General features: G+C 43.5%; 2 protein-coding genes and 1 long non-coding RNA gene across 3 annotated transcripts; 1 reads left to right on the forward strand and 2 right to left on the reverse strand.

The window, feature by feature from the left end:
* The first annotated feature begins 27,908 nt into the window (after positions 1-27,908).
* On the forward strand, positions 27,909-34,701 carry LOC109741946 (AP2-like ethylene-responsive transcription factor CRL5). The gene is made up of 11 exons (XM_073498239.1): positions 27,909-28,563; positions 28,682-29,252; positions 29,351-29,433; positions 29,674-29,682; positions 29,806-29,894; positions 30,007-30,080; positions 30,178-30,305; positions 30,888-32,515; positions 32,611-32,716; positions 33,135-33,220; positions 34,347-34,701. Exons 1-8 carry the CDS (start codon positions 28,230-28,232, stop codon positions 31,478-31,480), a joined length of 1,881 nt encoding a protein of 626 aa, XP_073354340.1. The 5' UTR covers positions 27,909-28,229; the 3' UTR covers positions 31,481-32,515; positions 32,611-32,716; positions 33,135-33,220; positions 34,347-34,701.
* A 7,645-nt stretch (positions 34,702-42,346) lies between these two features.
* Positions 42,347-45,182, reverse strand: LOC109741945 (chitinase 2-like). The gene has a single exon (XM_020301035.4). It carries the CDS (start codon positions 45,173-45,175, stop codon positions 44,192-44,194), a length of 984 nt encoding a protein of 327 aa, XP_020156624.1. The 5' UTR covers positions 45,176-45,182; the 3' UTR covers positions 42,347-44,191.
* Positions 45,183-47,164: 1,982 nt separating this feature from the next.
* Positions 47,165-50,808, reverse strand: LOC141022160 (uncharacterized). The gene is made up of 3 exons (XR_012183179.1): positions 50,400-50,808; positions 48,978-49,055; positions 47,165-47,447 (listed from the first exon to the last, which is right to left on the reverse strand). It is a non-coding gene; the product is annotated as an uncharacterized lncRNA (long non-coding RNA).
* Between the last annotated feature and the right edge of the window lie 21,281 nt (positions 50,809-72,089).

A 72,089-nucleotide genomic window follows, 5' to 3' on the forward strand; every position in this document is an offset into this window, starting at 1 on the left:
TAAAAAGAAATAAAAAGAAAAGGTTCTAACTTAACTATTAGAATAATTCATCTGCTCCTATGTGTACATAAAATACAACTAAGGCTAGACTTAAAAATGTGTTTTGTGGAGTAAATCTTCAGGCTGCCGTGTTCTATTTTTCACGGCCCTTGAAACTAACTGTTCATTTTTTCCCTGAAAGGCCAAGACCATATATTAGATTGAACAAGCCCTTACAAGAAATTCCGTACAAAAATAAAAAAATAACACGCAAGTCCCTGGAAAAATCATGACCATCTTGCTTGTGCATCCACAAACAGAGCGCCATAACTAAGCTTGGTGCCACCTCTTGGCCTCCATCTCAATCTTTTAATTGAAGCCCACAAGTTTGAAGAAGAAAAGCCGTCGACATAGACCAGAAGACGCCGGAGGCAGATTGTCACCCCGAAGAAGCTGACACACATAGGAGAGCCAAAAGATAATCTCAACTCCCAGTAGGCAGGGGAGGGAGACATAAATCTCGCAAATTCCTGACCGATCCCCATATGGCTGGGCTTCATCGGACAAAGAAGAAACTAGAAAAAAAATACGTCACGATATCATCCCCTAACCCTGATAAAATGCCGGTAATTGCAATTGGTACCTCCACATCAGCTATGACAAAAACTTCTTTCATAAAATTACGAAACAATCGGTAGATGTGGCGTTACTACATGTACTACACATAGCATATGGACTGGACTGCGCAAACCCAAAAATAACGAACGGATACGGATTGATCTCCTATTTACCGAGTTGGCATCTACCCGAATGGCATGCGAACATAAGCAAAATACCAAGTGGGTACTGGGTACGTGGGTGCAGATCTGGGAAAGCATCTGTATCTCTCTCACGGAAACAACCTACTATTGACCGACATCTTTTTCTTTTCGCAGCGGCGGTTGACAGTTGACCACAACATGCACAGACTCTTCGACAGGGCCGTAGGTCAGGTCCTATACGAGTTTGCGTACCACTGCTGTGCCCCCGAACCGGTCGGTGGGGCATGCATGGCCTCCCCACATTCAGTTTGAATGCAAAGATGTTGTGATGGGTCGTGCATAAATTTATTCATAAAGTTTGAAGAAAGAAACATTCGTTTAGAATAAATGCGAAATAAATTAGTCTTACAATACCACAATATTCGGAGAAAAGTAATTTTAGTCCCTTAATTCTTGCCAAAGTTTATTTTTTTAGGAATCTGATAATGTCTGAACGTCAGGTACAAGCACATGGCAAATCCATCATTTACGATGGCAAGTTTACTGACGCGAGGACGACAACTTTATTTGGCAAGTATGAAAACTTCGAGTTTCAGTTTATTTTTTGATAGGAAATAACCGTGTGTGTCAACTAATTTACCATCCTTGCGTCATTAGTTTGCCATCGAATTATAAGTACCAAATTCATGTCAGGTACTTATAATTTCCGGGTTTTTTATCCTATTGACAAGTTTTTGAATCCTGATCTTCTAAAACTGTTTCCAAGCCAACTTTTACCACATTTTCTTCAGATTGTTTTTTCCTTGTTATCATTCAATGTTCGATGGGTTGGTTTGCACACTCAAGCCGAGCTCCAACTGAGCCAAACTCGAATAGCTTGTCGAGCTCAAACTTTTTAAGCCGCCTAAGGCCTTGTACAATGCAAAGTGCTTAGGAGAAATAAATCAGGCTTTCCTTAAGCACCGATGCTTATTTGTGCAGGGCAAACACTTAATTATGCGTCTCTCCTTTAGAAATAGGCACTGGGGCTTCAGAAAAAACCCGATTTTATTTTCTAAGCACCTCCCTAAGCATCTAGCATTGTACAAGGCCTAAGGCATCTCCAACGAAAACCCGCAAAAATCCTCCTGCATCCGTCCGCAGACATGGGACCAGTGTGCGAACATGGATGCGGGAGCCGGCCATCCAACCGTTGCCGCATACATTTTCACAAAAACTTGAACCAACCGGACGGGTTTCGGGCAAACACGACCGGATTTCATCTAAATATGACGGATTTCATATAAAAATGTCGGATTTCCATATAAACATAACTGATTTCATTACATTTACATCAATAAGCGGTGCTAGCCCGACTCTGAAGGTATAATAATACCTAATCTAAATCGCCACCCACGGATCCCTTTGTCTTCCTCATGTGCGGCAGCCCGATCAGCGGACTGCCTGGAGCCGGGAGGTATATGCTTCAACGCAAAGGACGACTCGCTTCCCCACCACTCATCGGAAGTGAAACCCTCGGCTGACACTTCAGCAGGAGGGGAAGGCGGCGCCTCCACTTTCGTGGAGCCCATGTGGGATCGACGAAGGTCCTCGCAAGAGAAGAACCGGACAAGACACCAGATGTGTACGCCGGCGTCGCCTAGGCGGTGTCCTTCATGGGACCCAAGCGGCGGCGGACTCCCATGTTCTACTTCTCCTCGATGATGGCGGCAGACACGAAGGCGACGGCCATCGACTCGTCGCTCTCCGTGCACCCGGATACTGTCTTTGCCTGCATGGCGCGATCGTAGGCACGGGCGGCGTGGCGCTGTCGACGACAGCGATGACGCCCGTGCCGCCGTGCCGGCATGGAGCTATTCGCCACTCCTCATCGGGTGGCCCTGGAGCGGCGAGTTGCTGAACCACCCGCTGGCTTGGGGCGGCAACTTGCTCTGTCGGGTCAGGCGCGGGAGGTGGAGCAGCGAGCTGCCTCGCTCGTATCAGACCGGCTCGACTGGCCACCCAGACGGCTTGTATGCCGGAGAACTGCTCTTTGGAAGCCATCGGAAGAGTGGTGAATTAGGAGATGGCGGGAGTGGCGGACGGGTGTGATTCTTGCCCGGCGTCTGGCCTCGTTTAAACGGAGGGCGAAAGGGAGGAGCTCGGTCAGTGTTGCGTTTAATGTCGGCCCGCTCATGAACGGATGTGTGGCTGGAGTAGGTTTCTCAGCTTCCACGCGGGGTTAATGGAGGCGTATGAATGCGGCGAGGAGACTAGTTCAGGGCGTGCAGCAGGCGGCTCCCTCGGCCGGCGAGCCGATTCAAGGGTGGAGGCAGTGAGAGGCCGTGTCCGCCCTGAGCCGCCTTCAATGCGGAGCGGCGCACTCTACAGCGGCATGAATGCAGGCAGCGGGTGCGGGGTGGAATGCGTGCGCGGGAGGGCGAAGGGGTTTTTGGTGGGTCACGACAGTCAGAAGCGGGCTTGGGATAGGTCCTCACTCCAGCAAACCTCCCCCACTTTTGTCTCGGTTTGCGAGAGAAAAATCGCGTCCGGACCGTCCCGCGGACCGATAGAGGCTCGCGTTGGATGGCTTCCGCAGTCCGAACGGATGCTGGCGGTTTACGGGTCCGACTTGAAGATGCCCTAATACTATGTTGCCTCCTCACTATGTGTCCTTTTGCCGGCATGTTTCTTGTACGTTCGTGTAAGTGTTGGTTATGCGCACCATAACTATTTGCATACAGTTGATGCTTCATTTCGAGTCAATATAATATATCTTCTGTTAAAAAATAAATACTATATTGCCTCCATTTCTAAAATATAAGGTGTATTATTATTATTATTATTAAAGGCAAATTTCCCTATTCTGACCAAACTTATAGAGGAAAGTTTCACTTAAAAAAAACTAATACACTTGAAATTTTGGACTGGAGGAAATATAAAAGCCTTGTATTTATACATCCCCAGCAATATTGCAATATAATATAGCTTCTTGCAAACCTATACATCTTGTTCGAATTAAAGGGCGTGTAGCCCATGAATATTATTTCTACTGGTTTGCATAAAAGGCTACAGCATGTTACTATTGAGAGTAATGCACACACGCTATTGAGATATTGGATCTGTATAGTGGCAAGAAATTAATTAGGGCTGTACTGTAGTTTATAGCACAGCGAGCATATAAACGCGTAACAATAATGTTGTCCAGGACAATGTTCATACTAGCAAGTTGGCAACAGAAATTATACGAGCATGTCGAAACGTTGGGTGGCCATACGTATGTAGTAGGAGTAGCTCTGTACAACAGTGCGCAGTACCTGTCGGCCTTTTTTGCAACTACGTACAGGAAGATCGCACCATGGATGCAAGCAAACGGATTTTGTACTTGCGTCTCGGCAAACACTTGCATTGCACTGCATTTGCACGTCGACGATATGTACAGTAAGTACGTACGTACGCCACAAAGCTTCAAATCGTTTGCGTGGTGTTATATGCAAAGGTGTACATACATCAAACTAGGCCTGTGGCGTTGTAAAGTCAAGCGTACGCATCGACGTGACCTTCGTATCTATACCCATACGTTACGTACGCGCCGGCCGCTGCATGCACTTTTCCAATGAGAGATCAACGTCACGGAATAGTTTTATTCCTACACGTGGTATTACTCACTCGTATTTATATTCCATCGATATATTCAACGTCTACTATAGCCCTCGCCATCAATCGAGTCTACTGCTCTCTCTCTCTCTCTCGCGCTTCTCTTGAGCTATAATTTCTGCAGAGTTGAAGATGAGGTGTGTGAGCAGGGGCCTAGTACAGTAGGGGTGTAAATTCCGTGCAAGTAGATTTTAAAGCCCGGTCCATCAGCTGCCGTTGCAGGCTGTACTACTGTTGTGAAGTGACAAGCTGTGCAGAAGTGTACGCACAAACACATTCACTCTCCCACTTCCTCTCTGCCTTCCTCCCGTAGAGAGGTCATCCTATGTCAGTACAAGGAAAGCGGGTTTCATGGATAGCTATACAGCCTGTATATACAAACTGCGCCAGTTTTTGCGGTAGTACCATTTTCACTGTTGAAGCATATACCTTTGTATCCTTTGTGACAGGAAAATCCTAAGAGCAACTCTAATGGGGCGACCCATTTTATCCGCCTGCGTTTGTTTGGGTCGGCGCGGACAAAAATGAAGGCCCAACGCGGCGACCCAAACCCAAATCGCATCCGCCTGGCGTCCGCGCTGACCCATTTCCGGCCCAAAATTGCGTCTGAAATATGTGTCGGCACGGACGCGAAGCGAACGCGCCGCGCGTCTCCTCGTTGTCCGCCGCGGCCCCACTTGTAGGCCACCCAACTACCGCCCGTCATCTAATTTATGACGACCATCGACCATCCGGAGAAGGGAGTAGAAAACTAGTTTACCCTCCCCTGATAGTGAAAAAACCCACACACGCGAAAGGTCCCATTCAGCTTGGGACGCGTCGAAGAACGCTTGTACGCGCACGCGACAGGACGCTCGCTTGGGTGGCTGGCCAGCAGTCCTGGCCATGGGCAGCCCGGCCCGAACGGCCCGGCCCGAAAAAGTCCGACCCGGCCCGGCCCGACGCCGCTCCCGGGCCGGGCTCGGGCCTAGATTTTGAGCCCAAAGACCGGGCCGGGCCCAGGCCCATCGTTTTCGCGTTTTCCTGAAGGACGGGCCGGACCGGCCCCAAGCCCGACGGGCTTTTACGTGTTCGGGCCGGGCTCAGGCCCAGAAAACAGGCCCGACGGCCGGGCCGGGCCGGGCTCGGGCCTGGGTTTTTTGCGTCGGGCTTGGCTAGGCCCGGCCCGAGGTATGGCCATGTATATTAGCCAATAACCCTATTGGACCTCCGTCCATCCGAAGAAGCAAAGAAGAAAACAAAGAAGGGAAACGAAAAATAGAGAGAATATTAAAAATGCTCAGAAAAACAAAAAATACAAAATTTTAAAAACAGTGTAAAAATGCTTAAGTATTCGAAAAATGAGATGTTCGCAAATTTAGAAAGTGACCATGAATTTAGAAAATATACTTGAATTTAAAAAATACCCCCCAAAAATAAAAAATGTTCTCTAATTTAAAAATATTTATGAATTTAGAAAATATTTCGAATTTTAAAATAAGTTTCCCGAATTTCAGAAATATTCCCGAATTTAAAAATATCCCTGAATTTAATAAGTGTTCACGAATTTAGAGATTTGTCTATCCATCAGCATAGGATCGCCACATTCACATGCGAATGGGCTCATGGCTCAACCGCATTGCACAACCAATTCAATCCTTGACATGTGGGACCACGAATGCAAAAATTAATATCGATGCATGAGGTGGCTCCATTCATTCCTAGGTACTCCCTCCCCCGTCTCAAAATGTAAGACGTTTTCCCATACTATCAGAGTGTGAAAAAACGTCTTACATTTTGGGATGGAGAAAGTAGCCTAGTAATTTAAAACGAGATCAATAACCTTCCCCTCGCGAATAGCACGTGCATGTTGTTCATGCATAAAAGGTGCAACGGGCGTCTCAAAGATATCCATACATACAATGTGACAAGTGGGAGAGGATTTAGGGCACACAAGTGCGGGGCACGCACATTGTGGGCCGCCGATCTGCGTTGAGATTCGTAAAATTTTCTACGTATTTTGTGTATTGCCGGCGTATATCAATGCATATTTATATGTATTTTCATAGTAAAGCTAAAGTATTACACTTGTTTCTGTGGGTCCGTCTTGGAAGAAACAAATATTTCGGTGAACAGTTACTGTAAGAACTGCCTACTTGAGTATACCCTTGTACTCAAAGTGTTTATTCTCTTCTTCTCTCTCGCTGTCTGTTCTTCAAGTGCACCATGCTTAGCACTTGTGTTATAGGAGTAGTACTGTAGACGACAAGGTATTCGAGCTATTTTGTTCGCAATTGCTAGTCAAGCGGCGACAAGGGATTCGAGACGTGTTCCAGAGCTTATCGGGCACAGGTTAGTGGATACTGTATGTTCGATGCTCTTTGAATCTGTTTGTAACAACAAACTCTACATACGGTTATTGCGTAGTTAACGTTTTATTCTTTGAAGCAGGGAGATCTTTAGCTTAGCAAATCTTGGTGGTAAAGAAAATTTTGGCCTGGTTCTTATAACAGAAATATTCACGTATGTATGCAGTTTACGAATCTAGGAGATGATTGTATTTAATGAAAATTAAAACAAGGAAACTTCATTAAGTTTTGGAAGCGGGAACTTATGTTACGATGTCAGTTAACAGAAGTGAAACTTACAGGGCACATCTATTGTCGTGTATGCTTAGAACAAATACGATAACAAAGTTATGAAATATGTCTAAAACAAAATTTATAATATGGATTAGTATATAGAAAACAAAATAGTTGTATTGACGTATGCAAGTTAGAATTTATTTATGTTATCGAAAAATAGTTAGAAACTTAATATGAAGGTTACATATAGAAACATTGACTTATAAAGAGTTTGTATATTTTTTGACATACTTGGATGATTGATAGGTTGCTTCAAAATTAAATCTGTGCATATAAGGCTTTAAGTTATGTAAGCGCTCGTATACTACAAAATGAATATATTTCTTATGTTACTTGTTGTTGGTGCCTTGAATTAGGGGGTGCACACCACGTCCGCCCATCGTTCGTGGGTCGGGCCAAGGACCCACCAGTAACTGAAGAATGGGCCCTGTGCGCCCTGGGCCTCTGCGTGATCAAGATGGAGTTCTGCAAAGACTTGGCGTATACTTCAAGGCGTATTTGATTGATTGGCATGTTATCCCTAGATTGTAACCGAGCATGTGTAAATCCTAGATACCCCCGGGCCTATATAAACCATGGGGTTTAGTACATAGAGGCACGATTTCAAGGTCCTAGAGCCTAGAACTCATTCATAAGATCTCGAGGTAGATCATAATGTACTATGTGCCCCATCACAATAAATATAACAAGAGCGGGACGTAGGTTTTTACCTCTTTGTGAGGGCCCGAACCTGAGTAAATATCGTGTCCCCCTTCTTCCTGTTATCGTCTAGCTCGGATCATCAGCTTGGGACCCCCTGCCAGAGATCCGCCGGTTTTAGCACCGACATTGGTGGCCCATACAGGTCTCGTTGTGCGATCACGACTGCTCGATGATAGCATTGGCTGCGGGGACATCTTCGTCCCCGGCCAGCTTTTCGACTTTGGTAGCGCTGTGCTGCATGCCGACTCGACTGACCATCTGGGCGAAGTAGAGAACTTCTCCCTGGGCCACATTGTCCGGTTTGACAATACGAAGTGCGCAGCGGGTCCATGTGGCGAGCTCGCCTTCTCAGGATGGGTGTCTCACCTGCCTGAGAATTCCACGGACATCCTCATCCATGAACCAGATTCAATCTCGGAGCAGGTCCACGATACAATCTATACCTTGGATCCGTCCTCAAGCTCGGATGCAAGTACTACCTCACTGGCTCAAGCATTAATCCTTACCAGCGTAAACCCCGAGGATGCGTCAGGCAGTACTTCCGCTAAACTCCGGGTTAATAAATCTGATAATAATATGATAGGAAATAGACCCGGGAGCAGTAGATTTCACTAGAGGCTTCTCTCGAGAAAATAGCATACGGTGGGAAAATAAATTACTGTTGAGCAGTTGATAGAAGAGCAAATAATTATGACGATATCCAAGGCAATGATCATGTATATGGGCATCACGTCCAAGATTAGTAGACCGACTCCTGCCTGCATCTACTACTATTACTCCACACATCGACCGCTATCCATCATGCATCTAGTGTATGCTACTTCTTGAGCTTGCGTTGATTTTTTCCTTGAAGAGGAAAGGGTGATGCAGCAAAGTAGAGATAAGTATTTCCCTCAGTTAAGAACCAAGGTATCAATCCCGTAGGAGGCACAAGGAAGTCCCCAATAGATGCACATGCACAAACTAAAAACACTTGCACACAATGCGAAAAAGGGGTTGTCAATCCCTTCACGGTCACTAGCAAGAGTGAGATCTGATAGAGATAGGTATAAAAGATAAATGAAAAGGTAAAAGTAAATAAATTACAGCATGGTATTTTTGGATTTTGGTTTTATAGATCTGAAAATAATATGGTAAAAATAGACCCGGGGGCCATAGGTTTCACTAGAGGCTTCTCTCTTGAAGAAAGCATACGATGGGTGAACAAATAACTGTTGAGCAGCTGATAGAAAAGCGCATAGTTATAATGATATCTAAGGCAATGATCATGAATATAGGCATCACGTCCTTGACAAGTAGACCGAAACGATTCTCCATCTACTATTATTACTCCACACATCGACCGCTATCCAGCATGCATCTAGTGTATTAAGTTAACAAGAATGGAGTAACGCCTTAAGCAAGATGACATGATGTAGAGGGATAGATCCAAACAATATGGTAAAAACCCCATCTTTTTATCCTTAATGGCAACAATACAATACGTGCCTCGCTACCCCTACTGTCACTGGGTGAGGACACCGCAAGATTGAACCCAAAACAAAGCACCTCTCCCATGCAAGATAGATCAATCTAGTTGGCCAAATCAAATCAACAGATCGGAGAGAAATACAAAGCTATCTTAATCATGAATAAAATAGTTCAGAGAAGACTCAAATAATATTCATAGATAATCTGATCATAAATCCACAATTCATCGGATCTCAACAAATGCACCGCAAAAGAAGATTACATCGAATAGATCTCCAAGAACATCGAGGAGAACATTGTATTGAAGATCAAAGGGAGACAAGAAGCCATCTAGCTACTAGCTATGGACCCTTAGGTCCGTGATGAACTACTCACGCATCATCGGAAGGGCAGCAAGGTTGGTGTAGAGGCCCTCCGTGATCGAATCCCCCTCCGGCAGAGTGTCGGAAAAGGCCCCAAGATGGGATCTCACAAGAACAGAAGTTTGCGGCGGCGGAAAAGTATTTTTTGGTGTGCCCTCTGACGTAACGGGAATATATGGGTATTTATAGAGCAGAGATTAGGGTTAGGAGAGCCACGGGGCCCCACAAGCCTAGGGGCGCCCCCCTGGGGCACGCCCCTAGGGCTTGTGGCCCCTCGTGGGTCTTCTGGCCTCCTCCCGCAGCTTCGTGGTTGTCTTCTGGTCCAAGAAAAATTCTCAAAAAGTTTCGTTTTGTTTGGTATTGATTTTCTGTAAAAGACAAAAACAAGGAAAAAAACAGCAACTGGCACTGGGCACTAGGTTAATAGGTTAGTCCCAAAAAATGATGTAAAATAGCATATTAATGCATACAAAACATCCAGGATGGATAATATAATAGCATGGAACAATAAAAAATTATAGATACGTTGAATACGTATCAAGTATCCCCAAGCTTAAACCTGATCGTCCTCAAGTAGGTAAATGATAGAAACAGAATTTTTGATGTGGAATGCTACCTAACATGTTATCGAGTAATCTTTCTTATTGTGGTATGAATATTCAGATCCATAAGATTCAAAACAAAAATTAAATATTGACATAAAAACAATAATACTTCAAGCATACTAATAAAGCAATAATGGCTTTCCAAAATATCATGGCTAAAGAAAGTTATCCCTACAAAATCTTATGGTCTTGTCATGCTCTATCGTCATCACACAAAGTATTTATCATGCACAACCCCGATGACAAGCCAAGCAATTGTTTCATACTTTTGATGTTCTAATTCTTTTTCAACTTTCACGCAATACATGAGCGTGAGCCATGGATATAACACTATAGGTGGAATAGAAGGTGGTAGGAGACAAAAAAGGAGAAAGAAATTCTCACACCAACTAGGCAAATTAATAGGCTATCGAGATGCCCATCAATTGATATTGGTGCAAGTGAGTAGGGATTGCCGTGCAACGGATGCACTAGAGCTATAAGTGTATGAAAGCTCAAAAGAAAACTAAGTGCGTCTGCATCCAACTTGCTTGCTCACGAAGACCTAGGGCAATTTGAGGAAGCCCATCATTGGAATATACAAGCCAAGTTCTGTAATTAAAAATTCCCACTAGTAATATATGAAAGTGACAACATAGGAGACTCTCTATCATGAAGAACATGGTGCTACTTTGAAGTGCAAGTGTGTAAAAGGATAGTAGCACTGTCCCTTCTCTCTTTTTCTTTTTTTTCTTTTGGGCTCTTTGGCCTCTTTTTTTATATTTTTTATTTGGGCTCTTTGGCTTCTTTTTATTTTATGTTCGGAGTTTCATCCCGACTTGTGGGAGAATCATAGCCTCCATCATCCTTTCATGACATGGGACAATGCTCTAATAATGATGATCATCACACTTTTATTTACTTACAACTCAAGAATTACAACTCGATACTAGAACAAAGATATGATTCTATATGAATGACTCCGGCGGTGTACCGGGATGTGCAATGATCTAGCGTGACATGTATAAAAAATATGAACGGTGGCCAAGCCATAAATACTATGCCAACTACATGATCATGCAAAGCAATATGATAATGATGGTACGTTTCATAATAAACGGAAGGGATAATTAGATTTATGCCCCTAGTTGTGTCCCACTCATCTGTTTTACCCCTAATTCCCAAAAGTCACCGGTTCTGTCCAAGTCACTTTGCTCCTCTTATGCTTTTGCCCTTTGACCGTTTGACCGTCAGTTTGAAAACTTCATAACTAATTCATACTAAATCAGAAAAATGCAAATAAGATACCAAAATGTTCAGAAAACATCACCTATATGTCAGTGTCATTTGCATTCATGAAAAAGTGTTGGAAACTGCCCATCCGAGTTTTAGCTCTTATGCTACCACCATGAATAGTAAAATCTAAAAAAGTTCAAAAAAATTCAAAAAACATTTGGTGGCAAAGAATGACAAATGTTTTAAGTGCCTGCCAAGTTTCATCACGGAATAACATTCGTCGGTGCCGCGAAAAAAAACAATCAGCACTCCAAAATAGATTATTTTTTGCCACGACTTCCACGAATGTCGTTCCCTAATGAAACTTGGCAAGCACTTAGAACATTTGTCGTTCTTTGCCACCATATTTTTTTGAATTTTTTTGAATTTTTTAGAGTTTACTATTCATGGTGGTATCAAAAGAGCTAAAACTCGGATGTGCACTTTCCAACACTTTTTTCATGAATGCAAATGACACTGACATATAGGTGATGTTTTTCTGAATATTTTGGTATCTTATTTGCATTTTTCTGATTTAGTATGAATTAGTTATGAAGTTTTTAAACTGACGGTCAAACGGTTAAAGGGCAAAAGCATAAGAGGAGCAAAGTGACATGGACAGAACCGGTGACTTTTGGGAATTAGGGGTAAAACAGACGAGTGGGACACAACTAGGGGCATAAATCTAATTATCCCTAAACGGAAAGGTGGAAGTTGCATGGCAATATATCTCGAAATGGCTTTGGAAATGCCATAATAGGTAGGTATGGTGGCTATTTTGAGGAACGTATATGGTGGGTTTAGTGCACCGGCGAAAATTGCGTGGTACTAGAGTAGCTAGCAAAGGTGGAAGGGTGAGACTGCGTATAATCCATGGACTCAACATTAGTCATAAAGAACTCACATACTTATTACAAAAAATTATTTGCCCTCGAAACAAAGTACTAATTCGCATGCTCCTAGGGGGATAGATTGGTAGGAAAAGACCACCGCTCGTCCCCGACCGCCACTCATAAGGAAGACAATCAAAAATAAATCATGCTCAACTTCATCACATAACGTAGGACCATACGTGCATGCTTCGGGAATCACAAACCTTAACACAAGTATTTCTATCAACCCATAATTACCAACTAGAATGACTCTAATATCACCATCTTTATATCTCAAAACTATTGCAAGGAATCAAACTTCTCATATATTCAATGATCTACATGAAAGTTTTTATATCCCTCTTGAATACCCATCATATTTGGACTAAATTCATAACCTAAGCAAATTGCCATACTATTTATAAGAATCTCAAAATAATATAAGTGAAGCATGAGAGTTCATCAATTTCTACAAAATAAAACCACCGCCGTGCTCTAAAAAGATACAAGTGAGGAACTAGAGCAACTGCCTAGCTCAAAAGATATAAGAGAAGCACATAGAGTATTCTAATAAATTCAAGATTAATGTGTGTCCCTCTCAAAAGGTTTGTACAGAAAGGATGATTGTGGCAAAGTAAAAAGCAAAGACTCATATAATAAAAGATGCTCCAAGCAAAACACATATCATGTGGTGAATAAAAATATAGCCTCAAGTAATTTTACCGATGGATTGAAGACAAAAGAGGGGATGCCATCCAGGGCATCCCCAAGCTTAGATGCTTGGTTTCCTTGAATATTACCTTGGGGTGCCTTGGGCATCCCCAAGCTTAGGCTCTTGCCACTCCTTATTCCGTAGTCCATCAAAACTTTACTCAAAACTTGAAAACTTCACAACACAAAACTCAACAGAAAACTCGTGAGATCCGTTAATGAAACAAAGCAAATAACCACTTTAAGGTATTGTCGTAAACTCGTTCCAATTTTATATTGGTGTTATATCTACTGTATTCTAACTTGTCCATGGTTCATACACCCTGATACTACCCATAGATTCATCAAAATAAGCAAACAACACAATGAAAACAGAATCTGTCAAAAACAAAACAGTTTATAGTAATCTAGACTTTAGCCAAACTTCTGCAACTCCAAACCTTCTGAAAAATTAGGACAACAGAGGAAATTTGTATATCAGTCTTGTGTAAAAATGCAGAATTTTATCACACTCCAATGAATTTTAACAGTTCTGCTACTGGACGCAAAAGTCTCTGTTTTCAGCAAAATCAAATCAACTATCACCATAGATCATCCCAAAGGTTTTACTTGGCTCAGACAATAATTAAAATAGTAAAACACAATTATTACATAACTAATATTGTGTATTTATTCATTAACAGAAGCAAAAACAAAAAACACAAAATAAAATTGGGTTGCCTCCCAACAAGCGCTATGGTTTAACGCCCCTAGCTAGGCATAATGCATAGATCTAGGTATTGTCATCTTTGGTATGCATTTCATAAGTAGCCCTCATAATAGATTCATATGGTAACTTAATTTTCTTTCTTGAAAAGTGTTCCATGCCCTTCCTTAACGGAAACTGAAATCTAATGTTTCCTTCTTTCATGTCAATAATTGCACCAATCGTTCTAAGGAAAGGTCTACCAAGAATAATAGGGCATGAAGGATTGCAATCTATATCAAACACAATAAAATTTACGGGCACATAATTCCTATTTGCAACAATAATAACATCATTAATCCTTCTTAGTAGAATCCGCTAGATGCAAATTTAAAGAACAATCATCAAGTTTACGGAAACCTAGCACATCACTTAAAGTTTTTTGAATAGTTGAAATGCTAGCACCCAAATCACACAAAGCATTGCACTCATAATCTTTAATCTTAATTTTAATAGTAGGTTCCCACTCATCATAATGCTTTCTAGGGATTGAAACTTCCAACTCAAGTTTTTTTTCAAATGATTTCATCATAGTATCAACAATATGTTTAGTAAAAGCTTTATTTTTATTATAAGCATGAGGTGAATTAAGCATAGATTGCAACAAGGAAATACAATCAATCAAAGAACAATTATCATAATTAAAGTCCTTGAAATCCAAAAGTCGGTTCATCACTACTTAAAGTTTTGACCTCGCCAATCCCACTTTTATCAATTTTTTCATTAAGATATTCACCTTCCAAATTATTGGGACGCCTTATAGCTAAAGTTGACTCATCTCCAGTCCCTTCTTTATCAAGTTTTATATTAGCAAACAAAGATTCAATAGGAGTCACACCAATCACTTTAAAATCTTCATCATTATCATCACGAAAACTAGAAGAACATGCCTTTTCTAGCCAATCTCCTTAGCACGCATCCTAGTGGTTCTCTCTCTACTTTCATTAATAGAAATTTTAATAGCCTTCAGAGACTCATTACTCCCTCTGTTTCAGTTTACAGGTCTTGCGCGTATACCTAGGTTGCCAATTTTATAATCCTAATATGAACTATATAACACAAAAATTATAGCGTTTGAAAATAGAACATCTGAAGTTTATATTTGTATATTTTTTGTAATATATGACTTCTATTAGGTTGGTCAAATTGATGACCTAGGGGTACGTGCACGCCCTGTAAACTGAGAGAGAGGAGTAATATAAATATTGGGTGGCATAGATCTAATCTTAAAAGAATCAATCTCGTGAGAAATTCTATCAAAGTTTCTAGCCAAATCATCAATCTTAAGCAATTTTTCTTCTACCATAGCATTGAAAATCTTTTGAGAATTAATGAAATATTTAATATTACTCTCAAGATCAGAGGGTATCTTATTATAATTTCCATAAGAATTGTTGTCAGAATTACCATAATTATTAGAGGAATTACTAGAAACGGCCTAGGATTAAAATTGCGTGTATACACGCTATTGCCAAAATTGTTCCTACCAACAAAATTCACATCCATAGATTCATTGTTATTCTCAATCAAAGTGGACAAATGAATATCATTAGGATCAATAGGAGCACTCTTGCTAGCAATCATTTCATAAGTTCATCCATCTTTCCACTCAAAGTATTAATTTCTTCAATCGCATGCACTTTTTTACTAGTAGAAGATCTTCCGGTATGCCATTGGGGGTAATTTGCCATATTATTATCTAGGAGTTTAGTAGCTTCTACTAATGTGATTTCCATAAAATTATCTCCCACGGCGGAATCTAAAAGATTTCTAGATGCAAAATTCAATCCGGCATAAAAAAAATGTATGATCATCCATAAACTTAAACCATGAGTAGGGCAATTTCTTATCATGAATTTCATCCTCTCCCAAGATTGTGCAACATGTTCATGATCAAGTTGCTTAAAATTCATTATATCGTTCCTAACGGAGATGATCTTAGCGGGAGGAAAATACCTGGAAATAAAAGCATATTTACACTTATTCCATGAATCAATACTATTTTTAGGTAAAGATGAAAACAAAGTTTTAGCACGACCTCGTAGTGAGAACGGAAATAGCTTCAATTTTACAATATCATTATCCACATATTTTTTCTTTTGCATATCACACAACTCAACGAAAGTATTTAGATGGGATGCATCATCTTCATTACGGCTACCAGAAAATTGTTCTTTCATAACAAGATTCAACAAAGCGATATTAATTTCATAAGATTCTGCACTAGTGGCGGGAGCAATCGGAGTACTAATAAAATTTAGTGTTGGAGAAATCACACAACTTGGTATTTTCTTGAGACATTGTGACAAAGCAAGCCATCTAGCACAGAAGCAAACAAAAAGCAAACGAAAAGACGGACGGAAAGAAGGCGAATAAAAAGGCAAATATTTTTCCGTTTTTCTGAAAACATTTAGAAGTGGGGAGAGGAAAACGAGAGGCCAATGGCAAATAATGTAAGTTCAAGAGATGAGATTTTATGATAGGTACTTGGTAGGCTTGATGTAGAACCTCCCCGGCAACGACGCCCAAAATTCTTCCTGCTACTTCTTGAGCTTGCGTTGATTTTTCCCTTGAAGAGGAAAGGGTGATGCAGCAAAGTAGAGATAAGTATTTCGCTCTGTTAAGAACCAAGGTACCAATCCAGTAGGAGGCACAAGCAAGTCCCCATTAGATGCACCTGCACAAACTAACAAACACATGCACACAACGCGAAAAAGGGGTTGTCAATCCCTTCACAGTCACTAGCAAGAGTGAGATCTGGCAGATATAGGTATAAAATATAAATAAAAAGGTAAAAGTAAATAAATTGCAGCAAGGTATTTTTGGATTTTTGGTTTTATAGATCTGAAAATAATATGGTAAAATAGACCCGGGGGCCATAGGTTTCACTAGAGGCTTCTTTCTTGAAGAAAGCATACAGTGGGTGAACAAATTACTGTTGAGAAATTGATAGAAAAGCGCATAGTTATGATCATATCTAAGGCAATGATAATGAATATACGCATCATGTCCGTGACAAGTAGACCAAAACAATTCTGCATCTACTACTATTAATCCACACATCGACCGCTATCCAGCACGCATCTAGTGTATTAAGTTAACAAGAATGAAGTAAAGCCTTAAACGAGATGACATGATGTAGAGGGATAGATCCAAACAATATGGTAAAACCCCTATTTTTTATCCTTAATGGCAACAATACAATACGTGCCTCGCTACCCCTACTGTCACTAGGTGAGGAAATCGCAAGATTGAACCCAAAACAAAGCACCTCTCCCATTGCAAGATAGATCATTCTAGTTGGCCAAACCAAATCAATAGATCAGAGAGAAATACAAAGCTATCTTAATCATGCATAAAAGAGTTCAGAGAAGATTCAAATAATATTCATAGATAATCTGATCATAAATCCACAATTCATCGGATCTCAACAAATGCACCGCAAAAGAAGATTACATCGAATAGATCTCCAAGAACATCAAGGAGAACATTGTATTGAACATCAAAGAGAGAGAAGAAGCCATCTAGCTACTAGCTATGGACCCTTAGGTCCGTGATAAACTACTCACCCATCATCGGAAGGGCAGCAAGGTTGGCGTAGAGGCCCTCCATGATTGAATCTCCCTCTGGCAGAGTGCCAGAAAAGGCCCCAAGATGGGATCTCACGAGAACAGAAGCTTGCGGCAGCGGAAAAGTATTTTTGGTGTGCCCTCTGACGTAAGGGGAATACTTGGGTATTTATAGAGCAGAGATTAGTGTTAGGAGAGCCATGGGGGGGGGGGCACAAGCCTAAGGGCGCCCCCTTGGGATTTTGGCCCCCTCGTGGGTCTTCTGGCCTCCTCCCGCAGCTTCGTGGTTGTCTTCTGGTCCAAGAAAATTCCTCAAAAAGTTTCGCTCCATTTGGTATTGATTTTTTTGTAAAAGACAAAAACAAGGAAAAAAAACAACAACTGGCACTGGGCACTAGGTTAATAGGTTAGTCCCAAAAAATGATATAAATAGCATATTAATGCATATAAAACATCCAAGATGGATAATATAATAGCATTGAACAAAAAAATTATAGATACGTTGGAGACCAGTGTATTAAGTTCATGGGAAAACGGAGTAATGCAATAAGAACGATGACATGATGTCTACAAGATCTATTCATGTAGGAATAGACCCCATATTTTTATCCTTAATGCCAACGATACATGCATGTCATGTCTCCTTCTGTCACTGATATTGAGCACCGCAAGATCGAACCCATCACAAAGCACCTCTTCCCATGGCAAGAAAAATGAATCTAGTTGGCCAAACCAAAGCAAAGTTTCGGAGAAGAAATACGAGGCTATAACAATCATGCATAAGAGAGTTCAACAAAGACTCAAATAATGTTCATGGATAGATCTGATCATAAACTCACAATTCATCGATCCCAACAAACACACCGCAAAAAGTCATTACATCAAATAGATCTCCAAGAACACCGAGGAGAACATTGTATTGAAGATCAAAAAGAGACAGGAAGCCATCTAGCTAATGCCTATGGACCCGTAGGTCTGTGGTGAACTACTAACGCGTCATCGGAGGGGCAAGGGTGATGATGAAGAACCCCTCCCTGATCGTTGACCCCTTCGGCAGAGTGCCGGAAAAGGCCTCTAGATTGGATCTCGTCGTTCTGGAACTTGCGGCGGCTGGAATTGTGTTTCGTCGACTCCCTTAGGGTTTTTGGGATTTTAGAGTATTTATAGAAGCGAAGGTCGGTGGAGAAGCTTGCAATGGGCCCCACTATCCACTAGGGCATGCCTGAGCCTTTTGGCGCGCCCTGGTGCCTAGTCGGCCCCACGGGCCTCCTCTGGTGCACTTCCTTGGCTCCCTGGGTGTCTTATGTCCAAAAAATATCTCCAAAAGGTTTCGTGGCATTTGGACTTCGTTTGGTATTGATATTCTGCAAAGTAAAAAAAGAAGAAAACATCAACTGGCACTGGGCACTATGTCAATAGGTTAGTCCCAAAAAATGATATAAAGTTGCTAGTAAATGAGTATAAAACATCCAAGAATGATACTTTAATAGCATGGAACAATCAAATTATAGATACGTTGGAGACGTATCAGCATCCTCAAGCTTAATTCCCGCTCGTCCTCGAGTAGGTAAGTGATAAAAACAGAATTTTTGATGTGGAATGCTACCCATAATATTCATCACATATTCTTTTGTTTTATAGCATGGACATTTGGACTTTAGATGATTCAAAGCAATAGTCTATAATTTGACATGAAGACCTCAATACTCAAGCATATCAACAAGCAACCATGTCTTTCAAAATATCAACACTAAAGAAAGCTATCCCTAGCCCATTATGCTCAATCATTGATCCATTCATGAAACACACTCAAATATTGGCTACATTCACTGCACAAGTATGATAATAGTGCTCCCTAGTTGGTGCTTTATAAGAGAAGATGGAGACTATATAAAAATAAAAATAGCATAAAAGTAAATAGATAGGCCCTTCGCAGGGGGAAGCAGAGATTTGTAGAGGTGCTAGAGCTCAAAGCTTAAATTGGGAGATAAAATTGTTTTGAGAGACATGCTTTTCCCATCAATGAAAACGACCGATAATTCCCAATACTTTCCATGCTAGATACATCATAGGCGGTTCCCAAACATAAAATAAAGTTCATTCCTTTTTCTTCACCATTCTTTCACAATCCATGGCTAGCCGTATCCACGGGTGCCTTCCATACCAACACTTTCCAAGGAATTTATTATTGACAACATAAAGTATTTTTTTAATTCAGTACTGGGCATCCCCATTACCGGCCACACTCTCGTGCAATGACAAGTGAATAAACACTCGTCTTGCGAATAGCATATCTGGCATGGAAAATATCAGCCAGCCCCTGCCGCTTCATGAGCGGTACGGGAACACAAAAAGGAAATTGGCACATACAGATTTACTTGGAATGACATGGAAATAGCGCATATTGGTAGGTATGGTGGACTCGTTTGGCACAACTTCGTTTAAGGAGTTTGGATGCACAAGCAGTATTCTCTCTTAGTACAAGGGAAGGCTAGCAAATAGATTGAGAAGCAACCAACCTAAAAACGAAAACTCTCATAAATGAGCATTGAACATAACTAACACTGAATAATGCACCACAAGTAGGATGTAACTTCATTGCATAAGTATCGACTTTCCTGCTTGCATAGGGAATCACAAACCTTAACACCAATATTCTTACTAAAACATAATTACTCACCAACATGACTCACATATTACTATCTCCATATCGCAAAATTATTGCAAGGAACAAGTTTTAATACACAATGATCTTCATGATAGTTTTTATTATCCCTCTTGAATATCTATCACTTTGGGACTAGTTTCATATATTACCATTGCTTATAACAAGCTCTAAAACAAATTTAAGTGAAGCATAAGAGCACAAATATTTCTTCAAAATTTTCATCTCTCGAAATAATATAAGTGAAGCATGAGAGGATATTCTTTAAAATTCTACTAAATCTCAAAATAACCTAAGTGAAGCATGAGAGTGTTTCTTCAAAATTAAAGCACCACCGTGCTCAAAAAGATATAAGTGAAGTATTAGAGCAATTCCATAGCTCAAAAATTTAAGTGAAGCACATAGAGCAATTCTAATAAATCATAGCATCATTATGGCTATCTCAAATAGGTGTGTCCAACAAGGATGATTGTGGCAAACTAAAATGCAAAACAAGCAAAGACTCATATAATACAAGATGCTCCAAGCAAAACTCATGATATGTCACGAATAAAAATATAGCTCCAAGTAAAATTACCGATGGTCGTTAGAAGAAAGAGGAGATGCCTTCCGGCGCATCCCCAAGCTTATTTGCTTGGTTCTCCTTGAATATTGCCTTGGGGTGCCATGGGCATCCCCAAGCTTAGGCTCTTGTCAATCCTTATTCCTTCATCCATCGTGATCTCACTCAAAACTTGCAAACTTCAATCACACAAAACTTAACAAAAACCTTCGTGAGATCCGTTAGTATAATAAAGCAAATCACCACTTGAAGTAATGTTGCAAACCCATTCATATTTTATTATTGCATTATACCTTCTAACTTTACCATGGCTTATAACCCCCAATACGATCCATAGGTTCATCAAAATAAGCACCCATTGCAATGAAAACATAATCTGTCAAAAACAGAACAGTCTGTAGTAATTTGGGCTTTAACCGTACTTTTGTAACTCCAAAAATTCGGAAAAAATATGACAACATAGGAAATTTGTATATCAATCATGTGTAAAAACTCAGGATTTTATCGTGCTCCAGCGAATTTTAACAATTCTGTTACTGGATGCAAAAGTTTCTGTTTTTCAACAGGATCAAATCAACTAACACCCAACATGATCCTAAAGGCTTTAGTTGGCACAAACAGTAATTAAACATAAAAAGCACAATCATAACAGTAGCATAGCTGTGTGTACACTTAAAAACAGAAAATAAAAATATTGGGTTGTCTCCCAACAAGCACTTTTCTTTAAAGCCTTTTAGCTAGGCATTGAGATTTCAATGATGCTCACATGAAAGATAAGAATTGAAGCACAAACAGAGCATCATGTAGCATGTGAAAAACACAATTAAGTCTAACATACTTCCTATGCATGTGCATTTTATAAGCAAGAAAATTATCAAGACAAGAAATTTCTAGCATATGCAAGGGAAAATATTAAAACATTGACAATCTCAACATAATGAGAGGTAATTTAGTAACATGAAAATTTCTACAACCATATTTTCCTCTCTCATAATAATTACATGTAGGATCATAATCAAATTCTACAATATAACTATCATATAAAATATTCTCTTCATGATCCACATGCATAATTTTTTTAAAAATATTCCAAGATAGTGGGATTAAAATCAACTAAAGGCCATGACCTCTCCAAACCCACTTTTATCAATAATTTCATATGATTGAACACTCTCCAAATATGTGGGATTATTTTTTCCTAGATTTGACACTCTTCCAAACCAACTTTCAGTATTATTGCAAACATATTCATCACGAGGCTTAAATAAATTTTCAAGATCAAAAGAATCATTATCACCCCAATCATGATCATTGCAATAAGTAGTGAACATAACAAAATCATCATCCCCAAGCTTGGGGTTTTGCATATCACTAGCATAATTGACATTAATAGAATTCATAATAATACCATTGCAATCATGCTTTTCATTGAAGGATCTATCATAAATCACCTTATAAATTTCTTCATTTAACACTTCATCACAATTTTCAGATTCATGATTTTCAAGCAGAACTTCATGGAGATAATCAAGTGCACTCAACCCACTAGCAATTGGTTCGTCATAATTTGGTCTTTTTAAAAAATTAGCAAGTGGATGAGGATCCATATCAACAGTTTTTTAGCAAGCGAAGATGCAAGCAAATAGAAGGCACATGGCAACACAAGTAAAGATAGCAAACAAGCAAACGGCAAACGGAAAATATTTTTGTATTTTTGTGAAAACTTTTTAGAAGTGGGGGAGATGAAAACGAGAGGCAAATGGTAAATAAAGTAATTGCAAGAAGATGAGATTTTTATGCGTAGGTACTTGATAGATGTTGATGATGTCTCCCCGGCAACGGCGCGAGAAAGTCTTCCTGATTGCTTGTATCTACGTTGGTAATTCCCGAAGAGGAGAGGATGATGCAGCACAACAACGGTAAGTATTTCCCTAAGTTATGAAACCAAGGTTATCAATCCAGTAGGAGAACCAAGCAACACTATGTAAACAACACCTGCACACAAACAACAAAAACTTGCAACCCAACACGTAAGAGGGGTTGTCAATCCCTCCTTGGTATTGAGATAGATTAAATTGTTTGAGATTGGATAAATAGATCTAGCAAAAACACAAAAATAAAATAAATAAAGAAAAAGTGCACCAAGATATTTTTTGTTTTAATATGATAGGAAATAGAACCGGGGGTCGTAGATTTCACTAGAGGCTTCTCTCGAGAAAATAGCATACGGTGGGTAAACAAATTACTGTTGGGCAACTGACAGACGAGCAAATAATTATGATGATATCCAAGGCAATGATCATGTATATAGGCATCACGTCCAAGATTAGTAGGCCGACTCCTGCCTACATCTACTACTATTACTCCACACATCGACCGCTATCCATCATGCATCTAGTGTATTAAGTTCATGGAAAAACGGAGTAATGCAATAAGAACAATGACATGATGTAGACAAGATCTATTCATGTAGAAATAGACCCCATCCTTTTATCCTTAATGGCAATGATACATGTGTGTCATGTCTCCTTCTGTCACTGAGATTGAGCACCGCAAGATTGAACCCATCACAAAGCACCTCTTCCCATGGCAAGAAAAATCTATTTAGTTGGCCAAACCAAACAAAAGTTTCAGATAAGAAATACAAGGCTATAACAATCATGCATAAAAGAGTTCAACAAAGACTCAAATAATATTCATGGATAGATCTGATCATAAACTCACAATTCATCGGCTCCCAACAAACACACCGCAAAAAGTCATTATATCAAATAGATCTCCAAGAACATCGAGGAGAACATTGTATTGGAGATCAAAAAGAGAGAAGCCATCTAGCAACTGCCTACGGACCCGTAGGTCTATGGTAAACTATTCACACATCATCAGAGGGGCAAGGGTGATGATGAAGAACCCCTCTATGATCGTTGACCCCTCCGGCAGAGTGCCAGAAAAGGCCTCTAGATTGGATCTCGTGGTTCTGGAACTTGCGGTGGCTGGAATTGTGTTTCGTTGACTCCCTTAGGGTTTTGGGGATTTCACAGTATTTATAGAGGCAAAGGTCGGTGGAGAAGCTTCCCATTGGCCCCACTATCACCAGGGCGCGCCTAGGCCTTCTGGCGTGCCCTGGTTCTTAGTGGGCCCCACGGGCCTCCTCTTGTGCACTTCTTTGGCTCCTTGGGTGTCTTCTGTCCCGAAAAAATCTCCAAAAAGTTTCGTAGCATTTGGACTTTGTTTGGTATTGATATTCTGCAAAGTAAAAAACAAGTAGAAAACAACAACGGGCACTGCGCACTATGTCAAGAGGTTAGTCCTAAAAAATGATATAAAGTTGCTAGTAAATGAGTATAAAACATCGAAGAATGATACTTTAATAGCTTGGAACAATAAAAAATTTATAGATACGTTGGAGACGTATCAGGTGCGCCCCCCGAGCTTGTGGGCCCACCTGGGCACCTCTAACCCTAATCTCAGCTCTATAAATACCCAAATATTCCTCGTATACCAAAGGGCATGCCAAAAATACTTTTCCGCCGCCGCAAGTTTCTGTCCTCGTGAGATCCCATCAAGAGACCTGTTTCGGTACTCCGCCGGAGGGGGATTCGATCACGGAGGGCTTCTACATGAACCTTGCTGCTCTTCCGATGATGTGTGAGTAGTTTACCACAGACCCGCGGGTCCATAGCTAGTAGCTAGATGGCTTCTTCTCTCTCTTTGATCATCAATACAATGTTCTCCTCGATGTTTTTGGAGATCTATTCGATGTAATCTTCTTTTGCGGTGCATTTGTTGAGATTCAGAATTGTGGATTTATGATCAGATTATCTATAAATATTATTCGAGTCTTCTCTGAACTCTTTTGTGCATGATTAAGATAGCTTTGTATTTCTCTCCGGTCTATTGATTTGGTTTGGCCAACTAGATTGATTTTTCTTGCAATGGGAGAGGTGCTTTGTAATGGGTTCAATCTTGCAGCGTCCTCACCCAGTGACAGAAGGGGTAGCGAGGCACGTATTTGTATTGTTGCCATTAATGATAAAAAGGTGGGGTCTATTCATATTGATTGGATCTATCCCTCTACATCATGTCATCTTGTTTAAGGCGTTACTCCGTTCTTGTTAACTTAATACACTAGATGCATGCTGGATAGCGATCGATGTGTGGAGTAATAGTAGTAGATGCAGGCAGGAGTCAATCTACTTGTCTCGGACGTGATGCCTATATTCATGATCATTGCCTTAGATGTCGTCATAACTTTGCGCTTTTCTATCAATTGCTAACAGTAATTTGTTCACCCACCATATGTGTTTTTTCAAGAGAAAAGCCTCTAATGGAAATTATGGCCCCCGGGTCTATTCTTATCATATTATTTCAAATTTATAAAACCAAAAACCCAGAAATACCTTGCTGCATTTTATTGATCTTTACTTTATTTTGCACTTTTATTCACCGTTTATACCTATCTCTATCAGATCTCATCCTTGTAAGTAATCGTGAAGGGATTTACAACCCCTTTATCACGTTGGCTGCAAGTATTTGTTTGTTTGTGTAGGTGCTATCATTGGAGACTTGTGTGTTCCTCCTACTGGATTGATACCCTTGGTTATTAGCTGAGGGAAATACTTATCTCTACTTTGCTGCATCACCCTTTCCTCTTCAAGGGAAAACCAACGCAAACTCAAGAAGTAGCATACACCCTCAATGTTGTTTTAGGACTATCGTTACACTTAACAATATCCTAAGATCCGGAAAACATGATCAACACTTGAGCCAGTCTTAGAGGCGAGACCGGGAACCTATTGTTACATGTTTATCATTCCACACGTGCATATGAGTTTTCCACTGAATCGCATATTCCAGGATCATAGCAATTATAGTATGGAATATAAAATCTTAAATATGAATATGGAAATATAATAATACAATATTATTGCCTCTAGGGCATATTTCCAACACAAAGGTGCGGCGGTACTCCATGTCGGGCAAGCCGATCCTACCGGCGAAACCGCTAGAGTGCACATCAAGGGATCTCAGGAGACTGCGTGACGATGTGCTGTCGAGAGAGAAAAGCCTTCTCGACTCAGAGGCCCCAGGATACCCGCTTTACGGGGTTCATGTGCAGGATTGCAGGTTGTACGTCCAGACATACCCCTGCTGATCTGTTCTTCCTGCGATTTGATTACATCTTCGACATGTTTCATATGAGACGGATGGATTTTACGTTCGTTCGCCTTTATGCACTGCATATGAACTACATCATCAGGCACGAGCAAATCTCTTATATCGCGGTCGCGGACCCGTACTACATGCACGAGAGCTTCTTAGCAGACTGCCCAGCGCACAGTGAATATGCGAGGAACTACATTGCCGACTTCATGGTCGCCAATAAGGACAAGGAAACGATTCTCCCGCCCTTATCATCCCATGTAAGTCATCCGCGGATAGCCACTATAACACATACTTCCTTTCGTACATTTCAAACATTCCTTTGCACGCATGGAGGCTAATTTGAGGTGTACTTATTTTGCGCGGCGAGGAGCGTGCCGTCCTAGTCTCTCTTTACCCGTGATTCTCCCACGCTATGTATTTGACTCGTCGAAGAACATACAGAAAAAGGATTACACACACATAAAGAGTGTTCTCGATAGTGCTATCATAAGCTTCGGCCATATGGGTGGCGAAATCACGGTCAGAAAGACAAAGAACGACGCGTCGTATTTCGACCATAAGACCGACTTCTGGTGCGTCCAGCAACCGACGGGTAGTATGAAGGATGGATTCTACGTCATCCATCACATGCTGGAATATAGGAGGGATCAGCAACATCTTCGCATGTCATCTTCCGGCGATGCCCATATCCGCAAATGGGCCGAAGGCTTAGGAACCGTGCCGGATCTTTGACTCCAAGCTGAGAATCTGTCACATCCAGCAGGAAATTGCGACGATCATCATGAAGGAGGTTGTCGAAAAAAAACATGAATGTTCTACAAAGGCCCAGTGTCGCGGGATGACGTCCGAACACGCATAGCCCTACAATGTCTGGACATGAAGCCTTTCGCAAAGCTAGGGTGTATCCTCCCGGATTTGGACGGATGGAACATCATGGCGGAGTGATTGACGATGACAATGTGTCCGTTTAGTTACTACTTTCTGTACGACGAAACTTTGAATTTTTGTACGACGAAACTTTGTGATGTAAACCGGCCTCCTCAACTTGCGTACATTGCTCTAGTTAATTAGTTTGGATACGATGAACTTCGTTATTTGTATTTACTATATGTTGCTTGTATTTGCTAACTCTTTCTCTTCGTGTTGCTCAAATGTATTATGTTGCATATTATCAATGAATTCGCCTCATGATGATGCAGGGATATAGATCATTGATGGCCAAGAAGTGCTATGCCGTGTACATAGGGAGGGTTCCATGAGTGTACGACGAGTGACCAAATTGTCAAGCCCAAATATCAGGGTTCTCGGGCGGCAGCCAGCGAGGGTTTGATAGCTAACGCGAAGCGGAAGCTAGTTACTTGAGGTTCACGCTAACGCGAGAGATGAATCAGAATCGACGCCTCAAGAACTACTACATAATTCCGCTCTTGCTCATAGTGATCGCTCTTCTCTTGTATATCATAGGTTAGATAGATGATGAAATATGTGTATGTAATGACCATGTAGTTGCATGCGCTATTTTCGAGCTGATGATGAGACATCATTTGTGTTGGATCATGATGCTGATGAGACTATTGTATGTGTATGATATGATATAGAGACTATTGAATAAAACCTATACAAATACAACATATATACGTAGAAGAAAATATATAGAAAATAAAAGCAGTAGCGCCGGGCAGTGAGTAGCAGTAGCGCGGGCCCCATAGCCGCGTTGCAGATAGTTAGCAGTACCTAGGTCATCAAGGCCTACATTGTTCCGCAAAATTTGCAAATCACGTGTCTTGCCACAAAGTCCCGCGACACATATCCAACAGTTTTGCTAAAGCACATGGAAATATGCCTAAGTATTGCACATCTAAGTCCCATGTCATTGATTTTACGCGGAGATTTATGCAAACATTTGCTTTCGTCTTTTTTCTTTTCCTTTCTACTTTGATTGCGTCATTTAGATGTGCAATAATTAGCGCATGCCCTAGATAACCGCCATTATCCAATATCTTCCTCCGTTTCAAACTGGCTTTTGTACCGAATACTGCTAACGCAAGTTTGAACCTATTTCGCTGACTTCCCATTGTCCCAAGCTCCTAGTTGGAGAATGTTGTGCTGGTGCCTATCCGACCATTTATATCCTCTTTATTTCTTGTTCGCAAAATGTGTGTGTGTGCGCGCGTGGTCAAGACCAAGAGCAACTCATTCGCTTTGCACACACGTTAAAAGCCAAGCCCAGTACACCCCGTCGTCCAATCCGCCGATCACACCCCGACTCTCCCTCTTCTTGCCCCCGCTCCGCTGCGCTCCTCACGGGGTACAAGAAGCGCTGAGCCGGGCATACCCCGCACCGCACACGCGCACGCACAGACCAAAGTCCCCCTTCAAACCCGCTGAGCTAGCAATGGAGAGCAGCGGCATCATTGCGACATGTACTCCCCAATGATTGATTATCTCATTCCCGTCTAAGCTAGATCTTCTTGAATCTTGAGACCACCACGGCCTCCTCATCCCCAGTCGTGCTCGTGCGCCCTTGCTCCCATCCGCTCCGCCCGATGACCAACGGCGGCCACAGCATGAGCGGGGCCAGCATCGCTGGCGGCGCTGGCGGCTGGCTGGGGTTCTCGCTGTCGCCTCACGTGGCCATGGACGCGGCCGCCGGCGCCGGCATCGTCGACGTGGCCGGCCACCACCACGCGCACCACGGCGGGGTCTACTACCAGCCTGACGCGGTCGCGTCCTCCCCCATGTCCTTCTACTTCGGCGGCGGCGACAATGTCGGCGCCGCGAGCGGCGGGTACTACTCCGGGATCTCCGCCCTGCCTCTCAGGTCCGACGGCTCCCTCTGCCTCGCCGACGCGCTCCGGAGGAGCGAGCAGAAACACCACGGTAAATATCTGCACAGTACTACGCTTCTTACTTTGCTACAGCTTGGGTTTCCTGAGTTCTTGGCTTCTAGCTGCGCGCGTCTCTTTATGTTTCTTGGTTGGGGTTGCGGTCTGTGCAGGGGCGGGGGTGTCGGCGCCGCCGAAGCTCGAGGACTTCCTGGGCGCGAGTCCCGCCATGGCGCTGACCCTGGACAACTCCGGCTACTACTACGGCGGCCACGGCCACGGCCATGGCGACGCTGGAGGCGGCCAGCACCAGCTGCCGTACGCCATGATGCCTGGCTCCGGTGGCCACCACATGTACTACGACGCCCACGCGGCGTTGCTGGACGAGCAGGCTGCAGCCACGTCGGCCGCGATGGAAGCGGCCGGCTGGATGGCGCGTGCCGGAGACGTCTACGACGTGGACGGCGGCAACGGCGAGGACGGCGGGGGCGCCATCGTGGCGGCCGGCCACGACAACCCCGGTGGGTACGTACACCCGCTGACGCTGTCCATGAGCTCCGGGTCCCAGTCCAGCTGCGTGACCATGCAGCAGGCGGCTGCACAGGCCCACGCCTGCGTCGGCCAGGCGGCCGCGGCCAGCAAGAAGCGCGGCGCCGGCGCCGGGCAGAACAAGCAGCCGGTCGTCCACCGCAAGTGCATCGACACCTTCGGCCAGCGCACGTCCAAGTACAGGGGCGTCACCAGGTAGCCGCACGCCCCAACCCAACCCATCACCGCATTGCATGTCATTTGCCGCCATCGTCTTCCTCCTCGCGCTAACCCTCGCTTGCTAGCAAAAGCAGGCATAGGTGGACGGGGAGGTATGAGGCGCACCTCTGGGACAACAGCTGCCGGAAGGAAGGCCAGACCAGGAAAGGCCGGCAAGGTACTTCCAACCTCCAACCTTAATCAATCAAGCTCCCTAACTAGTACTAGTAGTGGTAGCACTTTGCCCCTAGTATACCATTTTAGTTAGTGGCAGTACGTACTACGTACTAGTAGTAGTACTCCTAAGTAGTGATGTGATTGCACTTCCAAGTGCTAACTAATGAACTGCTCTTTGCATGTCCTTTGCTGGACCTTTTGCCCGGGGATCGATCGTGCTTCTTCTCGTCTCCGTCTTCAGTTTATCTTGGTGAGTAGCACTGGGAGTGATGCTCCTACCTAGCACATTCACTTTGCTTAATCTTGCTGGGATCACTCAGTACAAATGCTAGTGCTTGTGCCTAAAACTAAAAGAACTTGTTGATTTGGGCAGGTGGGTATGACATGGAGGAGAAGGCGGCGAGGGCGTATGACCTGGCGGCGCTCAAGTACTGGGGCGCGTCCACGCACATCAACTTCCCGGTACGGCGATCACCTCCCTCTCGATCCATCTCCGGTGTACATTGCTTGCTTGCTTGTGATCACAATGTAGCCAGTGATTATGACCATTGTTTGCGTGCGTGTGTGAGTGCAGGTGGAGGACTACCAGGAGGAGCTGGAGGTGATGAAGAACATGACCAGGCAGGAGTATGTGGCTCACCTCAGAAGGTACACACATAGACATGTTTGCCTGAACCTTGAGAGAATTTTGCACTCGTTCGCATGGTGTGGACAGACACTCACGCCGCGGCCGCCATTGGTGCAGGAAGAGCAGCGGGTTCTCGCGCGGCGCTTCGATGTACCGGGGAGTCACCAGGCACCACCAGCAGGGGCGGTGGCAGGCGCGCATCGGCCGCGTCTCCGGCAACAAGGACCTCTACCTCGGCACATTCAGTACGTGCCCATCCCCAGCTAGCTCTTGCTCCCCCTATTGCCGCCATTAATCAGGTTCCTCTGAGACTGCAATCTTGCAATCTCGCTACAAGATACAAATCTGCAGCATGCATCATCATGATCACCGATTCACGAATGTGACAGCAGCAACCAGTTCGTTGTCGCCGCAGCAGCGAAATAAGGCTGCAGAGGCTTGTCACGGTTTAAGGACGCAGGGCGTCCTGTCGCAATGATCATAACCTCTGATGTAGCTCCATGATGCCCCTGCGCGCCCTGGTCCTCCCGAAAGAATGAACGTAGCATCGCTCTGCCGATTCTTTGCATGCTTTTGGCCGCACTTTTGCGCGTGCGAGGGAGGAGCGAGGGAGGCCGTCCCCAGCCGTAGTGGGTTTGCGTTTTTGCGTTGCTCGCCTTTCTCATAAGGCTGGCCGGCTCTGTGCGTGCATGATGCATGCTCTCGTCGCTTTCGCGCTCGGCTCCTCTCCTGTGCTTTGACCGCCGGGAAAAGCTCGGCTGCTGTTTGAAGCTGCGTGTTTGTGTGTTTGATCGTCGGATGCGTGTTTGTTTGTTGCGTGCGTGCAGGCGCGGAGGCGGACGCGGCGGAGGCGTACGACGTGGCGGCGATCAAGTTCCGCGGCCTCAACGCAGTCACCAACTTCGACATCAACCGGTACGACGTGGACAAGATCATGGAGAGCAGCACGCTGCTCCCCGGCGACCAGGTGCGGCGCAGGAAGGACGGCCCCGACGAGAGCGCCGCCGTGGTGGCCAGCGCGGCGGCCGCCCTCGTGCAGGCCGGCAGCGCCGCGGATTACTGGAGGCAGCCTGCGGCGGTGACCACGGACGATCAGAGCCGCCACCACCTGGACCTCCTGTCGAGCGAGTCCTTCTCGCTGCTGCGCGGCGTGGTGTCCGTGGACGGCGACGCGGCTGGTGCTCAGCAGGGGCAGGGCAACCGCATGTCGGGCGCGTCGTCGCTGGCCACGAGCCTGAGCAACTCCCGGGAGCAGAGCCCGGACCAGGGAGGCGGCCTGGCCATGCTATTCGCCCGGCCCGCGGCGCCGAAGCTGGCGAGCTCGCTGCCCATGGGCACCTGGGTCTCATCGCCGGCTCCGGCCAGGCCCGGCGTCTCGGTGGCGCACATGCCAGTGTTCGCCGCGTGGGCCGACGCGTGAGACTGACTTGCTCGACTACAGCGTCGTCCTTTTGGTGCTGCATCCACGAGGAGATAGCAAGATCGTTTAACTAGGGCTGGTTACTTAGCATTAGTAGCTGCGTTAGCAAGGAACTGTAAGGTGGTTTATTAGCCATAGCTGGTAGCTTAGTGGCGCATGCATGCATCTGCCTGGGCTCTCGTGGTTCCTTCTCCAGCTGCGTCTGGGACGAAGGGTTTTTGTAGTATCCGAGCCATGGCACGGCAGCAGCAGCGTTGCCGCCGGTCCGGCGGAGAGCCGCCGCTGATCGGAGCTGGATGGGTAGTGGTAGCTCCTGTCTCCAGACCTCCTAACTTTCATCAAACCAAAATGTTCGACCTTCGTGTTCATGTGACTTGGCCGCGTGTCTGAACTCTGAACTTTCTTGCTTTCTGGGGTTCTCTTTGCTCGGGCTCGTGTAGTCACGGACTCGTCAGTGCCCCGGGATCCTCATGTTTGATGCAGCTTCAGTTTCGTACCGGAATCGCTGGCTGTCCTTGACAATATTTACACTGTTGGATTGGGGGCGACTAGTATAGAAAAGCAGCTTGTGGTGCAAAAATAGAAAACTCAAAGCTGGACCACTCGATTGATGACGGATGGCACAGATTCAACTGGTGGGAATGTGTACACACAAATGCGTGCTTCTGTTCAAAAAGGACCTTCGTTTCTACCGAATTTGCTTCTGAATGTGCCATCAAACGACGGCCACCCCTCTCCCATCTCCCCTGTTGCTTCCAGACGGCGGCGGCGCTTCAGATCCGGTGCCAAGCGCCTCTTCCTTCCCCTTCCTAGCTACTCTTACTCAAGGCCACCTGATTCCTCTTACTGGCCGACACCGGAATCACGCTCCAGATATTCGAGCGGCAACTGGCCGCCGTCACGACGGTGAACTCCACGGGGGGCTGCGCCCCGCTCGTGTAGGTGCCTAGGAGGCACTGCGTGGCATTCGCCGTGCCCGCCTCCGACGCATCTACGGCGAGAATGAGCTCACCCTGTCCGCGCCCAAGCTGCAAGGTGGCCACCTCTCCCCTGCTTTCTCACCATGCCGCTGCTATGTACTGTCATTTTCTTTGCCGTAAATAACAGATTATATCACTACTTTGATGCAGGCTGATGCTAATCTGAAGCCATTTTGATGTTAATTTGGAGCCATTTCTTTGCCGCTATGCACAGTCCAAAGCTGAAGCTATGTTTTAGCTTGTTGTTCGTTAATCTGTGAGTGTAGACATAACATTGATTCTGAAGCATGTTAAGGATGCGTTGTCAGTATTTTTGGCTAATGGATTTAGAGAATTCCACTCATCAGTTTGTTTGTATCAGATTCCTTAACAAATTAATACTCGCAGTTCCGTATACAGATTCAATAGCTTGAAAAGTTGGAAAGAAAGCAACTTGATTATGCTAGGCAAAAATAAAATGAATATTGTCCATTTATCAGCATATCAAAATTTGGATTCATGTATATATGATTCAACGCTGAAATTGCTCCGGTTTAACAGAGAATAATTAGAAGTGTCCATTATGATTTCCAAAAATGGTGGCATTAAGGGTCAACAATTTGTGCTTCGAATACTCAGGGTCAACAATTGGAAGTGTCCTAGTATATATTCTGACACACAGACTGTTGCCATAGGTGGTGGGCTCCTTGGCTCCTTCCGAACCAGCCTGTGTGACATGGTGCAGACCTACAAGGCGTCATCACAATGATTAATTTCCCTGGTAAATAGTTGCTAACTTGATTTAGCTAGTACATTTATGCTCCACCTCAATTTTATTAGCTAGTTGATTTATGCTGCATCTCTACAGTTCTATTTTCTTGTACTTGTTCATGTCAAACACGCTCATGTGTGGATGATGCATATTGGTAGCTTCATTTGATGATTATTGCTACTGTTTGTGGTGGTTTGAAAGTCTATATTGGTAGTTCTGTTTCACTGTTAAGTAGTCCGGAGAACCAAGTTGGTAGGTTGATGACGGGTAGATAATCTTCGATTTGAAGTTTAGGACATTTCACTGAAAATATTAGTATCTGTCGTTGTTCCATTTTCTCGTCACAATATGCATTCATTGCATCCATTGTGGGCAAGTAGAGTTTTTCGTTTGGAGATTTATTTGTATAACGGTGCACATAATAATCCTCGAAACCCAACTGATGTCAGTTGTATGATGCACATTAATAACCCTTGCTAAGGGAAAAATATTGGACCCGCATTTCACATTTTCCTGCAGCTTTGAGACCTTATTATGAGTTGTGAGTCACCAGAAAAGCAAGGTTCTTGCCTGTTGTTTGAAAGATAAATGATTTCGGGCTCCATGAGCCGTGATAACTGATTTCTTGTTGTTAGTCCTCAATGTCGGTTTTCACTAACACACATTGATCATCATACATTCTATAACTCCTACAAATTGTTGACCACAAGTATTATGATGCACAAGTTGCAGACCGGATAAGAACTATTCCCTTTTTTGGCGAAACTATTGAAGAACTGCGGTTGTAGGTTGTGCCTCTTATGTGATCCAGGTTCTATAGTGATGATGTTATGATAAGTATAGTAATGACTATCATGCTTCACAATGTCAAGAATAGGCATTGTTATGTGTCTATTATTATACTTTGTACAAGGTTCACTCGTTATATTAGGGAGTGGCTCTGCTAATATTGTTCTTGTCGAACTCGTGACCAGTTTCAAGTGATTAAAAGGTCCAATGGCTTCGAGGGTTCAACACATCATTTTATCATATTTATTTTCTCAGCCCACGATTAAAAAGTTTTAAGTATGAATGCGTGACACATACATGGACTTGCGCTAACTGAATCATATTTGTTATGTATGATCTCTCCCAGGACAGAAGCTCGATGAACAGGAAACACTGCATCTGGAGGCAACCGTTGTGTGCCATCAAGATAGCAACGTTGATGTAGTTCTTAATGGCAATGCTTGTCGAGCCATGATTATCATATTCCTTCAGACTCAGCAGTGCCCGTCATGTACCAGAGTTGATGCAATTTCCGCTAGTAATTCTTGTTGATCCTGTCATGTTATTGAAACCTGATATGAATGCCTTCTTGTGTTATGCCTGGGATGTTCTAGTTTGACATGTACCCAAAAAATGTGGCGGGGATAGTCCAGTTTGACATGCAGTCAAGCATTTGTGCCTAGAATGGTCCATTTTAACATGTATACACAATTTCCTGTGCCTGAGATGGTTCAGCTTAAACGTACTTACATATTAGTGCCTGTGATGGTCCAGTTTGCCATGTAGAGGCTGGCTTAATTTTTTTCACTTGCTCAAATATCTTTGACATGCAGTACGTATGTGCAAAGGGAGGGAGCAGGAATGAACGATGTGAAGATGTGGCAATAGAGTAAGAACCAAAAGTTTGGAATGAAAAGTGAAGGTGGTTACTGCAAAAATCTATTTGACATCTAACTACTAGCAAGGGGGTTTTCATAAAATGCACATTAAGTGGCATGGGATCCCTACACTTGAATGGCCCAGATTCGTTTTTCTATTTTTGCATCACAAGCTGCTTTTCTATTGTAGTCGCTCGGCCGGGTCACAGGGAACCCGTACGTACGTACGTGCCTTCCGGTCGTAAGGCACGGCAACGGCAGACACTGTTGGCCGCGTGTGTCGGTCCGGCACCATGTACGCCGGCGCCCGCCCGTGCCGGGATCCGCTCGGGCACGACACCCCGGCGTGCGTGCAGCCCGCTCCGCGCTCCCCGGCTGTTTGCTGGGCGACGGCCCGGCTCCCACGGCCTGCGACCCAGGCGAGTCTTGTCGATCTCGTGCCGTGCGCGTCGGCTGCTCGCGCTCTGGTGCCCACCGTACGCTCCCCCGAATGCAACAACGTGCAGCCATGAATACTACCAGGCCCCGGCCCCGGCCACGCGTTCCTGTGCGGTGGTGTGCTGCCGAAGCCCGCAGGAGGCGCGTGCGGCCCGAGGGGTGGTGACGGCGGATGATGCTTGGCGTGCATTGTCCGGGGCCGAGCTGCGTTTTCTGCGGGTGTTGTGGCCCAACAGGTCGTCAGCATTACATATCGCTACGGAATAGGCTTATCAATCTTGGATTAGACGAGAATTAATAAAGTCCCGTATAACTCGGAGGCCTTTTGACTTTTTTTCATGATAATACATGTCTTTTTTATAGTATCATAAGGATCATAATACAAGCCACGTACAAACCGACCTGGCAAAACTGAAAGACAGCAAAACGCTAGCCTTTGCACATAGAAACAACAACCAAGAAGTAAAATTACAATCTAGACCGAAGAAACCTCTCAACTTGATACCAACGCTCTCACCTGCCTCTGGAACCACCATAGCAGCCACCAAAGGAAAAAATGACAGATCATCTTCACACTCGAGCTCGAAGCGACTCCATCGCTGATATGCAGCTTTGCGGACCTCCAAGGTGGCTCACCAAAAGCGAAACCATTACCGTTGAACGAATCAGAGCGGGGCAACACCCCGGACACGCCATCGAACTCTAGATCTGGCACCCCCACACGACTAAGACGCTAGAGGAGAAAACCACACCTGCCATCCACGAACCACAAACCTAGCAAACGATCCACCATCTTCCAGATGCCGCTGATGCAGACCACAATCTGCATCCGCTTCTGGACTACCTCCCAAGCTCCGCGCCGGCGCTGGAGCAAACGCCGTCGCAGCTCTGGAGCCCGAGGACACAGGTCCACCACGAGGATGTCGCCGCCGCCACACCATCCTTTCTTGAACAAACTGATTTCCAAATCCATCCCCAACCATAAGACCGATCGCCTCGCCGGACTAGGATCTGAAGAAATTTTATTCAGCGCCGCCTTCGCCGCCGCCGAAGCAAGACGATGAACAACCTATAAATCTAAACTACGAGAGTAAAAAAGATCCACACGCGTGGATCCGGCGACCCCCCTCACCACTGACGACCGAGGCCGCCGGCGGAGGGGAGCCTCCAGAGGGCGGCGGCGGTGGAGACACCTTGCGGCGGCAAGGGCGTCTGTTCTTCCTTCGAGGGGAGGAAAGAAAAGCTCTTCCCGTATATCGAAGGCCTTTTGACTTTCAGAAATGATATCGGGCTACCGTCAGATATTTGACACATTCTAGTGAATGCCCCTGTCACCTTCGGTTCTCCCACACAAATCTTGAAGCTAGCGAGGGCGCCACGTCAGACTCCCTAATCGTTCGTTGCATCATGGGCTTCAGCGAACTGCTCCCTTCCCCCACTTCTCTCTCTTCTTTCCTCCACTCTCCATTTCTCTTGATCCCCCCCACCAATTTCTATCGCCTTCCATCTTCTCAAGCGGCGACAGTTTCGAGTTAGTTGCCGGCGCATCGCCACCGGATCATGCGCTGTTGCTCGCCGACGTCAGGGATTTCATCCCTTGCTTATACATTGATGCTATCAGCGGAGGTACGCGCCATTCATCGCCGGTTGTTTGCCGACCATTTTCGTGCTTGTTGTCGCTTGAGGTCCAGCGGGTGGTCAAGGCGAAAGCAGCAGCTTTCGATTCGGTGGTCGGCGATGAGTTTGTTACCAACGTAGCGGCAGTTTTCTCGGGTTGTTGGTGGGTGTCGTCGGTGTGGGTGGGTACACTTTCGTCATTCGTGACCAACTTGAGAACTTAGCACATTTGCCTGCGGTGGAGCGAGTGCCATCGAAGATGGAGCTGGACCAGATACTACCAAAACAAACCCCAACAGGAACAACGGTCCGGCCACGGTGATTGTGCCAGCAACCACAACCAATGACCCGCCCTTTTTACGGCCCTAGTCGGCGCCTCCGCAGTCCATATCAGGCGTGGACCACGGTCCGTTGGCCATAGAACTACCCACCGGCAAAGGCACGAGAACGAACGCTGACGATTGCTCGATGACCTTGGACCTCAGCCTCATGCAGATGGGGAAGGGAACTTGAGATCCTTGCGGCGTAACAGAAATTTTCGCTGGAGAATGAGAGAGAGTGGGTCAACCCTTGGATCAAGGGTTGCCTCCTCCCTAGGGCGACGCACCAAGGGGTGGACCCACCCCCAAATCCTAGCCGGACCAAGCAAGCTTGGGCGCCAAGGCAAGGGGGCGCCCACCTAATGGGCCTCTAAGGCCCATGCGGGCAGCCATCCAATAGGCCTTGCGTATGTGCTGGCCCATGGCGCCAATAATATTTCCAGCAGGCTCCGAAAAATTTCAGATCCTTCCTACACTATCGATAGCTTATTTTATTTCCTTTGAAACATTTTCTGGTCCCCCAGTTTTCTCAAAAACACTTTTGGTTTCTCTGAAACACTTTCGATCCTTCCTCGGAAACATTTTCAACATCTCTGAAACTTTTCTGGTGATTTTCTCTCAAGCTCCTAATCCATCTAGCACCCAACAAATCTATGACCCTTAAGCATGTGACCCAGCAGGTTCGGTAAAGTATAGATATGACCGGAACTCCTTCCGTTCAACGATCAATAGCGCAACCGTGGACATCCATATTGACCCTTGTACCCATATGAATAACTATCGAGTGAATGTGTAGTTACCACGTGTTATTCCTTTTGCTTCACGATAATCAACAAAACCCGAAGTGAGATTTATCGGCATCTAAGTGAACCAACAGCTCGATCATTATGCCATTTTCTTTGTTATCATTTTTTTCTCTTTTCTCGTTTCCGTGTTCAGCATCCCCATGAACAATTCACATTGTGTCCGGCCGGAGCAAACAACATGCATACTCTTTTTTCACACACAGGGCAAGTATGAAATATATCTACATTATGAAAATGGTAGCATTTGAACACACATAATCCATCTAAAATTAATCTTTAAATTCTTGTTGCAACACACGAGGAAATCACCTAGTTTAACTAGTAGTGTGAAATATTTATTTGACATGCATGAACATTTGTACATGCATACAACTAACTTTATTTCAAAATATAGACCTTATTATAGTACTCATCTTTTAGAAGAAAGTCACATATATTAACAGACCGTCCCACATATTTTTTTTGTATGATTTGTATTAGTCTATTACAAACATATTTTTGTTACTTTAAGTATGCTCCTTACCATATTCTCAATTTAGGGAACAAAGCCACATATTAGTCTTTTTTAGAATCAGCCACATATTAGGTGGGTCGTTGGCTGGAGAAGCCCACATAAATTCTACAAGAGGGTCATGCAATCTTTGCGGTGTCGTTCTTCGTTTGTGGAACTGAAATCTTTTATCATTCCAAAACTTATTATGCCAATTCATATTCCACCCATACCATAGAGGCGGTCGAGCAAACACTGACACCCCCGTGGTGGCTATTAGGACGGCCATGTTGGAAGGTCCTTTCAGTGTTGGAAAGGTCCCATTTTGGTTTTTTCTGTCCACTATTTTTTTATTGTCAATTTTTCCTGTTCATTTTTCTACATATTTACCTTTTCCTCTTTTCTTTATATTTTCTAACTCATGAATATTTTTCAAATTTATGGGTATTTTTTGAAATTTGGGAACATAGTTCAAATTCGTGGACATTTATTAAAATTCACAAAAGAATTGTGAACAAATTTCTAGAATTCATGAACATTTTTAAATTTCGAGATTTTTCATACTCATGAACAATTTTCAAATACTTAAATATTTTTAAATTCATGACCATTTTTAAAATTAGTAAACATTTTTAAAACTCATGAACTCTTTAAAAATTCCGGAAATTTGTTCATATTCGTGAACAATTTTAATTTAGTATTGTTTTCTAAATTCATCAACCTTTACAAAATATATGAAACTTTTCATGAACATAAAATGGTAGTGTTCAGGTTGTGTGTGTGGGGGGGGGGGAGGGGGTGTATTTCTCCTCATAATTATGAAAAGTTTCATAAAGATGATTACCATTATCTTTTAAAGAATAAGAATTACATAGTAATCATCATAGGTAACAATTTTGTTCTCATCACAATCAATTGAAACACCCTAAAAAATTGTGGAATCTACACTACTTAAAATGAATACCATTACTACCTACCATCATGACCTCTCTAAACCCACTTTTAATAATATTGCAATCATCATAACTAGGTGTAGGAGGTGTATTATCATCTTAATAAATTTCTTCTCTAAGCTAGGATTAGGAGGTCTCAAAAGATCATATTCATTCATTGTTTCACATTCATTATCACAAGCAAGAGGATAATCATTAGGATTCTCAATAGCATAAACTTCTTCAAACATGTAATCCTCATTCTTACTAGAAAACATATTTCAGACTCAGCATGCTCACTAGCAAAAGGACTTTCAAACCTATCATCCCGAAGCTTAGGATTTTTCATGTCAATACCAAAAGGATTTTCAAACATAACATCCCCAAGCTTAAAGTTTTCCAAATTTTCATCATAAGTGATAGAAATAGCATAAGAATAGTCATCAGTAGCAAAGCGGTTTTCAAATTTATCCTCCCCAAGCTTATGCTTTTCATGTCATTAGCATAATTGATATTCATAGAATACATACTAATAACTTTTCTTTTCTTTCTTTCTTCAAAAATTATATCTTGATTAATATTCAAAGAACTTACATCAATAACATTTTTATATTTTTTTCTTTCAATAATTCATAACCATGTTCTAATTCCATACTCTGAACATTAAATTTCTAAATACAATCAAGTGCACTTTCTTTTTGTTTCTTCCATAAGCAAAACAAGTGAACAAGAAACTAAAAGATAAAATTGCAGGATCTAAAAGAGATACCTTCAAGCACCCACCTTCCTGGTAACGACACCAGTAAAGAGCTTGATGTCTACTACATACTTATATTCTTGGACACCATGTTGAGCCTCAAGTGGATGACCTAAGGATTGAAACTTCCTGAACTATGTTTGTTGATTTTTTCTCAGACTTTTCTGTTGTATTTTCTTGAAATACCAAAAACAACAAAAACGAAAGCTGACACTGGCACTGGATTAATAAGTTAGTCAGATAAAAGTTGATAAAAAGTATGCCCAAAGTTTTTGGAATTGATAGGAAAGTAGCATGAATCATACAAAAATTATCGATAAGTTTGAGACGTATGAGTGGGAAGAGCATACATCCTTCTGTAATCCTCGTTCTCGTAAGCCTTGCAATTTCCATTTGGAGGATCCATGTACCATTTCCTTTTCTTTTCCTACTTTGTTCCCTTTTCATCTTTGTTGTTTTTTCAAAAAACAAACAAACAAACTATTTGTCATGTTTTTCCTTCTTTGTTTTAAATTAAAATATTGATTTTTTATGTATCAAGATAAAGATAATATATATGCTAGCAAATAAATCATTTTCATCTATTGAAACATTGGAACAACTCACGAGTTTATTGAAAATTGTATGGCATACATGAAGATTTTCAAAAACACCGAGGTACACGCAACTTTTGAAATATATGGAGGATTTCTAAGACCGAACACTTTCTGTGATATATTTCAGATGCTACATCTAGGGGATTTTGTTAAGGTTGGAAAGTTACAGGGTGAAATGGAGGCCCAGGGCGAAAAACACGAGGGAGGTGGGGAATTAGTGGGAGGAGGTCACGTACATCCGAAATACAAGATCTGGTCAATCTAGGATTTCATATACTAAGGCCCAAAGTGTTTTTTTACTTTGTTCCTTCTCATTATTTGTTGGTTTTTGTGTGCGCGCGAACAAATACATCATTTTCATCGTTTGGAACAATGCACAACTCAAGAGTTAAGAGAACATTCTACAACATACCTGACCATATTCCAAAACATTGAAACACACAAGTTTTTGAAACATATGGACGATTTATAAGATGTATTGAAACAATTGTATGACTCACTTGAACACCTTAAATGATATATGTCAATGCTGTTGAACGACAATAGACAATTTTTTAGGAATGTCGGAACATATTTAACTAGTAGTGTGAAATATTTATATGACATGCATGTACATAGATAGGCCTAACTTTTTTGTCAAAATATTAACCTTATTATAGTTTTCACTTTCTTTCGGAGAAAATCACATATATTACGTGGAGCAATTTACTGATTGGCCCACATAAATTTTTATATGATTTATATTATTTTTTACATACATATTTCTGTTACTTTAATATGGTCCTTATTATATTTTCCATTTAGGGAACAAAGTCACATATAATTTTTTTTATTCCAAAGGTTATTATGTGAATTGATATTCCAGTCATACTACAGAGCAAGTCAAGCAAACATTGACAACCCTACAAGTGCTATCAGGCTGACCATGTAGGACGGCCCTTTCAATTTTGTGAAGGTTCCATTCGGATTTTTTCCACCACTAGTTTTTTTATGTTCACTTTTATTTTCATGTTTTTATATTTGTTCTCCTATTTTTCTTTTATTCTTATTTTTCTTAAATCATGAATATTTTTAAATTTATGAATATTTTTGGAAATTTGGGAACATACATGAAATTTATAAACATTTGCTGAAATTCAAAAACATCAAATTATTAATAGTTTTCTAGTATTCATGAATATCTTTGAAAATTCCTGATTTTTCATATTCATGAAAAAACATTCACAATTTTTTTAAATCCTTGAAGACTCTTCAACTTGTGACCTTTTTGGAAATTCATAAAAATTTGAAACTCGTTATTAAAAAAACTTATCAATATTTTTTCATAATCATGAACAGCTTTATATTCACTATTATTTTGTAAATTCATAAACATTTTCAAAATTTTCTTTATTTAATTCACCAAAAACTAAAATTCTTGAATGTTATGAAATGAAGTATTAATAAAAAAGGACCAAAGGAGTAACTCTGCTTAAAAACCGATCAAGAAAAAAAATCGCTAGCGTAGTACACACATAGTGATGCATGGGGCGCGACATAGAAACTTGCAATCCAGCGTGTAACACGCAGGACATGAGTTCCCAGAGTCTTGATTATCATGGCGGGTTGTTTCAATTTGGTTATATATGTGTTGTGCCGGGCTTAATTTTTTTTTGGGTGTAACAACTTGGCTTGCTGTTTTAGTCGGTATTTTAGTTTGAGAGGAAGGTGGAATTGGTCGGTGTGTGGCTCTAGTGTTGTTACGCACTTTAGTCTCGGTGGCGATGGGTGGAGGTTAGGCGAGCTTGTTTGTAGCCGCAAAACCAACTAACCACAAGCAAACAACGCACACAACGATAAGTAACAAAGAGCAAGCATTTTCTATTCGGCGCCTTGGTGCTAAAGGCACTCTTACATGGAGCTGGCCCATCTAGGGTGCAACGGGAGAGAACTTTTCCTGGTTTTGGAAAGCTTCCAGAACCTTCTCCCTTTTTTTCCATTTTGATGACCGGTTTTGTTTGTTTTGTTTCTTTTCTATTTTTCTCTCTTTTCTTTATTCTGTATTCTTTTCCTTTTCCTTTTTTTTCCATTTTATGTTTCAAAATGCATGAATTGTTTTAAATTCGATGAAACCTTAAAAAAAATCTATGAACACTTTTCAGAATCGATCAACTTTTTTAAAGTTTATCTTCTATTTTTTAATATTGTTGACTTTTTCCAAAATCGATGACTATTTTTAAATTTTTTTAATTTTTTCCCAAAATTGATGAACTTTTCTAATAAATGGTGATTTTTTAAAAAAATCGATGAACTATTTTTTGAAATTTGTGATTTTTTTCAAGATCGATGAGTTTTTCTAAAATCATTGTTTTTTTAATTTGAATTTTTTTCAAATTTGATGAACTTTGTCCCATGTTTGTGAAACCTATTTTTTGGAAATCATGAAATTTAAAAAACATCAAATGCATGAACTTTTGAATTCATTTTTTTGAATTTGTTGCTTTCTTTTGGACTTTGTTGAAAAAAAAATCGAGCAAGCGAGCGGTCGTTCAGTAGTAGCGACAGTTAGGTGTTTGCTTTTTCGAGCGAACGAGCGCGCCCTTGGGCTGGCCCATATACCAGCGACGGTGCAAGCGCCAGCTCGTTAACAGGCACAAAACGCGCCAATTAGGAGCTCCGGACACCATGACGAACAGCCGAAATGACCTAAACATGCAAAATACCAGCGTAAAGGTAGGCACACGGGCGACCCCCAAAGCCCCAATGCACTGAGAACCAACATTCCTATGGAGCATAGAATTTTAAACAATGACCAGTTCAGATACTTTTAAATCCACAAATATTTTTTTAATCAATTACAAACCTCGAATACAGCGGCATCATAGGTTGGCATGAGTTTCAAGGAATCATTCCCCGATCGAGTTTAGGATTTATAGCATATGTTTCATATGTCCTTAAGATTTAAGAATGTAATGTACTACTCGCAAGTCACATCATAAACATGTGTGGGAGCATTTGAGTATGAATAGCAATCTGAAAATTTGGATCTCATACCAATAAAACATAAAGCATCAACTAACATACATAAACTAACACATGGGGGTGACATTGAAAGATGTAGACGGTGCTGTTTGTGAAGATGGTGCAGATGAAGATGCACCCCACAATGCCTTTTGTTGGTGACGACGATAACGATGATTTGTATGGTTGGAGATGGTGGATCCAACATGATAAGTCCTCAGAATGAGGATCTAGGATATTTTTTTCCGCCTCCGTGAAAAATGGAAAACATTTAGGTCTCCAAAATAATGAGAGAAATTAAGGAAGCCAGCTGGGCCCTTATGGACCCGTCGCGAGTGACCAGTTGTCACCCACGAGCCCAACTGAGAAGCTGATTTCTCAGCTAGTGAATGGCCTCTGCCTGTAGCAATCCAGGTTGCTCCCGTAGCTGACACCGAGAACATTACAGTAGCGCTTGTAGAACCCGATCCGGTCGGCTACCCGTGAGTCCTGCCCGATCCCGCACTCGAGCCCGCCGTTGATGATGTTGGTGATCACGCCGTATCCGGGAAACCGGCCGGCGGCCAAGTCTGCGAGCGTCGGCCTCCACTGCCCCGTGATCACGGCGTGGGACGACGGCTTGTTACCCCGCGGGGTCATCCAGAACCATAGGGCCGTCTTGAATGAGACCACCGGGTCTGTCTCCACCAACTCCGGCTGGTTCAGCAGGCCCTCGCCGATCGCGCGGCCCGCCGGTCCGTAGTTGTAGTTGTAGGAGAGCTGGATGGGGCCGCGGCCATAGTACTGCTTGTCGGGCGCGCACGGCCACTCCTCCCTGGGTTCGCAGTAGTTGGACGGCGGGTTCCTCTCCTGCTTGAAGCAGTAGCCCCACGAGTAGGGGCCGTCGGGCGCCGTCGGCCACCCGCCGGTGGTCTCGTGGGATGTCTGGCCCAGGAACGCGGCCACCTCCCGCTTCCGCGTGTTGGTGCTGAACGTCGTGCCGGCGAAGGCAGGGAACGCCGCGGCAGCCGCGAGGAACGCGTCGTACGTGTAGAACCCGCGGGCCAGGCACGACGCGTCATTGCGGTGTAGGAGGAGCCGCTCGAAGAGGGCCCTGGACACGATGGACGCCACGGCCTTGGCGCCGGTAGGAGTGTTGCCGCAGCCGCTGCACTGGGTCTGGCAGCCGGCGCCGCAGTAGTCGGCCGTGCTGCCGCAGAACCCGAAGCGGCTGCAGCAGAGGCAGTTCGCGCACTTGGCGCCGTTGGCCTGCGCGCCGCACATTTGCGCGCGAGCTCCCGTGGTGACGAGCGCCGCCGCCAGGACGGCCAGGATAGCCGTCGCCGCCGTGGCCAGGCTCGGAGGAGCTCTCGGTGTCGACATGGTCTGATGGGTTTGGCCTTTGCTGCTGGATATGCATGGCTCTAAATGTCGCCCTTTTATAGACCAGATTATGATGGGGTTTGTCGATGGAGGAAAGTCGTCGGCTCGTGCCTACTGGCCACTGCAACATGGCGCGCTTGTACTTCTTTTGATTCAAGAACTTGTCCTAGATCGCATCTTTGAAAAACTTATATAATTCGAAGTCAGAGCATTAGCAGCCGGCCATGTGAGTGAACTGGCGGTCTGTTTACAGCTTATTAGGGGCTCCTATCCGGTTGCTGAAAGCTATAAACAACGAAGGCCTGTTTGACATGGACGAATTTTAGAGGAATTTCATTGTAGGCACTAACATGTCAAGATGCTAGCCTGCATAATCTGCGGCATCAGATCGACAGATGCTTGGAAGTAGACACGGAACTAAGAATTCATGTCATCCCACCTCTTTACTTTTCCAGCCCCGTTGATTATCGTGAATTCGTGATCCCCAAGTATCCCAAGTATGAGAGCATCACTAACCGATCTCCTACAATTTAGAGGAGTAAATGGTTGAGTATTCTTTGAAGGAATATTTTTGCTCCTTGAGAAAAGCATGGTTTCTAACCGAACCCTTATACTTAACTCCTGAAAAAAGCACAAATTTGGTGCAAATTTCATTCAAACTCCTTCATCAAACTTGATTCAACGAGTTGCATAAACTATTTTACGTAACTTAGACAAAATTTAAACAAGATTGCGTAAAAATTAAAGAAACTACTCGTTATCGCTCTTGTTTATCAACCTCTCCCATTCCGATTCGGTCATGGTCTCCTCGCCCGCTCTGCCAGCACCGCCTTGGTCCTTTTCGCCGGCACCGCCCTGGCCCGTTCCATCACCACCGTTGTTGCCATCTCCGTCGCTGTTGGAGCCGGAGTCGTCGCTGGAGCAAATATAAATGACAGGCGCCACATCGGACTTGTACAACTCATACAACCGCCGCTCCTCCTCGACACGGTCTAGGTACAAGCGGCAAAGCTCTCTCATATACGCCTCGCCGGCTTGCTCCGCCTCAAGGTGCTCACGGGCCTCCAGGTCTTCCCGCATCTCCGTACGGTGGCCACCCGGGGGTTGACGGGAGCCAATTGCGGTGGGCCATCGGGGAAGTCGAACTGTGTCATGGAGGCGCACCGACATCATGTGGTACTCCCGCGTCGCCTACACCACCAATTGGAATGATCCAATCTAAATCTTCCTGTGGATTTCACGGTCGGTGATCTCCGCAACGCACGTCCCCCACACTTGCTACTTCACGTCGAGGTATTACCTCTACGGCAGCAGCGGCGGTGGGAAGTCGGGGAAGAGTAAAGCTCCGCTTTGAGAGGAGGAAGCACCGCCGCGACCGTGGGCTCGAGCTGTGCGTGGCGGCGTGGATCCACAATTTTGATTGGTGACGGGGAGTGGTTGGGAGTGGGCGTGGTGAATTTTCCGCTAAGTGTTTTGGCTTTGATAACAACGCAATTAGCGGCATGATCATGTGCTTGAGCTACTCAGGTATATCTACATGGCACAAGACGGTTCTTTACCCCTCTGGAAGGAAAAGATGGGAGACGACATTTTAGATGCGTTTATTTCTTTGGTCGTAGGAAACTGGTACTACTAAAAGAGGTTCTGCACCAGGAGGCAAGGGTAGAATCAAATCATGTACACAAAATTAATGTTGCACCCACACTAGCCTTCCTAGTTGTTCCGAGGAGACTTCAAATCTAACAAGTGCAAAAACTAACCAAGCGGTTGTACCGCTCCCTCTGTGGAGTGGATAACTACAATCACAACCAATACATAAGCGTTGTATCACGTACATAAGCGGTTGTATTGTGTACATAAGCGGTTGTACCGCTCCTTCCTGGAGCGGTACCACCGGACCATGTACTTGTGACGCTCTCGATTCAACCGTACACTAATCATGCACGCAAATATGTACGGCCAAGATCAGGGACTCACGGGAAGATATCACAACACAACTCTAGACACAAAATGAAATAATACAAGCTTCATATTACAAGCCAGGGGCCTCGAGGGCTCGAATACAAGTTCAATACACAAGAGTCAGCGGAAGTAACAATATCTGAGTACAGACATAAGTTAGACAAGGATGCCTTAAGAAGGCTAGCACAAAAGCAACACGATCGAAGAGGCAAGGCCTCCTGCCTGGGACCTCCTAACTACTCCTGGTCTTCGGTGGCCTCCATGTAGTAGTATCCGTCGGCGGTGGCATCTGGCTCCAGGGATCCACCATCTGGTTGAAACAACCAGAAAGAAGAAAGAAGGGGGGAAAAGGGGGAGCAAAGCAATCATGAGTACTCATCCAAAGTACTCGCAAGCATCAGATCTAAACTAAGTATGCATTGGTATCAAATGGAAGGGCTGTATCTGTGGACTGAACTGCAGAATGCCAGAATAGAGGGGAAGGCCTAGCCTATCAAAGACTAGCATCTTCAAGCAGCTCCAAGCATCTTGCAGCATGTAGAAGAGTAAAGAATAGCATTTTATATTAACAAGCATGTTGTAGCAATAATGCCCAGAGATCCTTCATCGACTCCCTGCGAAAAAGCAATCCCGGAGCCACATAACTTAAGTATCCATTTCTAGTTGTATTAGATCAAGATATAAGTCTGAACGTCCATTACCGTGGACACGGTATTCGAATATGTATCTTCCCTGCAGGGGTGCACCACGTTTTCCAACACGCTCAATCACTCTGGCCGGACACACTTTTCTGGGTCAATGCCCGGCCTCGGAAGATCAACACGTCGTAGCCCTACCTAGGCTCAGCAGAGAGGTCCCCGCCGGTCTACATCCTAAGCACTCCGGGGTCTGGGCCCATCGCACGTTGCACTCCGGATCGTTGCGCGCAGGGCGGATCCAGGCTGCCCGGATGGCGCCGGCCCAGCCGTGCCGCAATGCTGAACTGGACGTCTGACAAAGCTTCGGCTGATACTGCGACGTCGAGGCCCATAAATATTCTCGCGTGGTGGTTAGTGCGTAAAGGCCAAAGGCCAACTCAGAACAAATACCCAAACCATAGTGTATTATTAGCTTGCGGAGACGAGCAGAGACTCACGATAATGTGACCCCGTCGCCCCGTCTCAAGGAAATACGGCAAGGGCAAGCCCAGCCCACTCGAGGGTTGCCTGGCTTCCCGGCCGTGCCTCGTAACCATCTTGCGGGTGCTCTCCTGGCCCGCCTGACTTTCCCAAAGGTCTCAAGTAATGTCAAGGTATCTGTGTGTCCAAACATCAAAGAGAAAACCCAAGGAATCACCCTCGGAGGATTCCACTCAATGTAATCATCAAGGTGAACGTAAGAGGGACCACCCTCGAGGTTCACACTTGAGGTGTTGAACGACAGAGCCGTATCGGGAATGGTGAAAGAGGAAATCACCCTCGATGACCACAACCGAATAGCTACACTACAGAATTATCATCAGGAGTGCGTTATGAGGGATCACCCTTGGCACTCGATAGTAGCTCTGCAGAGTTGAGCAACAAAAGGGGCGTGATATGATGTGAGGTGTCGGGCTCTGGTCGTCGATCACGTAGATCGAGTCGTCGATGATGAAGCAGGGGCAACAAGGACAAGTGGGGGTCACTGATGGATCACTAACCAACCTATACTAAGCAGTTTAGGAGAAGCAGGTAGGTAACAATAGCAGGTATAAAAGCAGGCTATGCATCAGAATAGGAGCAATCAAATACAGTAGCAAAATCTAATGCAAGCATGAGAGAATGGAATGGGCGATATCGGGATGATCAAAGGGGGGGCTTGCCTGGAAGCTCCGTTGAAAGGGAAGAAGGGTTGTCGATGACGTAGTCGATCACAGGGGCATCAACAACGGTCTCGGGGTCTACCGGAGAGAAGAGGGGGAAGAAACAGTAAATACATAGCAAGCAAGAGCATAACAGGACAACAGGCAGAGCTAGACGTGTTCTAATGCGGTGCTACACAATACCGGCGAAGGGGGAAAACATCCGGGAAAGCTTTCCCGAAGCTTGGCATTTTCGGACAGATGAAACGGAGGGGGAAAGTTGCATGTTTGCTATGCTAGGGATGCGGGGTGGACGAACGGACCATGTACTCGGATTCGTCTCGTTGTTCTGAGCAACTTTCATGTATAAAACTTTTTCATCCGAGTTACTGATTATTTTTTACGATTTTCTAAAGTTTTAGTAATATTCTAAAAATTCCTGAAATTTTGCCAAGTCTGAGAATTCGCCAGTTTTAAATATCTTTTAGCTGTTTTCAAAAGGCTACAACTATGGACCTGTACCTCCTATGATTTTGTGCCTTATATCAATTTTGAGCATTTTTCTGTGATCTAGAAGATAGTAGCACTTTCATCTCTGTTAGAGTTAATTTGCTTGATCATCAACAGCTCTAAAGTAGCTATGAAAATAAAACTGTTTTCAGTTTTTCTATTAACAGAACATTGAATTTTGTGATTTTCGTAGGAATTAATTCATGCATCAAATGGATTTGGTCCAGTGGAATAAAATGAAGTTTGTCAAGTATAATTTCTACTCATATTAATTTTAACCATGTTAACCGCTGATTAGACGTTGTTTAGAGGCTGTACAGAGGGCCAGACAATGTCAAATTAGAAAAGCTAGCACTAGCTACAGTAACTGAATGTTACTATAGCAGTGTAGCATAGCAGCGCATTGGCAGTGGCGTGGCGCAGGCGATGCAGTGCACGGAGAGCGCGGGACGGCGCGCGTTGCGTGCGGCCGGCGCGGTGTGGGTCGCGGCCAGGGGCGGCGGTGCGCTGGGAGCGGAGCTCCAGGGCAGGGGCGGCGCGGCGGAGCAAGTGCAGCAGCAGCAGTCGGCAGGGGAGTGAGGTCGCACGCGGGGCAACGGCGAGGCGAAGCGAGCGTCGCAGGGCAGCGTTGCGCCTGCGGGCAGTGGGCGGTGGGGCCGACAAGCAAGGGAGGGACGAGTGGAGGGCCGAGTAGAGTCGGCCGCGGGCGCAGCGGCGGGCGGCGCGGCGCGGAGCAGGGCGCGGGCCGCGGTGGTGGAGCAGCATCACAGTAGGACCAACAGCAGCTACACGGCAACAGCAATAGCAGCACAACCACGAGCAGCAGGAGCATGTGAGCGTGTACGCGGACGCGAAGCTCCGACTATGGCGAGCAGCGGCGACATTCGGCGCGGATAGAGACCGGGAAAGGGGGGATTCGGAAGAGGAGCTCACCGAGGAGCACAAGGAGGCTCGGTGTACGGTTTAGGAGCTGCAGGGGCTTCGAATTCCGGCAATGGCGTCAACAGCCGGACGAAGAAGAAGCGCTCGATCCGGATGAAGAGTAGGTGCCCAGCTCGTCCTGTGGTCGTGGACGATGCAGAGGACGACGATGGCGAGCGCATGAACCGCCCCGGTTGAGCTGATGCCCGGGACGGACGAAGCCGGCCGCCGCGGACCTCCTGGACGTCCTCCCGCCCGAAGGCGACGAGGGTTGCCGCGACGGTGATGAGGCAGCGGCGAAGGGGAGCTGAGGAGGGGAACGAGCGCGTGGTCGAGAGGGAGAGAGCGAGGGGAATGGAGTGGATGAGAGCGGACGTCCTTATCCCCTCCTGGCGTCGGCGCGCCGAGGAGGTGGTTGGGCGGGAGCACGTCCCTGTTGTGGTCGAGACAGAGGAACAGGAAGGGAGGGCGAGCGACCGAGAGGGCAAGATGGGCCGGCTGGGTCGGTCTGGTGGGCTAGGCCCAGCGGGAGTCAGGGGGGATTCTTTTTTTGTTTGTTTATTTTGTTTTACTTTTTAAAACTTTTCTTGTTTCTTTTATTTTAGTTAGCAAAATAGTTTTACTAAAATATACAACTGTCTCCATAAATTGAGTTACAAAATAACCCACTGACACAAAAGGTTTCACTCGCAATTTAAATAGTTTGATATTTTATAAATTATAAAGGGCATTTAATTAATTATTATAGCCACTGCTATATTCACTAAAGGGCATTTAAATACTTTAAAAAAAGTGTTGGGTCATCACCATAATTAGTTATGGAATATTTTCCACTATTTGAACATTTTAATTTGCATGTTTGAGAAATTTAAATTTTGGAATTTAATTTGAATTGGTTTGGACCAACGTGGGACCTAGCAACAGTAAAAGTGATGACAAGGCATCATTAGCAGGGGATTACTGTAGCTTAATTATCCGGGCGTCACAGTACTGGTCCAAGTACCACGTGAGGGGTGATTCCTCGGGGTTGACAGCTGTCCACGAGCGATGGCCAAGCATTTGTTCTGGTTATTCTTGTAATAACCGATGCAACCGTGTCTCAAGTGGTTGTACCCTCTCGAAGCCGTGGTCAGGCCTGGCGCATGGGGGCGGTTGTGCCAACCCATGTACCACCCCAACAACCGCCCGAGAGGTGACTCCCCCGGGTGTAGGGCTGCAAGAAAAACTCAAGGCTCGTGAGCGGCACGAAATCGTCTCGTATTTTGGCTCAACTCAAGATCGACTCGAAAAGATATGAGCTGAGTATGAACACTGTATGTAGCTTGATCGAGAAACGAGCTGATCTTGAGGTAACACCGATTCACTCAATTTTAGCTCGATAGCCCGGTATCATATAATTTTCTTACATAATTTAAATATATATTAAGAAGAAATGGAATAATTTATATTACCATATAGATAGTAAAAAGTAATAATTTATTACCATATATGTTGTGTACTAGTTTTCTCATTTCACCTACTACCAAAGATCGAAGCGTAATTAAGTGCAGAGAAAATTTAGCCCTAAGATGGTATATGGTCAGCCATGTGATAAATATCATGTTATTTTGGCAAAAGTGCACCTTCGATTTCTTCTCTTACTAGCTAATCCACGATCTCTTGCTATTAGGTACTAGCCTTCTATTGAGAGAGAATAAGTTGAACTATATAATGGTTTCTTATGTTGTGTTGTGGCTGACCTTGTTTGAAATTTTGTCTTAGATTATTAAAAAAATCATCTTATTTAGCTCGAGATCGTTACAAGATGAGCACGAGCCACTTTCTACCGCTCGACCTTGAGCTTCGCTCAGTTTGAGCTTGCTCAAATTTTAGTATAAGTTGAGCCGAGCCTAATCCAACTCGTCTGAACTTGACTCGTTTGCAGTGGCTAGGCCGGTGCGGTGGCTGGGCAGTTATCCAAGATATTCTCGTAATAACTTGTGTAACCGGTGGGTAGGGCTGTTCTACGCCATAGCCACAGCAGCCAGGGTATACTGCTTGGAGCGGTTGTACCACTCACGTGAGTGGTGGTAACGCACCTGTGTGTCCTTGCACATAACGGTTCGATTTGGAATAGGACTATTTACAACCGCTCCACAACTTATATTGTTATCTTTATAGCTAACAAAAATAAATGCATTATACGAATTTGACACACATGTCATAAAAGTGACAATCACATGGCTCCAGCCTTCATGTCGTACCATGACACGCAGGTCATGTTAATAATTCACAACATATATAATCTCATTAATATGACGTTATACCACATCACTTCCTCATCTTGCAAAATCAAGTTAGAAGCCTCTAATCGGTCTATGCAAAAAAAATCATGGTTGCTAGGGTTTCGAAACAAACCGCTGCTACCTACGTTCATCATCATCAAGTATGATTATTCTAGTTGCTAGTTTAACATCCGGGGTGTATGAAACATGAGACTTAATGAAAAATCTCGAGCCCCATACTATGCTTCGTTAACGTATGCCCCCATGTAGATCACATCTACAAGCCCTCTCTTTTTCGCGAAACTTCATCTTTCTTAATTAAGGTGAAATCCAAAGAATTGAAGCACATCTTTGATCTGACAACCAACATACTATGAGAAGCATAGAAGAACTATGGATAGCCAAAACTTTGTAACAAAATCTGACCATGACGCTAAGATCCGAAAAATTGCAAACTCAAGGGAAGCAACAAGAATCTCAAGTAATAGATTGCATCTACTAACAACTGATGTTATCTACTATCCGCGCGAAACCAATTTGTCAAATAATAAATCTCATCTACTACTTGAACAAAATAATTGTGCAATACCCGCACCTCACATAGATCGCAACCTACATCTACTCATAGCTCGCTCATGATGCCACTCTTGGGAATATAGTAGTAAAAGACAAATATGCACCTACGAACCATCCTAGGATCACTATGAACATTCAAGTACGATTGGATCTAGATTAGATCGCTTACCAACGTAATGCAATAGAGGGGAGAGTTCGAGAAGCGTGCTGATGCAGATCGAGCACCGAACTGATGGAAATATGCCCTAGAGGCAATAATAAAATGGTTATTATTATATTTCCTAAATCATGTTAAAGGTTTATTATTCATGCTAGAATTGTATTGACCAGAAACTTAAATACATGTGTGGATACATAAACAAATACCGTGTACCTAATGAGCCTCTACTAGACTAGCTCGTTGATCAAAGATGGTTAAGGTTTCCTAACCATAGACATGTGTTGTCATTTGATAACGGGATCACATCATTAGGAGAATGATGTGATGGACAAAACCCATCCGTTAGCTTAGCATAATGATCGTTCAGTTTATTGCTATTGCTTTCTTCATGTCAAATACACATTCCTTCGACTATGAGATTATGCAACTCCCGTATACCAGAGGAATACCTTGTGTGCTATCAAACGTCACAATGTAACTGGGTGATCATAAATATGCTCTACAGGTATCTCTGAAGGTGTTTGTTGAGTTGGCATAGATCGAGATTAGGATTTGACACTCCGAGTATCGGAGAGGTATCTCTGGGCCCTCTCGGTAATACACATCATAAGCTTGCAAGCAAATGAAAAAGGAGTTAGTCACAAGGTGATGTATTACTGAATGAGTAAAGAGACTTGCCGGTAACGAGATTGAACTAGGTATGAAGATACCGACGATCGAATCTCGGGCAAGTAACATACTGATGGACAAACGGAATTACGTATGTTGTCATAACGGTTCGACCGATAAAGATCTTCGTAGAATATGTAGGAGCCAATATGGGCATCTAGGTTCCGCTATTGGTTATTGAACGGAGAGGTGTCTCGGTCATGTCTACATAGTTCTCAAACCCGTAGGGTCTGCACGATTAACGTTCGTTGACGATATAGTGTTATATGAGTTATATGTTTTGGTGACTGAATGTTGTTCGGAGTCCAGGATGAGATCACAGACATGACGAGGAGTCTCGAAATGGTCGAGAGGTAAAGATTGATATATATATATAGGACGATGGTATTTGGACACTAGAAGTGTTTCGGGACGTACCGGGAAGGAATCGGGTTACCGGAAGGGGTTCCGGGCACCCCCCGGCAAGTAATGGGCCTTATGGGCCAAAGGAGGGGGCATACCAGCCCACAAGGGGGCTGGTGCGCCTCCTCGCTTGTTTGGCCAGCCCTATGGATGGAAAGGGGGGGGGGCGCCACCCTCTCCTGCCTTTCCCCGCAATGCAAATAAGGAAAGGGGGGCGCGGCCTTGGATGGATCCCAAGTAGGATTCCTCCTACTTGGGTGCCTCCTTTGGCCGCTCCTCCCTCCCTTCCACCTATATATATGTGGGAGGGGGCGCCTAGCACATAACAGACAATTGCCTAGCCGTGTGCGGCGCCCCCCTCCACCGTTTACACCCCCGGTCATATTTTTGTAGTGCTTAGGTGAAGCCCTGCAGAGATAGCTTCATCATCACCGTCACCACGCCGTCATGCTGCTGGAACTCATCTACTACCTCGCCGTCTTGCTAGATCAAGAAGGCGGAGGACGTCACCGAGCGGAACGTGTGCAGAATGCGGAGGTGTCGTATGTTCAGTACTTGATCGGTTGGAGCACGAAGAAGTTCGACTACATCAACCGCGTTGTTAAACGCTTCCGCTTACGGTCTACGAGGGTACGTAGACACACTCCCCCCTCATTGTTATGCATCTCCATGGATAGATCTTGTGTGTGCGTAGAATTATTTTGTTTTCCATGCAACGTTTCGCAACAGTGGTATTAGAGCCAGGTCTATGCGTAGATGATATGCACGAGTAGAACAAAGAGTTGTGGGCAGTGATAGTCATACTTCTTACCACCAACGTCTTATTTTGATTCGGTGGTATTGTGGGATGAAGCGGCCCGGACCAACCTTACAAGTCCATGTTGGGGAGCGTAGTAATTTCAAAAAATTTCCTACGCACACGCAAGATCATGCTGATGCATTGGAACGAGAGGGGAGAGTGTTGTCCACGTACCCTCGTAGACCGAAAGCGGAAGCGTTAGCACAACGCGGTTGATGTAGTCGTACGTCTTCACGATCCGACCGATCCAAGTACCGAACGCACGACACCTCCGAGTTCAGCACACGTTCAGCTCGATGACGTCCCGCGAGCTTCGATCCAGCAAAGCTTCGCCGGAGAGTTTCGTCAGCACGACGGCGTGATGACGGTGATGATGATGCTACCGACGCAGGGCTTCGCCTAAGCACCACTACGATATGATCGAGGTGGATTATGGTGGAGGGGGGCACCGCACACGGCTGGGAGAGATCAACAGATCAACTTGTGTGTCTAGAGGTGCCCCCTGCCCCCGTATATAAAGGAGCAAGGGGGAGGCCGGCCGGCCCCTTGTGGGCGCGCCAGGAGTAGGAGTCCTCCTCCTAGTAGGAGTAGGACTCCCCTCTTTCCTACTCCTACTAGGAAGGGGAAAGGAAGGGGGAGAGGGAGAAGGAAAGGGCCCCCCTCTCCTAGTCCAATTCAGACCAGAGGGGGAGGGGCGCGCGGCCTGCCCTAGGCCAGCCCTCTCTCTCTCTCCACTAAGGCCCATAAGGCCCGCTATTTCTCCCCGGGGAGTTCCGGTAACCCTCCGGCACTCCGGTTTTCTCCGAAACCACCCGGAACACTTCCGGTGTCCAAATATAGTCGTCCAATATATCAATCTTTACGTCTCGACCATTTCGAGACTCCTCGTCATGTGATCATATCCGAGACTCTGAACTACCTTCGGTACATCAAAACACAAAAACTCATAATACCGATCGTCACCGAACTTTAAGCGTGCGGACCCTACGGGTTCGAGTATGTAGACATGACCGAGACACGTCTCCGGGCAATAACCAATAGCGGAACCTGGATGCTCATATTGGCTCCTACATATTCTACGAAGATCTTTATCGGTCAAACCGCATAAGAACATACGTCGTTCCCTTTGTCATCGGTATGTTACTTGCCCGAGATTCGATCGTTGGTATCTCAATACCTAGTTCAATCTCCTTACCGGCAAGTCTCTTTACTCGTTCCGTATTGCATCATCCTGCAACTAACTCATTAGTCACATTGCTTGCAAGGCTTATAGTGATATGCATTACCGAGAGGGCCCAGAGATACCTCTCCGACAATCGGAGTGACAAATCCTAGTCTCGATCTATGCCAACTCAACAAGTACCATCAGAGACACCTGTAAAGCACCTTTATAATCACCCAGTTACGTTTGACGTTTGGTAGCACACAAATTGTTCCTCCGGTATTCGGGAGTTGCATAATCTCATAGTCATAGGAACATGTATAAGTCATGAAGAAAGCAATAGCAACATACTAAACGATCAAGTGCTAAGCTAACGGAATGGGTCAAGTCAATCACATCATTCTCTAATGATGTGATCCCGTTAATCAAATGACAACTCATGTCTATGGCTAGGAAACTTAATCATCTTTGATTCAACGAGCTAGTCAAGTAGAGGCATACTAGTGACACTCTGTTTGTCTATGTATTCACACATGTACTAAGTTTCCGGTTTATACAATTCTAGCATGAATAATAAACATTTATCATGATATAAGGAAATAAATAATAAATTTATTATTGCCTCTAGGGCATATTTCCTTCAGTCTCCCACTTGCACTAGAGTCAATAATCTAGTTCACATCGCCATGTGATTTAACACCAATAGTTCACATCACCATGTGATTAATATCCATAGTTCACATCACCATGTGGCCAACACTCAAAGGGTTTACTAGAGTCAATAATCTAGTTCACATCGCTATGTGATTAACACCCAAAGAGTACTAAGGTGTGATCATGTTTTGCTTGTGAGAGAAGTTTAGTCAACGGGTCTGCCACATTCAGATCCGCATGTATTTTGCAAATTTCTATGTCAACAATGCTCTGCACGGAGCTACTCTAGCTAATTGCTCCCACTTTCAATATGTATCCAGATTGAGACTTAGAGTCATCTGGATTAGTGTCAAAACGTGCATCGACGTAACCCTTTACGACGAACCTTTTGTCACCTCCATAATCAAGAAACATATCCTTATTCCACTAAGGATAATTTTGACCGATGTCCAGTGATCTACTCCTAGATCACTATTGTACTCCCTTGCCAAACTCAGTGTAGGGTATACAATAGATCTGGTACACAGCATGGCATACTTTATAAAACCTATGGCTGAGGCATAGGTAATGACTTTCATTCTCTTTCTATCTTCTGCCGTGGTCGGGCTTTGAGTCTTACTCAATTTCACACCTTGCAATACAAGCAAGAACTCCTTCTTTGACTGTTCCATTTTGAACTACTTCAAAAATTTGTCAAGGTATGTACTCATTGAAAAAACTTATCAAGCGTCTTGATCTATCTCTATAGATCTTGATGCCCAATATGTAAGCAGCTTCACCGAGGTCTTTCTTTGAAAAACTCCTTTCAAACACTCCTTTTATGCTTTCCAGAAAATTCTACATCATTTCCGATCAACAATATGTCATTAACATATACTTATCAGAAAGATTGTAGTGCTCCCACTCACTTTCTTGTAAATACAGGCTTCACCGCAAGTCTGTATAAAACTATATGCTTTGATCAACTCATCAAAGCGTATATTCCAACTCCGAGATACTTGCACCAGCCCATAGATGGATCGCTGGAGCTTGCACATTTTGTTAGCACCTTTAGGATCGACAAAACCTTCTGGTTGCATCATATACAACTCTTCTTTAAGAAATTCATTAAGGAATGTAGTTTTGACATCCATTTGCCAGATTTCATAAAATGTGGCAATTTGCTAACATGATTCGGACAGACTTAAGCATCGCTACGAGTGAGAAAATCTCATTGTAGTCAACACCTTTGAACTTTGTCAAAAACCTTTTTTGACAAGTCTAGCTTTGTAGATAGTAACACTACTATCAGCGTCCATCTTCCTCTTGAAGATCCATTTATTTTCTATGGCTTGCCGATCATCGAGCAAGTCAACCAAAGTCCACACTTTGTTCTCATACATGGATCCCATCTCAGATTTCATGGCCTCAAACCATTTTGCGGAATCTGGGATCAGTATCGCTTCCTCATAGTTCGTAGGTTCATCATGGTCAAGTAACATGACCTCCAGAACAGGATTACCGTACCACTCTGGTGCGGATCTCACTCTGGTTGACCTACGAGGTTTGGTAGTAACTTGATCTGAAGTTACATGATCATCATCATTAGCTTCCTCACTAATTGGTGTAGGAGTCACAGGAACAGATTTCTGTGATGAACTACTTTCCAAAAAGGGAGCAGGTACAGTTACCTCATCAAGTTCTACTTTCCTCCCACTCACCTCTTTCGAGAGAAACTCCTTCTCTAGAAATGATCCATTCTTAGCAACGAATGTCTTGCCTTCGGATCTGTGATAGAAGGTGTACCCAACTGTCTCCTTTGGGTATCCTATGAAGACACATTTCACCGATTTGGGTTTGAGCTTATGAGGATGAAACTTTTTCACATAAGCATCGCAACCCCAAACTTAAAGAAACGACAACTTTGGTTTCTTGCCAAACCACAGTTCATATGGTGTCGTCTCAACAGATTTAGATGGTGCCCTATTTAATGTGAATGCAGCTGTCTCTAATGCATAACCCCAAAACGATAGTGGTAAATCAGTAAGAGACATCATAGATTGCACCATATCTAATAAAGTACGGTTACGATGTTCGAACACACCATTACGATGTGGTGTTCCAGGTGGCGTGAGTTGCGAAACTGTTCCGCATTGTTTCAAATGAAGACCAAACTCGTAACTCAAATATTCTCCTCCACGATCAGATCGTAGAAACTTTATTTTCTTGTTACGATGATTTTCCACTTCACTCTGAAATTATATGAACTTTTCAAATGTTTCAGACTTATGTTTCATCAAGTAGATATACCCATCTCTGCTCAAATCATCTATGAAGTTCAGAAAATAACGATACCCGCCGTGAGCCTCAACACTCATCGGATCGCATACATCAGTATGTATTATTTCCAGTAAGTCAGTTGCTCGCTCCATTGTTCCGGAGAACAGAGTCTGCGTCATCTTGCCCATAAGGCATGGTTCGCAAGCATCAAGTGATTCATAATCAAGTGATTCCAAAATCCCATCAGCATGGAGTTTCTTCATGCGCTTTACACCAATATGACCTAAACGGCAGTGCCACAAATAAGTTGCACTATCATTATTAACTTTGCATATTTTGGCTTCAATATTATGAATATGTGTATCACTACAATCGAGATCCAACAAATCATTTTCATTGGGTGTATGACCATAGAAGGTTTTATTCATGTAAACAGAACAACAATTATTTTCTAACTTAAATGAATAACCATATTGCAATAAACATGATCAAATCATATTCATGCTCAACGCAAACACCAAATAACACTTATTTAGGTTCAACACTAATCCCGAAAGTATAGGGAGTGTGCGATGATGATCATATCAATCTTGGAACTACTTCCAACACACATCGTCACCTCGCCCTTAACTAGTTTCTGTTCATTCTGCAACTCCAGTTTCGAGTTACTACTCTTAGCAACTGAACCAGTATCAAATGCCGAGGGGTTGCTATAAACACTAGTAAAGTACACATCAATAACATGTATATCCAATATACCTTTGTTCACTTTGCCATCCTTCTTATCCGCCAAGTATCTAGGGCAGTTCCACTTCTAGTGACCATTTCCTTTGTAGTAGAAGCACTCAGTTTCAGGCTTGGGTCTAGCTTTGGGCTTCTTCATGGGAGCAACAACTTGCTTGCTGTTCTTTTTGAAGTTCCCCTTCTTCCCTTTGCCCTTTTCTTGAAACTAGTGGTCTTGTCAACCATCAACACTTGATGCTTTTCTTGATTTCTACCTTCGTCGATTTCAGCATCACGAAGAGCTTGGGAATCGTTTCTGTTATCCCTTGCATATTATAGTTCATCACGAAGTTCTAGTAACTTGGTGATAGTGACTAGAGAACTCTGTCAATCACTATCTTATCTGGAAGATTAACTCCCACTTGATTCAAGTGATTGTAGTACTCAGATATTCTGAGCACATGCTCACTAGCTGAGCTATTCTCCTCCATCTTGTAGGCAAAGTACTTGTCAAAGGTCTCATACCTTTCGACATGGGCGTGAGTCTGAAATACTAATTTCAACTCTTGGAACATCTCATATACCCATATCAAGTAGTCATCATATCGAGCTTGCCAAACGTTCATAACGTCTACATTTGCTCCTGCAATCGGTCTGTCACCTAGCGGTGCATCAAGGACATAATTCTTCTGTGCAGCAATGAGGATAAACCTCAGATCACGAATCCAATCCGCATCATTGCTACTAACATCTTTCAACTTAGTTTTCTCTAGGAACATATCAAAAATAAAACAGGGGAGCTAAACTCGAGCTATTGATCTACAACATAGATATGCTAATACTACCAGGACTAAGTTCATGATAAATTAAAGTTTAATTAATCATATTACTTAAGAACTCCCACTTAGATAGACATCCCATGAATCATCTAAGTGATCAATGATAACCCACAAGTATAGGGGATCGCAACAGTTTTCGAGGGTAGAGTATTCAACCCAAATTTGTTGATTCGACACAAGGGGAGCCAAAGAATATTCTCAAGCATTAGCAGCTGAGTTGTCAATTCAACCACACCTGGATAACTTAGTATCTGCAGCAAGGTATTTAGTAGCAAAGTAATATGATAGTAGTGGTAACAGTAACAAAGGTAATAGTAGCAAAAGTAATATTTTTGGTGTTTTGTAGTGATTGTAACAGTAACAACGGGAAAGTAAATAAGCAAAGAACAATATGTGAAAAGCTCGTAGGCATTGGATCGGTGATGGAGAATTATGCCGGATGCGGTTCATCATGTAACAGTCATAACATAGGGTGACACAGAACTAGCTCCAATTCATCAATGTAATGTAGGCATGTATTCCGAATATAGTCATACGTGCTTATGGAAAAGAACTTGCATGACATCTTTTGTCCTACCCTCCCGTGGCAGCGGGGTCCTAATGGAAACTAAGGGATATTAAGGCCTCCTTTTAATAGAGTACGGGAACAAAGCATTAGCACATAGTGAATACATGAACTCCTCAAACTATGGTCATCACCGGGAGTGGTCCCGATTATTGTCACTTCGGGGTTGCCGGATCATAACACATAGTAGGTGACTATAGACTTGCAAGATAGGATCAAGAACTCACATATATTCATGAAAACATAATAGGTTCAGATCTGAAATCATGGCACTCGGGCCCTAGTGACAAGCATTAAGCATAGCAAAGTCATAGCAACATCAATCTCAGAACATAGTGGATACTAGGGATCAAACCCTAACAAAACTAACTCGATTAGATGATAGATCTCATCCAACCCATCACCGTCCAGCAAGCCTACGATGGAATTACTCACGCACGGCGGTGAGCATCATGAAATTGGTGATGGAGGATGGTTGATGATGACGATGGCGACGAATCCCCCTCTCCGGAGCCCCGAACGGACTCCAGATCAGCCCTCCCGAGAGGTTTTAGGGCTTGGCGGCGGCTCCGTATCGTAAAACGCGATGATTTCTTCTCCTTCATTTTTTCTCCCCGAAAGAAAATATATAGAGTTTGAGTTGAGGTCGGAGGAGCTCCAGGGGGCCCACGAGGTAGGGGGGCGCCCCCCCACCCTCGTGGACAGGGTGTGGGCCCCCTGGTCTTCATCTTTTGCAACAATTTTTTATTATTTCCAAATAGACGTTCCATGGAGTTTCAGGTCATTCCGAGAACTTTTGTTTCTGCACATAAATAACACCATGGAAAGTCTACTGAAAACAGCGTCAGTCCGGGTTAGTTCCATTCAAATCATGCAATTTAGAGTCCAAAACAAGGGCAAAAGTGTTTGGAAAAGTAGACACGACGGAGACGTATCAACTCCCCCAAGCTTAAACCTTTGCTATTCCTCAAGCAATTCAGTTGACAAACTGAAAGTGATAAAGAAATTTTTTACAAACTCTGTTTGCTCTTGTTGTTGTAAATATGTAAAGCCAGCATTCATGTTTTCAGCAAAGATTATGACTAACCATATTTGCAATAACTCTCAGGTCTCATGTTTACTCATATCAATGGCATAATCAACTAGCGAGCGATAATAATAAATCTCGGATGACAACACTTTCTCAAAACAATCATAATATGATATAACAGGATGGTATCTCGCTAGCCCTTTCTGAGACCGCAAAACATAAATGCAGAGCACCCTTAAAGATCAAGGACTGACTAGACATTGTAATTCATGGTAAAAGAGATCCAGTCATAGTCATACCCAATATAAATTAATAGTAATGAATGCAAATGACAGCTGCGCTCTCCAGCTAGTGCTGATGACTCAACATAAAAGTAAATAGATAGGCCCTTCGCAGAGGGAAGCAGGGATTTGTAGAGGTGCCAGAGCTCGGTTTTGAAATAGAGATAAATAATATTTTGAGCAGCATACTTTCATTGTCAACATAACAACCAAGAGATGGCGATATCTTCCATGCTACACACATTATAGGCGGTTCCCAAACAGAATGGTAAAGTTTATACCCCCCCTCCACCAACAAGCATCAATCCATGACTTGCTCGAAACACGAGTGTCTCCAACTAGCAACAATCCCAGGGGGAGTTTTGTTTGCAATTATTTTGATTTAGTTTGCATAAAGCATGGGACTGGGGCATCCCGGTGACCAGCCATTTTCTCGTGAGTGAGGAGCGGAGTCCACTCCTCTCGAGAATAACCCGCCTAACATGGAAGATAAGGGCAGCCCTAGTTGATACATGAGCTATTCGAGCATACAAAACAGAATTTCATTTGAAGGTTTGGAGTTTGGCACATACAAATTTACTTGGAATGGCAGGTAGATACCGCATATAGGAAGGTATGGTGGACTCATATGGAATAACTTTGGGGTTTAAGGGATTGGATGCACAAGCAGTGTTCCCGCTTAGTACAAGTGAAGGCTAGCAAAAGACTGGGAAGCGACCAACTAGAGAGCCACAACAGTCAGGAACATGCATTAAAATTAATAAACGTTGGATGCAAGCATGAGTAGGATATAATCCACCATGAACATAAATATCGTGAAGGCTATGTTGATTTTATTTCAACTACATGTGTGAACATGTGCCAAGTCAAGTCACTTAAATCATTCAAAGGAGGATACCACCCCACTATACCACATCACAACCATTTTAATAGCATGTTGGCACGCAAGGTAAACCATTATAACTCATAGCTAATCAAGCATGGCACGAGCAACTATGATCTCTAATTGTCATTGCAAACATGTTTATTCATAATAGGCTGAATCAGGAACGATGAACTGATCATATTTACAAAAACAAGAGAGGTCGAGTTCATACCAGCTTTTCTCATCTCAGTCAGTCCATCATATATCGTCATAATTGCCTTTCACTTGCACGACCAAACGAAGTGAATAATAATAAGAGTGCACGTGCATTGGACTAAGCTGGAATTTGCGAGCATTCAATAAACAGGAGAAGACAAGGCATTATGGGCTCTTGGTTAAATCAACAATAATGCATATAAGAGCCACTTCAACAATTTAATTATGGTCTTCTCCTATCGACTCCCAAAGAAAAGAAATAAATAAAAGCTATTTACACGGGAAAGATCCCAACAAGCAAAAGAAGAACGGGAAATCTTTTTGGGTTTTCTTTTTAATTATTACTACTACAGCAAGAAAAGTAAACTAACTAAAAGCTACACTAATTTTTTTTGGTTTTTCTTAAAGTTTAACAAACACACAAGAAGAAAGCAAGAAAAAGGAAAGTAAACTAGCATGGATATTACAGTGAAAAAGTATGAGCACCGACATCTAGCAATGAGTGTGCGAACATAAATCTAATGTCGGTGGGAAATACGTACTCCCCCAAGCTTAGGCTTTTGGCCTAAGTTGGTTGATTGCCACGGATGGCCTAGCGGATACCTGTAGTTGTAGCCGGGGTCGTACTGAGACGAAGAGGACTCTGACTGCCACTGGCTGGCAATCATCTCCGGATCCCAAAAGTAATCAGACTGTCGTGGAGGCTCAAATTGTGGTTCCGGCTCCAGGGCTGGTGTAGGGTTCCGGTAGGCTTGAATGGCCGCCCACGGAACGAGATACAGACCTTCAGATAAATTAAACAAGGAAGGAGCAGGCAAGGTAATAGTCTCAGGGTGATGTTTATCAAAGAACAATTTGTATTTAAGCTCCCCTTCCTTATTCTTAACAATAAAATCATGCGCTCTTATAATCTAAATAAGCATTGGGCAACAAATTTTCTTCTTTCTCATAGAGCCTAATAGGTATGTTATAATGTGCAGCAAGGCGTGAAGCATAAATACCTCCAAAGATGGGGCCCTTTGTACGGTTCAAACTTAACCGTTTAGCAATAATACCGCCCATACTAACGGAGTTATCGGAATATAAACCATGGAGAAAAATGATAATATCAGGAACACTAAGGTTTCCACAGTTTCCGCGACCAATCAAGCAACGACTAGCAAATATGGCAAAGTAGCGTAAAACAGGAAAATGTATGCTAGTGATTCTTGCATCGGAAACCTTCCTAGTTTCCCCCACGGTAATGGTGTCAATAAACCCGTCCACATCTTAGCGATGTGGTTCATCTAAGGTACCCTCGAAGGGTATTTTGCAAACCTTGAAAAATTAATCTAGTGGCATCTTCTTAACAACATCATATAAATGAAACTCTATTGAAGGAGGTGATTCCTTAGGAAAATAGTAGAAGTTTTGCACAAAAGTATTGGTGAGTAAGAGATACTGATGACGTTGGTCGTGGAGGAAGTCGGTGAGGCCTGCATTCTCAGCCAATGAATAGAAATCTTCATAAATCCTGGCTTTTCTCAAGAAATCATTGGAAGGCCATTCACACGGCCGTACCTCCGCGGTGCGAGGCAAATTATATTTGGGCCTCTGTGCTTCTTCATTTTGCTTTTCCTTCGAGCTTCGGCTCGATGAGCCCCTCAAAAATCTCTTCATTATTTTCTGCAATAATCTGAAATTTTTAGTAACTTCAAACAAAAGTGAACCAACCTTAATAAAATTGATAGCAACTAGTCCTACAAGTGCCTAGAGACTATATCATGCATTAGAACTACTTGGAACCACGTAAATTTGACATGCAAGCTCAAGAACATGGTCACCTAGGCAACACAAATTTGCAATGAATAAAGCACTAGAACAAAAACTAATTGGACCAATGGAGGAGTCACATACCAAGGAACAATCTCCCCAAGCAGTTTTGTGAGAGGTGCTTTGAGCAAGGAGATCGAAAATCACAGCAAAATGAGCTAGAACTCGTGCTTGAGTTGGATATTGGTGTTTGTGGGAGGAAGAAGGAATGTGTGGGTGCAGGAATAAGTGGAGGAGGGCCACCGTGGGCCCACTAGGCAGGGGGCGCGCCGTGGGGGGTAGGGCGCGCCCTCCACCCTCGTGGCCAGGTGCTTGCCCCTCCTGCTGTGTTCTCAGTGCCAGATATTCTCAAATATTCTAGAAAAATCATATTCCATTTTCAGGGCATTTGGAGAACTTTTATTTTCGGGGTATTTTTATATTGCACAGATAAATCAGAAAACAGACAGAAAAATACTATTTTTACTTTATTTCAACTAAATAACAGAAAGTAGAAAGAGGGTACAGAAGGTTGTGCCTTCTAGTTTCATCCATCTCATGCTCATCAAAAGGAATCCACTAACAAGGTTGATCAGGTCTTGTTAATAAACTCATTCCGAATAACATGGAACCGGAGAAATTTCGAATAACACTATGTTACCTCAACGGGGATATGCACATCCCCAATAATAAGAATATCATATTTCTTCTTGACAGTAGGAAGAGGAAATTCAAAACCCCCAAATATAATCGATGGAATTTTTCCAATAGAGTTGATACTGTGGACCTGAGGTTGTTTCCTCGGAAAGTGTACCGTATGCTCATTACCATTGACATGAAAAGTGACATTGCCTTTGTTGCAATCAATAACAGCCCCTTCAGTATTTAGAAAAGGTCTTCCAAGAATAATAGACATGCTATCGTCCTCGGGAATATCAAGAATAACAAAGTCCGTTAAAATAGTAACGTTTGCAACCACAACATGCACGTCCTCACAAATACCGACAGGTATAGCAGTTGATTTATCAGCCATTTGCAAAGATATTTCAGTAGGTGTCAACTTATTCAAATCAATTCTACGATATAAAGAGAGAGGCATAACACTAACACCGGCTCCAAGATCACATAAAGCAGTTTTAACATAGTTTCTTTTAATGGAGCATGGTATAGTGGGTACTCCTGGATCTCCTAGTTTCTTTGGTATTCCACCCTTAAAAGTATAATTAGCAAGCATGGTGGAAATCTCAGCTTCCGGTATCTTTCTCTTATTTGTAACAATATCCTTCATATACTTAGCATAAGGATTCATTTTGAGCATATCAGTTAATCGCATCCGCAAAAAGATAGGTCTAATCATTTCAGCAAAGCGCTCAAAATCCTCGTCATCCTTTTTCTTGGATGGTTTGGAAGGAAAAGGCATGGGTTTCTGAACCCATGGTTCCCTTTCTTTACCATGTTTCCTGGCAACAAAGTCTCTCTTATCATAACATTGATTCTTTGATTGTGGGTTATCAAGATCAACAACAGTTTCAATTTCTACATCATTGTCATTACTAGGTTGAGCATCATCATGAACATCATCATTAACATTTTCATTAGGTTCATGTTCATTACCAGATTGTGTTTCAGCATCAGAAATAGAGATATCATTTGGATTCTCAGGTGGTTTAGCAATAGGTTCACTAGAAGCATGCAAAGTCCTATCATTTTTCTTTTTCTTCTTTTTAGAAGAACTAGGTGCATCTATATTGTTTCTCTGAGAATCTTGCTCAATTCTCTTAGGGTGGCCTTCAGGATACAAAGGTTCCCGAGTCATCTTACCAGTTCTAGTAGCCACTCTAACAGCATAATCATTTTTCTTACTATTCATTTCATTGAGCAAATCATTTTGAGCTTTAAGTACTTGTTCTACTTGAGTGGTAACCATAGAAGCATGTTTAGTAATGAGTTTAAGTTCACCTCTAACATTAGCCATATAATCACCCAAGTGTTCAAGCGTATCGGAATTGTATTTCAATTGTCTACCAAAATAAGCATTGAAGTTTTCTTGTTTGACAATAAAATTATCAAACTCTTCTAAGCATTGTCTAGCAGACTTATAGTGAGGAATATCACCTTCATCAAATCTATAGAGAGAATTTACCTTTACTACTTGTGTCGGGTTATCAAGACCATGAGGTTCTTCAGTAGGTAAAGGATTAAGATCATATGTTTCTTCAACAGGTGGTAAATTAAGACCGTGTATTTCTTCAATAGGAGGTAAATTCTTAACATCTTCAGCTTTAATACCTTTTTCTTTCATAGATTTCTTTGCCTCTTGCATATCTTCAGGACTGAGAAATAGAACACCTCTCTTCTTCGGAGTTGGTTTAGGAATAGGCTCGGGAATTGGCTCAGGAAGTGTCCAATTATTTTCATTTGTCAGCATATTATTCAATAAAATTTCAGCTTCATCCGGTGTTCTTTCCCTGAAAACAGAACCAACACAACTATCCAGGTAATCTCTGGAGGCATCGGTTAGTCCATTATAAAAGATATCAAGTATTTCATTTTTCTTGAGAGGACGATCAGGCAAAGCATTAAGTAACTTGAGAAGCCTCCCCCAAGCTTGTGGGAGACTCTCTTCTTCAATTTGCACAAAGTTGTATATTTCCCTCAAAGCAGCTTGTTTCTTATGAGCGGGGAAATATTTAGCAGAGAAGTAATAAATCATATCCTGGGGACTACGCACACAACCAGGATCAAGAGAATTAAACCATATCTTAGCATCACCCTTTAATGAGAACGGAAATATTTTAAGGATATAAAAGTAGCGAGATCTCTCATCATTAGTGAACAGGGTGGCTATATCATTTAATTTAGTAAGATGTGCCACAACGGTTTCAGATTCATAGCCATGAAAAGGATCAGATTCAACCAAAGTAATTATATCAGGATCAACAGAGAATTCATAATCCTTATCGGTAACACAGATAGGTGAAGTAGCAAAAGCAGGGTCAGGTCTCATTCTATCATTAAGAGATTGCTGATTCCATTTAGCTAATAACCTCTTGAGCTCATATCTATCTTTGCAAGCTAAAATAGTTAAAGAAGCTTCTTTATCAAAAACATAACCCTCAGGAATAACAGACAAGTCTTCATCATCATTTTCATCAATATAATCAGTTTCAATAATTCTTTCTCTCTAGCCCTAGCAATTTGTTCATCAAGAAAGTCACTAAGGGGCACAGTAGTATATATCAAGCATAGAAGTAGTCTCATCATAAGTATCATGCATAGCAGAAGTGGCATCATCAATAACATGCGACATATCAGAACGAATAGCAGAAGTAGGTTTAGGTGTCACAAGCTTACTCAAAACAGAAGGTGAATCAAGTGCAGAGCTAGATGGCAGTTCCTTACCTCCCCTCGTAGTTGAGGGATAAATTGTTGTCTTAGTGTCTTTCAAGTTCTTCATAGTGACCAGCAGATATAAATCCCAAGTGACTCAAAGAATAGAGCTATGCTCCCCGGCAATGGCGCCAGAAAATAGTCTTGATAACCCACAAGTATAGGGGATCGCAACAGTTTTCGAGGGTAGAGTATTCAACCCAAATTTATTGATTCGACACAAGGGGAGCCAAAGAATATTCTCAAGCATTAGCAGCTGAGTTGTCAATTCAACCACACCTGGATAACTTAGTATCTGCAGCAAGGTATTTAGTAGCAAAGTAATATGATAGTAGTGGTAACGGTAACAAAGGTAATAGTAGCAAAAGTAATATTTTTGGTGTTTTGTAGTGATTGTAACAGTAACAACGGGAAAGTACATAAGCAAAGAACAATATGTGAAAAGCTCGTAGGCATTGGATCGGTGATGGAGAATTATGCCGGATGCGGTTCATCATGTAACAGTCATAACATAGGGTGACACAGAACTAGCTCCAATTCATCAATGTAATGTAGGCATGTATTCCGAATATAGTCATACGTGCTTATGGAAAAGAACTTGCATGACATCTTTTGTCCTACCCTCCCGTGGCAGCGGGGTCCTAATGGAAACTAAGGGATATTAAGGCCTCCTTTTAATAGAGTACCGGAACAAAGCATTAGCACATAGTGAATACATGAACTCCTCAAACTATGGTCATCACCGGGAGTGGTCCCGATTATTGTCACTTCGGGGTTGCCGGATCATAACACATAGTAGGTGACTATAGACTTGCAAGATAGGATCAAGAACTCACATATATTCATGAAAACATAATAGGTTCAGATCTGAAATCATGGCACTCGGGCCCTAGTGACAAGCATTAAGCATAGCAAAGTCATAGCAACATCAATCTCAGAACATAGTGGATACTAGGGATCAAACCCTAACAAAACTAACTCGATTACATGATAGATCTCATCCAACCCATCACCGTCCAGCAAGCCTACGATGGAATTACTCATGCACGGCGGTGAGCATCATGAAATTGGTGATGGAGGATGGTTGATGATGACGATGGCGACGAATCCGCCTCTTCGGAGCCCCAAACGAATTCTAGATCAGCCCTCCCGAGAGGTTTTAGGGCTTGGCGGCGGCTCCGTATCGTAAAACACTATGATTTCTTCTCCTTCATTTTTTTCTCCCCGAAAGCAAATATATAGAGTTGGAGTTGAGGTCGGAGGAGCTCCAGGGGGCCCACGAGGTAGGGGGGCGCGCCCTAGGGGGGAGCGCGCCCCCACCCTCGTGGACAGGGTGTGGGCCCCCTGGTCTTCATCTTTTGCAACGATTTTTTATTATTTCCAAATAGACGTTCCGTGGAGTTTCAGGTCATTCCGAGAACTTTTGTTTCTGCACATAAATAACACCATGGAAAGTCTGCTGAAAAAGCGTCAGTCCGGGTTAGTTCCATTCAAATCATGCAAGTTAGAGTCCAAAACAAGGGAAAAAGTGTTTGGAAAAGTAGATATGATGGAGACGTATCAATCACGTGATCCATTTCAACTAAACCATGTCCGATCATCACGTGAGATGGAGTAGTTTTCAATGGTGAACATCACTATGTTGATCATATCTACTATATGATTCACGCTCGACCTTTCGGTCTCAGTGTTCCGAGGCCATATCTGCATATGCTAGGCTCGTCAAGTTTAACCCGAGTATTCTACGTGTGCAAAACTGGCTTACACCCATTGTATTTGTACGTAGAGCTTATCACACCCGATCATCACGTGGTGTCTTGGCACGATGAACTTTCGCAACGGTGCATACTCAGGGAGAACACTTATACCTTGAAATTTAGTGAGAGATCATCTTATAATGCTACCGTCAATCAAAGCAGAATAAGATGCATAAAGGATAAACATCACATGCAATCAATATAAGTGATATGATATGGCCATCATCATCTTGTGCCTTTGATCTCCATCTCCAAAGTACCGTCATGATCACCATCGTCACCGGCGCGACACCTTGATCTCCATTGTAGCATCGTTGTCGTCTCGCCAACTATTGCTTCTACAACTATCGCTACCGCTTAGTGATAAAGTAAAGCAATTACATGGCGATTGCATTTCATACAATAAAGCGACAACCATATGGCTCCTGCCAGTTGCCGATAACTCGGTTACAAAACATGATCATCTCATACAATAAAATTTAGCATCATGTCTTGACCATATCACATCACAACATGCCCTGCAAAAACAACTTAGACGTCCTCTACTTTGTTGTTGCAAATTTTACGTGGCTGCTACAGGCTAAGCAAGAACCGTTTTTACCTACGCATCAAAACCACAACGATATTTTGTCAAGTTAGTGCTGTTTTAACCTTCACAAGGACCGGGCGTAGTCACACTCGATTCAACTAAAGTTGGAGAAACTGACACCCGCCAGCCACCTGTGTGCAAAGCACGTCGGTAGAACCAGTCTCGCGTAAGCGTACGCGTAATGTCGGTCCGGGCCGCTTCATCCAACAATACCGCCGAACCAAAGTATGACATGCTGGTAAGCAGTATGACTTGTATCGCCCACAACTCACTTGTGTTCTACTCGTGCATATAACATCTACGCATAAACCTGGCTCTGATGCCACTGTTGGGGAACGTAGTAATTTCAAAAAAATTCCTACGCACACGCAAGATCATGGTGATGCATAGCAACGAGAGGGGAGAGTGTTGTCCACGTACCCTCGTAGACCGAAAGCGGAAGCATTAGCACAACGCAGTTGATGTAGTCGTACGTCTTCACGATCCGACCGATCCAAGTACCGAACGCACGGCACCTCCGAGATCAGCACACGTTCAGCTCGATGACGTCCCGCGAGCTTCGATCTAGCAAAGCTTCGCCGGAGAGTTTCGTCAGCACGACTACGTGATGACGGTGATGATGATGCTACCGACGCAGGGCTTCGCCTAAGCACCGCTACGATATGATCGAGGTGGATTATGGTGGAGGGGGGCACCGCACACGGCTGGGAG

Source organism: Aegilops tauschii, chromosome 5 (genome assembly GCF_002575655.3).
Source record: "Aegilops tauschii subsp. strangulata cultivar AL8/78 chromosome 5, Aet v6.0, whole genome shotgun sequence".
Lineage (NCBI taxonomy): Eukaryota > Viridiplantae > Streptophyta > Magnoliopsida > Poales > Poaceae > Aegilops > Aegilops tauschii.

Coding starts and splice junctions, on each gene's coding strand:
- LOC109741945 (XM_020301035.4), bottom strand. CDS start 45,175: ATGTCGACACCGAGAGCTCCTCCGAGCCTGGCCACGGCGGCGACGGCT.
- LOC109741946 (XM_073498239.1), top strand. CDS start 28,230: ATGACCAACGGCGGCCACAGCATGAGCGGGGCCAGCATCGCTGGCGGC. Junction 29,253..29,350: donor AAGTACAGGGGCGTCACCAG/GTAGCCGCACGC, acceptor TAGCAAAAGCAG/GCATAGGTGGACGGGGAGGT. Junction 30,081..30,177: donor TATGTGGCTCACCTCAGAAG/GTACACACATAG, acceptor CCATTGGTGCAG/GAAGAGCAGCGGGTTCTCGC.